Source organism: Phocoena sinus, chromosome 4 (assembly GCF_008692025.1).
Source record: "Phocoena sinus isolate mPhoSin1 chromosome 4, mPhoSin1.pri, whole genome shotgun sequence".
Lineage (NCBI taxonomy): Eukaryota > Metazoa > Chordata > Mammalia > Artiodactyla > Phocoenidae > Phocoena > Phocoena sinus.
In genome coordinates, this window is record NC_045766.1 from 58603009 (window position 1) to 58675097 (window position 72089).

Here is a 72089-nt window from a genome sequence, read left to right on the forward strand (position 1 = left end):
ATCATGTAAGAGTTAATTCCATCTCTCTCATACTAGTAAAATAATTATTTCATCAAGTGGAATTGAATCTTTGTTTCTCAGTGTGCACAAAAAAAGAAAGTTCAAAAGCAGAATCAGAAATTCAGTTGAAGTGTAAGCAATGTGTTTTTAGTAAAAGAAAAAGAAACACATGGCTGATGTTTTCAAAGCTTGGTTTTGATTTTATTTTAAAATTTATTTTCATTTATAGCTTCAACAGGGTTTTCCAGCAGGTGTCACTGTAGGCAAATATAAAATGACAAATACACAGTGCATACAGCTTGCCGCCAGTGGTTCCTTGAGAAAGGAGCAGGTTATGTTCAGACTTCTCAGTTACTATTTTGTATTTTGTTGTTGTTGTTAATATCAGCCTCCTAGTATTATTTTCTCTTCCTGTTTATGCATTTACGATTTAGAAATACTACTCAGCTGAACGGACAGAAGCAGCACAGTGTGTACTATGGAATGGTGACGTGACCAATAGCGCCCATTCTGAGGGGTGGAATGTTTACCATTTTGTGGGAGAGAATCTTGAAATCTTGAAAAGTCAAATTGAAGCATAATATTTTAATTCTGAAGCCTTTTGGGGATCTTCTCTAACAGTATGATTAGTAATTTCTGATTTTTATGGTTGCTGTATAAGCTTTGTTACTAAAACTAAATTTTCATCAGGAAGGAAGCACTTTAAAAGTATTCAGCAAAAACACTTATCACTTGTCTGGGATAAGTATGAGAAAGGGAATAATAGTAGTGATATTATTGGTTCCTTGAAATTATGCTTCAATAGTTGGGTTAGAATTGAATTCATATTATTCAGCCTGCAAAGAACATGTCATTAGGCCCCAGAAAAACCATTTCTGAGTAATTCCTCAAAAGGAAATCCAGACAATCCATTATTCCTCTCCCCTCCTTCTTTTTAGTATGCACAACACAGTGAAAGGGAAGCTGAGTTATAAGGTGCTAGCAGGAGGAGTTTTTCAGGAGTTATTTTTGCTGATTTCAAAGTTTTTCTGTTTCCTGGTGGCTGCGAGCATCTCTACATAGCTTTCGTAGCTTCTAAAGCAGAGTTTGCTCTGCATCTGTAGACTAGATTTGGCTGTTGACAATTTGACATGTGTGTATAGAGTTTAAAGAGGAATGCACAACAGAAAGTGGTTTGGTGTACCCTCCTCATCCCACACCCAATAAAAAATGTCCACATGACTGAAAAAATTATGTCTTATACAGTTCATTCTTAGGAGGACAAAGTCATATTACATGCATCCAGGCAGGTAAGTGAAAATATTACTTTGTTCATATTACAGTCAACTCACAAACTCTCAGGGAAATTGCTGGTTCCTGTGACTAGAGTTCTTGAGCCCAAAATAGGATCCATATCTCTTGACTCACTTCTTTCCTTTAGAACATGTCCCCTAAAATAGGAAGGCTTTTTTGTTTTTGCATAGGAAAACATGTTTTCTTTTTAATAATACTGCTAGGATTGATTGAGGCCTGCCTCTCTACCTGGACGTGGTAAGTACATCACACACGTTGTCTTAGTAGATTTCTCTTTATTCCTCTTTCCGAGGAGGTGGGTACCGTCATCCCCATTACACTGTCACAGGAACAGATGCAAAGCACTTAGGGTGCACAGGATCCTGCAGCCAGAAAGGATGGAGAAGGGGCCTGGATTTGGGTCTTTCCAAGTCCAAAAGCCTTTATTCTTAACCTCTACACTCCCACAGCAAAAGTAGCTGTGGGAGTTATTTAGGAGAATAATGAAACTATCATTGGGAAGTCACACAAAAAATAACAACACCCCTTTCCCTGTATTTTGTGGGCTTTTAGGCTAGAGCCAGCCTCAAGGTGTCTAAGGTGTTCGGCTACAGTCCTGTGGACTGACTGGCTGTTGTTCAGAGTGATGAACCCAGGATCCCTAATGCTGTTTCCCTGATTTTGCTTATTAAGCAGAACTATATATCTATACATTTAAGGCAAGATTCTTAACAAAACCAAAAGCTCTTCTGGAAAAAGAGAAAACTCAATAACTACGAACTCTGAGCATTATAATCTCATAGCATATCACATTTTAAGAAAGTGTAGTAAAAATAGTAAAAGAACCTCAAAGGACTAAGAACTACCTCTAAGTTCAGGTTGCAACATGTTAGAACATTTTCATTTGAGACCTTTGAGGCATTTAGACTATCTTCTATTACTGTAATGTGATTAAGAGTTTACAGTGGATTTGAAGTCAGAATCCTAGATGAAACCGTGACTCACTTTCCTAAACCTCAATTTTCTCATCTCTAAGATGGCGATAATAGCAAATAACAGCAAAAATGTATCAAGTGGTTATTATGTGCTAGGCACTGTACTAAGTGCTTTAAGGCATATCTCACTTTATCTTTCAATAACCCAATGGGATAGGTACTATTATTTTATCACCATTTTACGGAGGAAAGAACTGAGGCTTAAGTCGTTTGCCTGAGACCATGTAGCTAGTAAGTAGTAGAAATGGGACTTCAAAGAAGTTTTGATTCTTAATGGCTCTTAACTACCACAGGAAAATGCCTTATTACATGGTTATTATGAATATTAAGAGAAAAATTTAAATGAGGTGAGGTAGTGTACAAGAGGCATTTATGTAGGTGTATAGTAGAAAGGCAATTTTTTGTCTGTTTGTTTTTGAAACTAGAAAGAGGAGTCTGACAAACTTATCCCTAAGGTTATAAGGTAAACTAAGAATCTGTCTTAAGTGAATAAGAATCTATTTTAAGGAATCATTAGTTACTTGGATTTTATTTTCTCATTTTCCTAGTAATGAATTACTTCATGCTTATGATAGAAATAAAATTATGTTCAAGTATGCATGTGTACACCTACAAGAGTTTGCAGTTTAAAATAGAATATATAAGAACATACAATATATTAGAAATCATAAATATTAATTTAAAAGTTTATATAAAATATCAAATTTACTTTTTAAAAGATAATTATTTATGGTGTCAAAGGTAATATATGCTCATCATAGAAAACTTGGAAAATAGAGGGAGTATATATAGAGAGAGAAATCATGGTCCCAGCAAACAGAAATAACTGCAGTTAACATTGTATTCTTTCTTTTTAAATATATTCCTTTACTTAATCCACATGGTTTTATATACTTTTAAAATATGCTTTTTCTTTACATTAAAATTTGTCATAGATTTACATTTTTAAAAAGCATTTGAAGTCTCTTGTGATTCATGACGTTGAGACATGGCACACTTGGCAATGGAGAATTCACTGCTGAAAGTGATTTCAGTTGAACAAGGTGTTTTTTTTTCAGTGTTTGAATATAGTTATCCAGCTGTCTCTCACAGAGTGTATTAGACATGTCAGGAGGTTCTTGCAGCACCATTGAAGAGAAATGCTGAGGGATGGAGCAGACTGGAGGCTGCGTGGACTGAGGGGAGGTGGTGTGCTGGGCAAAGTGTGGTATTCCCACCATAGAGGTCTTGCAGGGTGGGGATAGGGGGCTGATGGTATAGTTACAGACTGCTGGAGGACAAAAAACATGAAGCAGCAAAGCTCTATGAGAGTAATGTCTTAGTCTGATCAGGCTGCTATAACAGAGTACCATAGACTGGGTGGCTTATAAACAATAGAAATCTATTTCTTGTAGTTCTGGAGGCTGGGAAGTACAAGATCAAGGTGCTGGCAGATTTGATGTCTGGTGAGGCCCTGCTTCCTTGTCCATAGGCAGTCATCTTGTCACTGTGTCCTCACATGCAGAAGGTGGCAGAGAGCTCTCTGGAGTCTCTTTAAAAGGCACTAATCCCATTGATGAGGGCTCCACCCTTAGGATCTCCTCACCCCCCCCAAAGGCCCTACTTCTTAATACCATCACATTGGGGGTTAGGATTTTTAACAAATGAATTTTGGAGGGACACAAACATTCAGTCTACTCAGTACTCTGTAATGGCCTACATGGGAAAATAATCTAAAAAATAGAGGATATATATATATATATATATATATAAAAAACTGTTTCACTTTGCTGTACATCTGAAACTAACGTAACATTGTAAATCAACTAGACTTCAATTAAAAGAAAAACATTCAGTCTATAGCAGGTAGTTAACGCTTTGAAACAGGAAGATACAATGACCTCAAACTCAGTAGAGGAGTAAGTTGACAAACTGATGCTTTCTCTCTGATACCTATTAAGAGAGTTTTAATGGCTATAGATGTCAAGACTCTCCAAGACCGTGAAACCCTTGGACAAAAACAACAGAAAGATGTGGACATGCCTGGGTCTGTGGTTATTTGATGCTGGAATACAAAGTGTGAGATGTTTAAGGCTTTTACCTCAAAGTAAAATGGAAAGCTGGAATTAGATTAAAATGGTTTAATAATTGTTGAAGTTTAATGGGAAAAAATACGTCATTTAAATTTCTTTCAATTTTGTCCTAAGTTACATATTATGGTCTCCTTCTGCTTTTTGTGCCCTCTAATCACCATTCCATACAGCATACAAAATGATCTTGTAAACAAGTAAATCAAATCCCATCACTTGCCTGCTTAAAACTTTTCCTAAATGTCTTCCTGAATGTGACTACTAGGACTCTTCACTCATAATTCCAATTCCAATGGCCTTTTTTTTTTTTTTTTTTAACATCTTTATTAGAGTATAATTGCTTTCCCAATGGCCTTTTGAATCTCTACTGGGACACTCTGACTCCAAGCCTGCCCCTCCTCCCCCATTTACTTGGTGGACGTCAGTTCTCCGTTTGGTGTCCCTGCATTCTGGACAAAGACAGACTTAAGTCCTAAAGAGAATAGAAGCATAGCGTTCATTGAAAAAAAGAACAGGTTGTCCCAGGTCTTCAGGTACTTGGAGTGATGTATGGCCAGAAAATTATTTATGATAATTTATGCACACACATATATAGTTGTACACACACACACACACACATATATAGTTGTACACACACACATACACGATATCATTTCCAGGAGCACAAAGACATGTGATTTTTAGGACTACTTGAAACAAAAATTAGGTGAGAGTATCTGTGAGGTTGAAGTAGTTTTTGTGATTTGGTGTGAGTGACTAACTGAGGTTAAATCAAGAGAAAATTTACATAGTTTTAAAATGAGTAGAGGAGATGCTGGTAAAGAAAAAAAAGCAGTCATAGATTTGGTGGGGGCACACTTGCTACAAGATTTTAATGTCAATCTAGGTAAGCAAGACTCCTCTGAGTAAAATGCCTGAGGTGATATCTCATTTACCTATTTATTCCCTTCTTTCAACTATGTATCTTCCTTTTTAATCTTCCATAGAAAAAATTTTATGTATCTTTCTACATTTCCCAGGAGGACTGGCTTTAAAGCATAAATTCTTTTATCTGAATAAAAAATTGGGGACTATTGAAATTGAAAAATCCTTGTTAACATTCTGAGAGGCCTGTGCGTTGAAGTAGATCCATCCATCTATATTCACCTTTTCACTCATTCATTCATCCATATACATACATACATCACTCACCCAACGTTTATTAAATACCAGCTGCCATTCCAGATGCTATGCTGAGAATTGGCATTCAAGGACAAATATCCTTCCCTGTCCCTGGGGGATGAGCTTACACTATTAAACAGTCTCAAATTTTAGGATGATCATTGAGTTGAGAATCAGAAGAACTGAGTTTGTCTTTTTCTTTTACCCTTATTCATTTTCCTGTTTTCTTTCCTGAGCCCTGGGTACTCATTTTCTCACCTTGTCTGTGGAAAAATAAAAAGTAGACCTCTGACACTTGAGAGTCATTCACTTGGCTCTAAATATAGTACCCAATATGTAGTCAGCTTTTAATAACACTTTATTAAATAAATGAATGAATAAAATTATTATACCCAGAGGCCTTCAGGAATCCGTATTTGGCAATATGATAATAGCAACCTTTCCCTATAAAATCAATCAAAATATAACCAGTTGAAACAACATCTTCAGATGGGAGCAGGTGGTAAATGTCAAGTTGTAAAGCCCTATCATGATGACCTTTCTCTCCAACTTAGACCATTTAACCCTTTCATGCTAAGAGATCATCCAGTGCCACCTCTGAGAGCTTGTGGTGGAGAAAAGTATTCATTTGTTTAAAATTATGACTAAATTCAGAATAGCTTTTTGTGATTTTGCACATTCTCAAGTAATGGATAAAATATATACAACTCCCATCCTGTGATGGTCTGAGAAATTTTTAGATTTGGAAAAAAGCTCCTAATGCTTGGAAAGGTAGAGAAATGATCCTGCAAAGTATTATCTTGGGGAAGTAGGGTATTACAGGGAGAGCTAGACCAAATTAATGATAGCCAATATTTGCTGAGTGTTCTGGTGCTTTACATGTATTAAATCATTAATTCTCACAGCAACTCCATAGTTGAGCCCTATTATTATTATTAAGATCTGTATTTTAGCTGAGGAAAGAGGCACAGAGAGACTAAGACCTAAGTTCTTTGCACTGGTAAGTTGTGGAGCCAGGATTTGAACCCAGCCAATCTGACTTTAAGGTTCACATTTTAAACCACTGCTTATTCTGCTTCCAAAATATGTTCTGTTTCCCTCTTCTGTACTACTTTTATGAGGTCACATCAAGCTAAAAGTTGAACAAAAGTGTATAAGGAAGATGGTTACACACCCAAAAAACCCATTGACATCAAACTATTAATATGCATTTTCAGGAATTTTACTTGTATTTACAAACACGACTTTAATTTTGGCATTCTTTATAGGTAATGATAAAATATACATATATATTTCTTCTCATTTTAGGACTTAACAATAATTATGTAATTTCCTTCACTTAAGGTGGAATAAACTGTTAATAAATTGAGTGGTTAGTGCTTAAAGACTGTTAAAAACCACTTCAAATAACGTGACAATCTCATCTTTACAGTAATGCCAGGTTGTTCATTAGCTGAACTACCCAAATACAGAGATTATAGTTAAAATGGTTTCGAGTGGGTGGTGGTAATGATGCGCTGCCTGTTTTGCAACATCCTCTATGCCATGCACTTCAACTCCCATTTTTTAAAATAAAAATTTCCAACACTACTTAAAAGCTACTTTTCTTAAATGTGAGATTTCTCTGAAAAATAAAGGTCTTGCTAATTAAATAGTTCTTTAAACAAAGCGTCTTGTATCAGTGGGGAAATATGTAGGAACAAAATGCTCAAGGCAGGGAATTCTTCTCTACTCTAGGTACAGAAGAGGAAAATGTCATTCCTTTTGAACCTGTTGGAGATGCTAGTTTTATAAAACTTTAAAATACCTTGACAGCAAATTAAAAAAAAATTTTATCTGAAAAAGGTTCTTTTTACTTTTCAGTAGTGGCCACCCTTGTATAATTTTAAGCACGGTAAAGATCTCTCCAGTCTGAACGTCACTGCCCATTTCCAGAGAAGGGCCCATGCTCTTTTTTGCTGGGGAGGAAGGGCCCATGTTCTTTGATTGTTGCCACATGCCCAGTGGCAGCGTCTCTCGTCAGGGCTGTATCTTGAGCACTCATATCACCCCCATTTAATTCTGTAGCCAAACAGCATTTGTTCAGTAAACAATTCTTAAGTATTTTCAATGTCCCAGGCCTTGAACAAGAATGGGGGCTACATTCACGAGTAAGAAATGGGCCCTGAATGGACCTGAAGGGAGAGTCTGTCGAAGAGTGTCAGGAAGAGCATTTCAGTCAGAACGAAAGCACTTAAAGACTAAGAGGGGAGCTGAGGAATTGGACAGACTTGAATTTGAGTTTTGTGCTGTGCAATATGAACAAGTTACTTATTCTCTCAGAATAAAATGGGGATAGTACTGCCCACCTTGCAGAATTGCTGGGAGGATTCATGATAAGGTATATGATGTCCCTGGCCTGGTGCCAAGCACAGATCTTCTCATAGAGGGTTCCTTCCCTTCATTCAGGTCAGTCAGGTCACCCCCTGACCACCCTTTCTAAAGTTACCTCTTACCCCAGCCAGGATCTTTCTTTATTTAATTACATAATGATTACCAACCCCACCTCCCCACCCAGTCCCCAACACATACACTGGAATGTAAGTTCCATGAGGGCAGGGCTTTATCTTGTTCACTGCTATATCTCCTGCACCTGAATAGTGCCTGGCACATAGTAGGTGCTTAATAAATATTACCAATATTACTAATGTAAACCAGAGCATGAAAGTACTTGGTGGTTCATAGACATTGTATGGCTGTAGATCAGGGCTCATTGATGGGGTTGAGGAGATGAAGCTAGAGGCACAGTCAAGGTTTTAACTGAAAGTTGCTAAAGGGTCTGGCTTTTATCTGGCAGGTATTTCAGCAGATATTTGGACAATAATCAAATTTCACCTTGTCAGTAGTCATCGGGAGCAGAAAGTCAGCTGATTCTTGGTGGTGTGATTTAAGAGATGCTAAAGTCTCACCTACTCTGACTTTGAGAAAATTCTCCCAATTTTTCTTCTGAAGGCACTGAAGTCCTGTGTATTTGGGAGGAGTCACACAGACTTTCTGTTCCAGCCAAACACTGTTCACCTCCATAAAGAAAGTAGAATCTTTATTATTTAGATAAGCAGATTGCTGCAAAGTTGTTTCATATTGGATCAGAGAGAATTGGAACTGAGCCCACTTTTAATTTTGTGAGGGAGGAGTGGAGTCTACACAGATGATTGTAGAGCCTCTGGTTCTCTGGTCTATGTTTCTTCTACTCTGCCCCACTGTCTTTCCTTCATGTTTTGTCTGCCTGTCTTCCCCTCCTTTGGCCTTCCGGTGAAGCTGTCATTCGCAAACTCATTGCCCTGGACACAGTGATTGGTTCAGGGATGTGCACTTGACCCAAGCAGGGCAAATTATAGTCATCCCCGGTACAGATGGATTCCTAAAGAATTACTTAGGTGTTTCAAATTAAATGTAACTTATTAAATTAATGGATTGAATAGGCCATATTTATGTTTTGTCAAGTGGGATTGCCATATAGAAGTTCACAAAATAGGAATTACCCAATTTTATGATATAATACCTTCCTAAAACCTGCGGTATTGTGGAACAGACTAAACGTGAGCTATTTAGTTATTTCTAGTAAAATATGATTATTTGACAACACCAAACGAGTAGAGCCAAAAACTGACACACTGTGTATCAAGTTTGTTTCAACTGGATTTATGCTCAATGTTCTCAGTGGCTGCCAAAAAGTTTTATGATTTCATTAAAAAGATAAAATTTTATTATAATTTTGTCTGAAATTGTGACTCAAGGTGCTTTGACAACTTGGATGTGTAACCTTTATAAATATTATGTGGACTTCACTGTGAACAGATAGCTACCCTTCCACCTTAACAACACGTACTTTACAACATGTATTTCACAAACATTTTCTGCCATGCTTTTCTTTGCCATTAGCTGCTTTAGTACACATTAGGCTCAAAGAGGTTCTTTTTCTCCCCCTGGGCTGAATGGTCCATTTTTCTGTGGTGCATTGAGAGTCACTTACACATGTATTATAGACACATAGTCCTCAGGGCCTTGCCAAGGGCTCTGTGCCAGGTGCTGTATCTAAAAAGATGATTAATACACCATGTCTGCCCTCAAGAAGGTCACAGTCCAGTGACCAGGTTTATTGTCTATCTGGAACTTTAAAGTTCAAGAGCTGAACAAAGAGAGTGGAAAGAAGCTAGAAATAAAGCTGGAATGGTAAGCACAGGATGGATTGTAAAGAATTCTGTTATCTCCCCAAATTTAACCTTTTATCCTGGAGGCTGTGTCTTGTCTTTGAAAATATGGAAACACGGAAATGACAAGTTTAGATTTGAATTTTATGCAAAAGCACTTTGGTGGGAGTAGAGAGCAGATTAAAAGGAATCTATTACGCATTGAACTGTGTCCTCTTTCAAAAAAGATAGTTGATTTTCTAACCCCTAGCCTCTCCGACTGTGACCTTGTTTGGAAATAGGGTCATTGCAGATGTAATAGTTAAGTTATGGTGAGGTCATACTGCAGTCAAGTGGTTCCCTAACCTGACTGGTGTTCTTATAAAAAGGGAAATTTGGACACAGAAACAGACATTCCCAGAGGGAAGATGACATGAAGAGACACAGGGAGAGGACGGCTACCTACAAGTCAAGGAGAGAGGCCTGGAACAGACTGTTCCCTCATAGCCCTCAGGAAGAGCCAGCTCTGCTGACACATTAATTTTTGACGTTTCCCCTCCAGAACTGAGACAATAAATTTCTGTTACTTAAGGCACCCCACTTGTGGTAGATTTTTATGGCAGCCCTATGAAACTAACAAAGAACCCAAAATTGTAGACCAACTAAGAGGACCAATGAGGGCCTAAACTAAGGTGGGGTGGGGTGAAGAGAAAGGATTTGAAAGATATTCAGGAAGTAGAATTGACAGAACTTGGTGACCAATTGGATATGTGGAGTTAACATAGTGATTAATAGTGACCTAGATTTTAGTCCTCTCTTACTTCTCAGCTGTTTGAACTTGAACAAGCCATTCATCCTCTTTATGCTTTAGTTTCTTATCTGTAGTGAGTCATGATTGTTCCTATCTTGTTGGGTTGTTGTGATGGTCAAGAGAGTGCAGGTTAAAATTTATTACAGTGGTATGGTAAATATTTAATATGGTAACATTGGTAAATATAGTAAATACTCAATAAATATTCTTTTAAAAAATATGTGGGTTGTGTGAAAGGGTTTGAGAATGACTCATATTTCTGACTTGGCCATCAGACAGAGCCATGATTATTCAGGGAGAAGAAAAATACTGGAGAAGAATGGGTTTGGGGGGCAGGACGGTAAATTCACTTTTAATTAAATTTAAAACATACAAACAAATTATTGATCTTTAAAAACACACTCCCTTACCTTTTATGTTGACTTTCATAAAGTTCAAATTTATATATATATATATTTTTTCAAATTTATATTTTTAACTTAACAAAAGTTTATGTTGTCCATTAGAGATAATCTCACAAGGAAAATGAAATGAGCACCATTGTGGGTTTTTTAATTTATTTTACTGGTTTCTTATTTATTTTTTTTAAATTAAGTTTATTGGAATATAGTTGCTTTACAATGTTGTATTAGTTTCTACTGTACAGCAAGATGAATCAACTATACATATACATATATCCCCTCTTTTTTGATTTCCTCCCCATTTAAGTCACCACAGTGCATTAAGTGCTATACAGTATGTTCTCATTAGTTATCTATTTTATACATAGTATCTATAGTGTATATATGTCAATCCCAATACAGTTTATATGATTATACCCTAAGAAATAAAATCATAAGCTGTTTTAAAAATTATTAGATTCATAGTGACATTTTAAATAAATAGGAGATGAGTTGGGATTAATCCTACGTGATTTCAATTTAGGCATTAACTTTATCCATGGGGCCCCTCTTTGCTTTCTTTCATCTCATCTATTCCTATGCCTTTTCAGTTTGACGAGAACCCATCATGGGACCGTTCTGCCTCTGTCTTGAATATTCATAATCAAAGAATGGCACATATGAGAAAACTGGAAAGTTCTGCTTGTAAATCTGGGCATGTGATTTGGTTTGCTGCAGAAATTGTAGTGGTTAGTTTGTGCTTGTTCACTTAAAATGAATCAGATCTTTTGCTACAAAGCATGCTACTTTGACTTTTTAGAATGATTTATCTTTTTACTTCCTGTGACTTACTATAACGCTTGTGAAGTAACCATGAAGAGATGAAAATTATACTTCTCGCTTTCCCCAAATATTTGCTTAAGTATTTTAAATGCTAGTTATTCTTCTGAGCCCTTTGGTGCTGGAGGAGAGAGGCTCCTTTCCCCGAAGAGTGCCGAGCTGGGACTTGCCCCTTGAAGATGAGGAAGACACTGAGGCCACTGACTGTGCAGAGACCAGCAGAGCTTCCCAGGTAGACAGAGAGGTGGGTCAGGAAAATGGAGAATGAGTTTTTGCCTATTCCTCCCACTAAGTACAATGGGAAAACTTGGACGTTATATACAAGACAAGCATAGAAGGACTCTGAACCGTGAAGAGAAGGCAGACCAGTTAGGAGCCTCAGGACTCCAGGAATGACAAACATGACAGCTTGGAAGATATACAATAAGCTGAAATCATGGTGCAATCTTCAGCGGTCCTTTTACCGGATTCCAGGCTTAAAGGCATGACTGGAATGGCTCCTGAAAGGAACTTAGCCCAAATGCATACAAAAGTGGGGCAAAAACACCTCAAGCTGTGTTCTTTCAATTACATGAGGCAAAATCAAAGAGCATCTTCATCCTGGGCACAGAAGCATCCATCCTTAAGAGCATTTCGTCTTGAAAATAAACTATTTGTCGATTAAATCCTTCCTGAATTTAACTAAATCTATGGAAAAAAAGCTATTATTAGTTATTAAAAGCGCCTGAGACAAATTTGAAACATAAATACATTGAGGAGATTCACTCCTAAGGAGAACAAAATATTATAATATCAAGTAGTTCCCAGACCACAAATTTTCTCAGAAATTTATTTATAAAATTCTAACCTATATTCAAAAAAAAGAGACAATATAGGGATTGTGCTCATCATTTTTTCATTGGCCCATGATCACAGGGCTGCTCAGACCTCTCTTGCCACCTCTGTAGGACACCTGGTTGAAATATGTTTCTTTTTCTTCAGCAAATAGGCACCTCGTTATCCCTTCATTTTTTGTTCTTTACCTCTAAGGGGCTAGGGGGAGGGATAGAGGGGTATATTCATTACAAGAACCATAAGACTCTACCCTATAAACATTTGTTACTATCTGGGTTTGGGATAAAGCAGTGCTATAAAGGAAGGTTATAGAACACCAACATACACAGGGAGCTTTGGAAGCATTTAGGAGGAGTACCTAACCAATGCCATGATTCAGAGAAGACTTCTTAGAGGAAGTGACTTCTAAGTTGAGAAAGAAAGGATGTGAGTAGTAGTTGATAGTGAAGAGAATATCCCAGGTGGAGGAAAAAGTACATGCGAAGACCCAAGAGCTGATAGAGATCTACTAATTAGTTGGAGAATTGAAATTAGTTTAACTTGCCAAGTAGAGTTCTAGGCCAGATTAAGAAAACTGTAATAAATCATAAAAAAGAGGATTTTATCCTGAGGGCTTTGCTGAAGAATCAGTGGAGGGTTGAATGTTGTGGAGGACATAATAAGATTTCTACTTTTTGAAAGATGTAGAGAATGGACTTGAGGGGGGACAACATGAAAGCTAGGAGAGGTATTACGATGCTTTTCCAGTAATCCAAGTGAGGTGATGGTGACCTGACCAGGAAATTGCCTGCAGGAATGGAGAACAGTGAATAGCTCCAAGAAATATTTAACTGGCAGAATTGACTGAACTTGAAGATTGTTGGGTCATGGAGAATGAAATGAGGGAGGTCAGAGGATGATTTCCAAATTTCTGGATTGGGAAATTAGTTGGATAAATGGTGATAGAATAAAAAGTAGAGGAACAGCTGTGTACGTGGAAGAGTTAAGGGTGAGGTTATAATGAGTTCAATTTTAAGCATATTTTAGGCACTTGTGGATACTGAATTATTCAGTCAACAAATATTTATGAATTACCAACTACATGCCAGGTAGTGTGAGTGAAGGTCTTAGGAGTAGAGCAGCGATAAAATATTTTAAAGATTACAGTCTAGTTGGGGAAATGTACAGTACATGAATTAATAAAAACAATACATGTATACAATAAATATAAGCCCTGCATATAGTGAAGGAAAACACATTTATGAATTGATTAGTTTCTACTTAAAAGTATGATCAGAGACATCAGGTAGACAGAGTACTGCCTGGTAATACCTTGTCAATCTATGGTCCACTTTCTCTTTCCTCAGATTTCCAGCAGCCCCTTTTCTCTTCTCACTTTCAACGCAATTCACAAAAGAGAAGCAACTTACCTTTCTACTACCAAAATCTACCAGCCTAATTTGTGGATTTGTATCCACATACTCTGCCTTCCCATTTATGCACAGGGACAAGATGTCCTTGTCCTACCCGATGTCAGGTCCCCTGCTTGTACACAGAAGCCAGTCCGCTCTTGTCTACTGAAGGGCTTCATATAATAATCCCATCCTACAAATAAATGCTCTTATCTGGACTTCATGTGTTCCTCTACCCACTACCTTATTTCTCTGCTCCTCTTTGTAGCAAAACTCTAAAAGAGTTGTTGATTCTTTTTTTTTACATCTTTACTGGAGTATAATTGCTTTACAATGGTGTGTTAGTTTCTGCTTTATAACAAAGTGAATCAGCTATACATATACATATATCCCCATATCTCCCTCTTGCGTCTCCCTCCCTCCCATCCTCCCTATCCCACCCCTCTAGGTGGTCACAAAGCACCGAGCTGGTCTCCCTGTGCTATGCGGCTGCTTACCACTAGCTAGCTGTTTTACATTTGGTAGTATATATTAGCCCATGCCACTCTCTCACTTTGTCACAGCTTACCCTTCCCCCTCCCTGTGTCCTCAAGTCCATTCTCTACATCTCTGTCTTTATTCCTGTCCTGCCCCTAGGTTCTTCATAACCTTTTTTTTTTTTCTTAAGATTCCATATATATGTGTTAGCATACGGTATTTGTTTTTCTCTTTCTGACTTACTTCATTCTGTATGACAGACTCTAGGTCCATCCACCTCACTACAAATAACTTAATTTCATTTCTTTTTATGGCTGAGTAATATTCCATTGTATATATGTGCCACACCTTCTTTATCCATTCATCTGTGAGCTGTTGATTCTTTAATGTCAGCTTTATTGAAGTATAATTGACATGTAAAGTTGTAAGATATTTAAAGTGTACATTGTGGTGATTTGATATGCATATACATAGTGAAAGGATTTCCTGCCATCTAATTAACATATCCATCATCTAACATATTTATCTTTTATTTGGGGGTGTGTGTGTGAAAACATTTAAGTTCTATTTTCTTAACAAATGTAAATGATATATATTTAATGCTAAATTAATTTATAACAAAATAGTCAAGATTATTCAAGAGGGAAAGGATAGTCTCTTTAGTAAATGGTGTTGAGAAGACTGGACAGCCACATGCAAAGAGTGGTCTTTTTTTTTTTTTGACTACTAGTTATATTTTATTAATCTTAATAAATACATCAAATGTTGGGTAATTTTTATAGTGGAGATTGCTGAGGAAACTGCAGGGGACATGCTTCATTTCTTGCTCGGCTTTACTGCTGACTTGGTGACCTTGCCTGCAGGATGACTTCTCATCCACAGCCTTGATGACTCCAATGGCCACTGTTTGTCTCACGTCCCGCACAGCAAAATGGCCTAGAGGTGGGTACTCACAGAACATCTCCACACACATGGCCTTGCTGGGGACCATCCTTACATCTGCACAGTGGCTGTATCGCCTGACCTCAGGGCCTTGGGGTTGTCAAAGGTGACCTCCATCCCAGGTTTCAGGAAGCTGGTCTCCACGCAGCCCACAGGCACAGAGCCAGTGCTCCCAATCATGTGCACACCTTGTAGAGGCAGCCTCAGGGGCTCGGTGACCAGTTGAGTGGGAGGGAGAATGGAGCCCAGAGCTTCCAGGACACTCATCCCTGTGGCATTTCCCTCCTTTCTCTTGACCTTCCAGCTCCTGGACCAGGCATGTGGATGCTGGGCTATGCTAGCCCAAAATGGGCACAAAGGCCATGACTGCCAAGTTGTAGCCGATCTTCTTGATGTAGGCTCTCACTCCCTTGATGGAAGCATTGGGTGCTGTGGGTGGGTTTGTCGGAGTCCATCTTGTTGACAGCCGTGATGAGTGGCTTCACACCCAGCATGTAGGCCAGTAGCGTATTCTCCACAGGTCTGCCTATTCTTGGAGATGCCTGCTTCAAACATGCCTGTGCTGCTGGCCACGATGAGCGTGGCACAGTCACCTGGGATGGGCCAGTGATAATGTTTTTGATGAAGTCCCTGTGGCATCAGTTATCGTGATGTAATATTTGGTTGTCTCAAACTTCCATAAGGAGATGTCATGGTGATGCCACATTTCCTTTCGGCCTTCATTTTGTCTAGCACCCAGGCAAACTTGATGGAGCCCTTGCTCATCTCTGATGCTTCCTTCTTGAACTTCTCATGGTTCTCTTGTCAGTACCCCCACGCTTGTAGATGAGATACCCAGTGGTGGTGGACTTGCCAGAGTCCACATGGCCAATGATGATAATATTGATATGGGTCTTCTTTTTGCTCATAATGGTAGATTCATTAGAGTCACTGCTGATCCAGATATTAGCAAGAGCTGCAGCAGCTGTGAAGCAGGTATTGTGTATTATTGATGCTTCCCTTTCCTACCTCCCATTCTTTTTTTTTTTTGCGGTACATGGGCCTGTCACTGTTGTGGCCTCTCCTGTTGCGGAGCACAGGCTCCAGACGCGCAGGCTCAGCGGCCGTGGCTCACGGGCCCAGCCGCTCCGCGGCATGTGGGATCCTCCCGGACCGGGGCACGAACCCACGTCCCCTGCATCGGCAGGCGGACTCTCAACCACTGCGCCACCAGGGAAGCCCCTCCCATTCTTTTTATAACCGATGCCAAGCAGAATTTGTCTCCACCACTCCACTGTAGCCTCCTTTCCCAAGGTCTTTGATACCTTCCATCTTGCCAAACCAGTGTTCAGTTCTGACTTTATTTTACTTTCTCTCGCAGTTATCGTTGACATCTCTCTCCTCCTTGAAATTCTATCTTTCCTTAGATAGCTGACACCACAATTTCCTAAATTTCCATCTATTATCCTCAATCTCTTCTGCCAACTCTTTCTTTTTGCTTTCTCTTATGTAATTCTAAATATGAATTGCCTCCTGGTGATTATACCTTGTTGTGTGGCTTTATATACCACATATATCCTGATGATTTCTAAATTTATAGATCCAGCTTTTTTGACTGTAGTCATATATTGAATTGCTTATTTTTTTAACAACTTTATTGGACTATAATTGTTTTACAATGGTGTGTTACTTTCTGCTTTATAACAAAGTGAATCAGTTATAAATATACATATGTTCCCGTATCTCTTCCCTCTTGCATCTCCCTCCCTCCCAGCCTCCCTATCCCACCCCTCTAGGTAGTCACAAAGCACCGAGCTGATCTCCCTGTGCTATGCAGCTGCTTCCCACTAGCTATCTATTTTAAGTTTGGTAGTGTATATATGTCCATGCCACTCTCTCACTTTGTCCCAGCTTACAATTCCCCCGCCCCATATCCTCAACTCCATTCTCTAGTAGGTCTGCATCTGTATTCCCATCTTGCCCCTAGGTTCTTCATGACCATTTCTTCTTTTTTCAGATTCCATATATACGTGTTAGCATACGGGATTTGTTTCTCTTTCTGACTTACTTCACTCTGTATGACAGACTGTAGGTCCATCCACCTCACTACAAATAACCCAGTTTTGTTCCTTTTTATGGCTGAGTAATACTCCATTGTATATATGTGCCACATCTTCTTTATCCACTCATCTATTGATGGACCCTTAGGTTGTTTCCATGTCCTGGCTATTATGAATAGGGCTGCAATGAACATTTTGGTACATGACTCTTTTTGAATTATGGTTTTCTCAGGGTATATGCCCAGTAGTGGGATTGCTTGGTCATATGGTAGTTCAACTTTTAGCTTTTTAAGGAACCTCCATATTGTTCTCCATAGTGGCTGTATCAATTTACATGCCCACCAGCAGTGCAAGAGGGTTCCCTCTTCTGCAAACCCTCTCCAGCATTTATTGTTTGTAGATTTTTTGATGATGGCCATTCTGACCACTGTGAGATGATATGTCATTGTAGTTTTGATTTGCATTTCTCTAATGATTAATGATGTTGAGCATTCTTTCATGTGTCTGCTGGCAATCTGTATATCTTCTTTGGAGAAATGTCTATTTAGGTCTTCTGCCCAGTTTTGGATTGGGTTGTTTGTTTTTTTGATATTGAGCTGCATGAGTTGCTTGTATGTTTTGGAGATTAATCCTTTGTCAGTTGCTTCATTTGCAAATATTTTCTCCCATTCTGAGTGTTTTCTTTTGCTCTTATTTATGGTTTCCTTTGCTCTGCAAAAGCTTTGAAGTTTCATTAGGTCCCATTTGTTTATTTTTATTTCCATTTCTCTAAGAGGTGGGTCAAAAAGGATCTTGCTGTGATTTATGTCATAGAGTGTTCTGCCTATGTTTTCCTCTAAGAGTATGATGGTGTCTGGCCTTACATTTAGGTATTTAATCCATTTTAGGTTTATTTTTGTGTATGGGGTGAGGGAGTGTTCTAATTTTATTCTTTTACATGTACCTGTCCAGTTTTCCCAGCACCACTTATTGAAGAGGCTGTCTTTTCTCCACTGTATATTCTTGCCCCCTTTATCAAAGATAAGGTGACCATATGTGTGTGGGTTTATCTCTGGGCTTTCTATCCTGTTCCACTGATCTGTCTTTCTGTTTTTGTGGCAGTACCATACTGTCTTGATTACTGTAGCCTTGTAGTATAGTCTGAAGTCAGGGAGCCCGATTCCTCCAGCTCTGTTTTACTTTGTCAAGATTGCTTTGGCTATTTGGGGTCTTTTGTGTTTCCATACAAATTGTGAAATTTTTTGTTCTAGTTCTGTGAAAAATGCCAGTGGTAGTTTGGTAGGGATTACATTGAATCTGTAGATTGCTTTGGGTAGTAGAGCCATTTTCACAATGTTGATCCTTCCAATACAAGAACATGATATATCTCTCCATCTGTTTGTGTCATCTTTATTTTATCAGTGTCTTATAATTTTCTGCATACAGGTCTTTTGTCTCCTTAGGTATGTTTATTCCTAGATACTTTATTCTCTTTGTTGCAGTGGTAAATGGGAGCGTTTTCTTAATTTCACTTTCAGATTTTTCATTGTTAGTGTATAGGTATGCAAGAGATTTCTGTGCATTAATTTTGTATCCTGCTACTTTACCAAATTCATTGATTAGCCCTAGTAGTTTTCTGGTAGCATCTTGAGGATTCTGTATGTATAGTATCATGTCATCTGCAAACAGTGAACAGTTTTACTTCTTCTTTTCCAATCTGGATTCCTTTTATTTTTTTTCTTCTCTGATTGCTATGGCTAAAACTTCCAAAACTATGTTGAATAATAGTGGTGAGAGTGGGCAACTTTGTCTTGTTCTTGATCTTAATGGAAATGGTTTCGGTTTTTCACCATTGAGGACGATGTTGGCTGTGGGTTTGTCTTATATGGACATTATTATGTTGAGGAAATTTCCCTCTATGCCTACTTTCTGGCAGGTTTTTATCATAAATGGGTGTTGAATTTTGTTGAAAGCTTTCTCTGCATCTATTGAGATGATCATATGGATTTTCTCCTTCAATTTGTTAATATGGTGTATCATGTTGATTGATTTGCATATACTGAAGAATCCTTGCATTCCTGGGATAAACCCCACTTGATCATAGTGTATGATCCTTCTAATGTGCTGTTGGATTCTGTTTGCTAGTATATTCTTGAGGATTTTTGCATCTGTGTTCATCAGTGATATTAGCCTGTAGTTTTCTTTCTTTGTGAACATCTTTGTCTGGTTTTGGTATCAGAGTGATGGTGGCCTCGTTAAATGAGTTTGGGAGTGTTCCTTCCTCTGCTGTATTTTGGAAGAGTTTGAGAAGGATAGGTGTTAGCTCTTCTCTAAATGTTTGATAGAATTCACCTGTGAAGCCATCTGGTCCTGGGCTTTTGTTTGTTGGAAGATTTTTAATCACAGTTTCAATTTCAGTGCTTGTGATTGGTCTGTTCATATTTTCTATTTCTTCCTAATTCAGTCTCGGCAGGTTGTGCATTTCTAAGAATTTATCCATTTCTTCCAGGTTGTCCATTTTATTGGCATATAGTTGCTTGTAGTAATCTCTCATGATCCTTTGTATTTCTGCAGTGTCATTTGTTACTTCTCCTTTTTCACTTCTAATTCTATTGATCTGAGTCCTCTCCCTTTTTTTCTTGATGAGTCTGGTTAATGGTTTATCAATTTTGTTTATCTTCCCAAAGAACCAGCTTTTAGTTTTATTGATCTTTGCTATCGTTTCCTTCATTTTTTTTTCATTTATTTCTGATGTGATCCTTATGATTTCTTTCCTTCTGCTAACTTTGGGGTTTTTTTGTTCTTCTTTCTCTAATTGCTTTAGGTGTAAGGTTAGGTTGTTTATTTGAGATGTTTCTTGTTTCTTAAGATAGGATTGTATTGCTATAAACTTCCCTCTTAGAACTGCTTTTGCTGCATCCCATAGGTTTTGGGTTGTCATGTTTTTATGGTCATTTGTTTCTAGGTATGTTTTCATTTCCTCTTTGATTTCTTCAGTGATCTCTTGGTTATTAAGTAGTATGTTGTTTAGCCTACATGTGTTTGTATTTCTTACAGATTTTTTCCTGTAATTGATATCTAGTCTCATAGCATTGTGGTCAGAAAAGATACTTGATACGATTTCAATTTTCTTTAATTTACCAAGGCTTGCTTTGTGACCCAAAATATGATCTATCCTGGAGAATGTTCCATGAGCACTTGAGAAGAAAGTGTTTTCTGTTGTTTTTGGATGGAATGTTCTATAAATATCAATTAAGTCCATCTTGTTTAATGTATCATTTAAAGCTTGTACTTCCTTATTTATTTTCATTTTGGATGATCTGTCCATTGGTGAAAGTGGGGTGTTAAAGTCCCCTGCTATGATTGTATGTTTACTGTCGATTTCTCCTTTTATGGCTGCTGGTATTTGCCTTATGTATTGAGGTGCTGCTATGTTGGATGCATAAATATTTACAATTGTTATACCTTCTTCTTGGATTGATCCCTTGATAATTATGTAGTGTCCTTCTTTGTCTCTTCCAATAGTCTTTGTTTTAAAGTCTTTTTTGTCTGATATGAGAATTGCTACTCCAGCTTTCTTTTGATTTCCATGGATAGTGACCTGTGCTCGCACACAGGCTTCTTGGTGGCGGCAGCAGCGGCCTTAGTGTCTCATGCCCGCTTCTGGGCTCCGCACTGATAGCCGCGGCTCGCGCCAGTCTCTGGAGCTCCTTTAAGCGGCGCTCTGAATCCCCTCTCCTTGTGCACCAGGAAAGAAAGAGGCAAGAAGTCTCTTGCCTCTTTGGCAGCTCTAGACCTTTTCCCGGACTCCCTTACGGCTAGCCGTAGTGCATTAACCCCTTCAGGCTGTGTTCACGCAGCCAACCCCAGTCCTCTCCCTGGGATCCTACCCGAAGCCCGAGCCTCAGCTCCCAGCCCCCGCCCGCCCCGGGGTGGGCAGACAAGCCTCTCAGGCTGGTGAGTGCCGGTTGGCTCTGATCCTCTGTGCGGGAATCTCTGTGCTTTGCCCTCTGCACCCCTGTTGCTGCGCTCTCCTCCGCGGCTATGAAGCTTCCCTCCTCCGCCACCCGCAGTCTCCGCCCACGAAGGGCCTTCCTAGTGTGTGGAATCCTTTCCTCCTTCACGGCTCTCTCCCACTGGTGCAGGTCCCGTCCCTATTCTTTTGTCTCTGTTTATTCTTTTTTCTTTTGCCCTACCCAGGTACGTGGGGAGTTTCTTGCCTTATGGGAGGTCTGAGGTCTTCTGCCAGCGTTCAGTAGGTGTTCTGTAGGAGTTGTTCCACATTTAGATGGATTTCTGATGTATTTGTGGGGAGGAAGGTGATCTCTGCATCTTACTCTTCCGCCATCTTGAAGCTCCTTCCAAAAAAAACCGAATTGCTTATTTAATAACTCAATTTAGCAACAGAGCTCTTGATTCTACATGTCCTTACCCTTGCTTCTCCATGTCCTTACCCTTGCTTCTCCACCTATACCACCAAACTTGTTCTTCTACCCTCTCTTCATTCTCATTAAATGGCCCCTCTTTTCAACCAGATGTAGGGTTAAAACACCTAGGCTGCATGCATTTCCATTTCTTTCATTTATACTTCCCACATTCAGTAGGTTCTGTTGACTCAATCTTTAGAATATATGCCAAGTGTAATTAATTTTTACTAAATTTACTACCCCATGAAAGCCACCATTGTGGATTAATTTCGTGTAGCCCACTATTTTTCCCATGTTCCCATTTCTGGAGCCTCTCATAATTATTTCGTCACGTGACAGTTAGGATAATCTAATAGTTTCTCATCATATTTGGAACAAAATTCAAACTACTTACCATGACCTACAAGGCCATTCATGACCAATCCCATCTACCTCTTCATTTTGAACCTTTCTCTCCCTTGCCTTTTATAATCCAGTGAAGAGATGTGAAATGATTTATAATATATTTTAGAAGCAGAATTAACAATATTTGTTGATGGATTAGATATAAGTGATGAGGAAAAGCAGTGGATTAAGGACAGCTCATAGGTTTTGGTCTGAGCAACAAAGTGGGTGGCAGTTTGCAAAACTCTGACCCAAATGAATGGAGTGATGCTGTGAAAGAGAAATTTCTGAAAAATAAAAGAAAAAATGGTCTTTTTATTGGTTTGAATTTTTCATGGAAGAAGGTAAAATAAACATATTCAGAACCAAAATACAGTAGCTTTGATTTCTTGTGAATGGGATCTTTAGGTAGTTGATTAATTGAAAAAGTCTGTGAAAGAACAGATTCATTAAAAATGGTACTTACATAACTGAAATCTTTTATTTTAGCTGAGAACATGTACAAGATATTCATTCACCAGTTTTTTAATGTAGGTTCATTGTAGTTTCTTTGAATATGGATCCATTGATTAAAGTTCTCTCTTGTTTCTTTTACATAAACCACATCCATAATATATTGTATAATATTTCTAGTTTTGATCTGTGTAAACTGAAGCTAAAACTTAAATTCACGTCTGAAGAAATCTCAAGGCAGAAACTTCCAGACTTTTATAACTTTCTCCAGTCTTTCGCAGTTATGTCCCCCACAACCAATTCAACAAAAATTACTTTTCAGTTACTTGCTCTTATTACAAAGCATTCATTGTATTTTTTAGACCACATCTTTTTGTTTTCTCACTCATATTTCATCAGATATACATTAATACTAATTAAAATTACAGACTCGCAATAGCAAGTACACCTGAAATGAAGGGGTTTGGAAACAAATTTAGCCAATGCTTGGTAAGCCTACAATGCAACTGAAGATGGCAGTTGCATTTGGATTTTCTAGGGAGTGGTTTACTAGCTGTGACCGTTAAGTATGTCTTAGGTATCAACTACAGTATATGGGACTGAAAAGCATTCGTTATGCTGGTAAAATGAATAAGGGAAGGTTATTTAAGAGAATTTCTACTGTGTACATACACTATATCTCACATTCATAAAAATATATTTTATGTAATGTATTGTGTAAATATCGATATAGTGTAAATATCGAAAGCCCTAGCTTTCAGGAAGAAATTCTCACAGCAGTTTCCCACCCCCTCATGGAGTAGTATAGGATAGGGATATACAAGACTGGAGATCAGGATAGCAGTTACCAATCTGAGTAGAATTTTGCTAACTGCAGAATGGTGTCTTTAAAGAGAAAATAGAAATAAAGGAACTAAAATGGCTTTTGTTGAACTTCAAAGTCAACATTTTAGTGCCCCAAAATGTGCATTTGGACATAATGACTATGTTTGGCAAGGAGGAGGATTTTCTGGGATTGAGAGCGTCAGATGGTAAAGACAGCCCTGTCAAGCTTGAGAGCAGGGCTGTGTTCCTGTTTGGGAGGCTCCTGCTATATGTATCAACAGAACATCCTTAAATGTCAGTGTTCACCAACACAAATGAAGTAGATAATGATTGTTAGTCAGTGACCGGTGTTATAAATTAAAGCCTTAACTGTTGTCTTTCAAGTTAACAAACATTTATGGATCGACTGCTATGAGCATGGCCCCGTGCTTTCTGCTACGGATGCACAAATGAAAAACATGATCTATCACAAGTTCATACTCTGGTAGCAAGTAGGTATTTCAGAACTAATTATGATATAAATCAAACTAGAGAGTGCAACGATGGCCATATAAATTTTTTATTAATTTCCCTTTTCAGTGAAATTTGGAAGAAGTCAGCTGAATCTGTGTAAAGCACAGATGTAGGGCAACTTACATAACCACTCTTGGTATAGATTTCTCACCTTTCAAATGGGCTAGCTATATCCTGGGAGGCAGTGCGCATTATTCAAAATGATATTTTCACTAGGTACCTCCATTTAAGAGATGCCAATTAATTCTATATTATTTATAGCTGAAGAATTTTTCTTTGGCATCAGACTTCTGTGTCATTCTCCCAGTGTTTGTTGTCATTGGAAATTCCAGTAGTCTGTCCTTCACGCACCTTCCACTGAAGTGGGCATAATATTGGTTAAATGGGACGCTTTAGTGTACCCTGAACATTAAAGAATAGTCTGGCTTTATTTAGTAGCCATTTATTTCTTTTTAACCAGTTAGTTCAAATTATCCCCATCTCTAAGATATCAGCACACTTCCAAACAGTCACCTTCTTCTAGTTAGGTCAAAGCCCACTGCTAGACACTGTGATAGGACTATGTGCCTCTTCTTCAGAGTTTTAATTTCAGTTATAATTTTACATTATTGGTGTGATTTTTAAGGTATTTATCTGTCACTCCATTCAGTCAACTAATCCAGTTGACTCTCAGCAGAGCAGGAACCATGTATGTTTTACTCGTCATCATTGTCTCAGCTTTTAGCCTGGTGCTTGTTACTGAATAGAGGAATGAACTCCTACCTGAAGTCTTTATTTCCTTCCTGTGTTAACTCTTGTGGGAGGGAAGTTGAGGGAGATGATACTGGTGAAATTGAGTTCCGTAAATTTGCTAACCACTTCTTCCTTTTAGTGTCCTAAACTTATTTTACTAAAGTTTCAAAGGATGTTCCACCATTCTACTGGGGAACAAGCCTGTGACCACGTTACCCAGTGGTCACTTTTAATTGTATACATTTTAATCAAGTTCCCTATTAAGCAGTTGCCTTTCCAGGATGAAGAGGCCAATGTTTCAATATGACTCAAATAGCAACACCCTAACTTGCTAGTTGCTATTTCCTCTCTTGCTTATGCCTTCTCTAGCTTCTTTGTTAACATTTTTGATTTGCAACAACCATAATCTCTCGTGGCATTCAAAAGTGTAAGCACTGAGGTTATATAGGATGCTAATTTCAGTTGGATTTCTACTCTTCTTATTCTTCCTCTTCCCCTTTCCCCTTCCTCTCTTCCCCTCCTTCTTCCCTTTTCCCCTCTCCCCTCCTCCTCTTCCCCCTTCCTTCTTCTTCCTCTTCTTCCCCTTCTTTTCCTCCCCCTCACCTCCCCCCCTATTTATTCTCCTTTTTTGCTCACAACTTATTATATAACTGGAGGTTTGCACCTTTTAATCCCCTTTACCTATTTTGCCCCCACCCCACTCCCCAACCTCTGGCATTGACCAATTGTTCTCCATATCTATGAGTCTTCTTTTGTTTGCTTGCTTTGTTTCTTAGATTCCACATGTAAGTGTCTATATTCTTCTTTATACATTTATGTTTTCTTCACTTTTCAACCCCAGTAGACGATTCAGTCTGTTTCCTTGGGGAAGTAACAGTGACTCCTAGGCATGTACTTTCTCGGCCTGAAGCTGATAGTTCAGGGCTGTTCATTTTATACCTATGTCATGTATCATAAAATATGTTACCTTATACTTACTAAGTTGAAGACTATTTATTACTTTTCTATCCACTTGTACAAATTGGTTTGATTTTCATACCTATATTTTACCCTTTTTCTTAGCTACAAATTTGGAGTTTTCACATTGAATAAATTTGGGCTTCTTGAACATCTATAAATGTGTTAAATATGATTGACATCAGTGTTGATTCCCAAGGAACTTCACTCTGGAGGAAACTACACATTTATCCCTATTCTGAGTACAAGTCTTTCCTGGTCTAAGTCTACCCATGATAAAACTGCCCTATGGCACTACACCGTCCATGGGGATTTCTGTCTTACTGTTGTTCAAAGGCAGACCAGTCTGGCTAGCATGCACCTGTGTGGCCATGCTGATTGCTTTTGCATGGTGTCCATTCTGATTGGTTGAGGATTCTCTTCCATTGCTTGAAGCCCAAGCACTGCCTGTTGTTAATATTCGGAATATTTAAGGTGACCACAAGATCATTCAGTGACATCAGGATCACATATTCTTGGTTTTATATCCAATCTCCTGGGATAAACCATAATGGATAACTGAGTCACTTGGCTGTGCAGCAGAGATTGACACAACATTGTAAATCAACTCTACTTCCATTAAAAAAGGAACAAGAAAAAAATAAATCATTGTTTAAAACTATTGAGTTTCATTTTTCTTTGCTGAGTAGAGGACTAGGATAGCCATAAAATAGGCTGAAGCAAAACCACTGATGTAAAATGGAGGATTTGGATTATCTGCAAACTATAATCATGAATTAATGGTGCTTTTTTAAGTCTGGCTTTAAGGTCATGCATCTGAATCTTCTGGGAACTGAAAGTTCTTTGAATTTTTCAGGTAATGGGAGGATATGTTTCTTGTCTCAGGGAAAAGTAGTGAATCCACTAACTTAATGCCATTCTCCTTATTTCCTTATAAAATAACAGACTTATGACATGTTTCTGTCGGCACAGTCAAAATATACCAGAGCTGTGTGAAAAATCTTATAGTTTTTTTTAAGGAGCTGGGCTATAGCTGCAGAGTCTGTGCTAGAGACTCGATGGTTCTCTCATTTTCAGTATTTAAGTGGAGTCATGTAGACACAGTGGTAAGAAGGGAATATGTCCTTAGACTATCACAGAAGCCATGGTTTGTATGAAGATCCAATTATTTTTGAATTTTGTAGACTATTAGAAGGAATCCATTTTTTATTGACTTCAGTAGGTTGAGATTTAGCAATTATTTTTCAGTAATTTTAATTATGTAAAACTTTTTAAAACTGACTGCTAAAGCTTTTCATGGTTGAGGCACTATTTCCAGAAAGAACCTGAAAATTAAGATTTCACTAGGTACACAAACGTTGTATTCTTTTTTGGAGTTAGGATTTTCTCGGTTTTTGGCCTCCTAAGAATGTTCAAGATCAGGCTTGATGATCAGCTGGTGGGGCTGTTGTAAACAAATCCTTGCTCTTCAAAGTGTGGTCCATGGATTGGCATCACCTGGAAGCTTGTTAGAAAGTCTGCCTAAGGCCCCAGACCTACTCAATAAGAACCCACAGTTTGACAAGATGTCCAGGTGATCCATATATACATTAAAAGTTTGAGAAGCTTGTTATGGAGGGTATCTAATTAGGGTAAACTTGGGGAGGGGCCCTGGTAAGTATAAATGACCTTTCAAGTTTTGCGCCATAAGGTTCTATATTACGCTAAGAAGGAACCATCTTCCAATGGATGTTATTTGGATCTTTTGACATAGGACTAGATGGAAGACGGTAGATGGTAAGTTCTCAGTGAAGGAGACTTTGGGATGGCAATTTAACTTTCCTTCACTTTTGCTGTTTTCCATTGTGTATACAGTACTCTAGTTGTTTTTTTTTTTTTTTTTTTTGCGATACGCGCGCCTCCCACTCTTGTGGCCTCCCCCGTTGTGGAGCACAGGCTCCGGACGCGCAGGCTCAGCGGCCATGGCTCACGGGCCCAGCCGCTCCGCGGCATGTGGGATCTTCCTGGACCGGGGCACGAACCCGTGTCCCCTGCATCGGCAGGCGGACTCCCAACCACTGCGCCACCAGGGAAGCCCCTCTAGTTGTTCTTGACATTACCTATTTTGATTCTGGTCTTTAAAAAGACAACTGTGGATTTGAAAGCCCTATGAGAAAAATCTTGAACTGTATTTGCTATTTTTATGATTTATCATTGGTCATTAGCATTTTATGTTCATATTTTTCTGATTTGTAATTTAAAGTTGGCAATAATGTATAATTTCAAAAAATGAATTTCGTCTCAAATTAGATTTCTTGGCTCTACTGGCATAACAATAAAACCACACTTGTCTAAAATTAGACCACAGGTCTGTCTTTCTGCAGTTAGAGCTATTCAGATATTTACTTTATTTAGCTATTAGCAGGTGTTGTTGTTTTCGGTTTCCTTTTGCCTTTGGATCTGAAAGCAGCTTGAAAATAGAGTAATATTTAAATAATTGCATTTTGTGTAGTTAAATTCTTTCATGAATTCATTTTATAGTTCCTCATAAAGCAAGCATATATGGGCTAGCACACACACAAACACAATCTTTATATAAATACTTTGAAAAGTGTTTAACATATGAATTGAAAACATACTTTCCTCTTACAACTGTTTCTGAAACACTTTTTCCTTTAATTCCTTCAAATCTGTTAAATCATCTGGGGTGATGTGACATGTGCAGGCGTTCTTGGTTGTTACAACGGGGTTGGAGGTGCGGAGGTGCCACTGGCATCTAGTGGGTAGAGGCCAGGGATCTTGCCTGAACATCCTGCAATATTCAGGACATTCCCCAAAAAAAGAGTTAGCAAGCCCAAAATGTCAATAGTGCCAAACTTGAGAAGGCCTGTATTAAACTGAATTGGTTAATATTTAAACTTGCAGTGAACTTCTGTGCATGGGGATATGCTATTTAGAGACAAAACAATTTATTGACTGCAAATGTAAAAAAAGTTCAAATACGGTATCAGTATTTTTACAAAAGCAATTAAAATGTCAAAATTCAGACTATAAGGCAACATGAATCTAGTAGAGTTTGTATAATGTTGCAAATATCAGAAATAAGTTTGGTGGCTATCTTCCCTCCCTTTTCCCATCACCTCAGCAGTTGAATAGGCTTCCTGTTAAGAGAAGCTAAGCAAAATGCTGTCATGAAAATATTGGATATTTCAATTAATAAATTCCAAATAAAAGTGGAATTAAGCTAAAAATTATAAAGAGTCCTTGAATGGCTTGTTGATTAGAAACTAATGTAACTCCTTGTCTAGGATAAAATACCAAACAGGCAGCAGCTGCTGGTAATTTGGTGCAAGTAATTGTAGAGCCAATAAGTTGAAGAAGTGCTTATTAAAAGAAACTGCTTTCCTATCTGCTTGTAAGTTCAATTGAGTAATGCACCCTACATGTGGTCTGATACTGGGTAAATTATACACCTGATTTAAAAACACTCCATCCATAAGAGCTCCTATTTTGCTCATCCATAAAATTTTTACTTTCTTCATTACTACTTGCAGCAGTGTATGGCATAATATCTATCAAATTAGGCTTTGAGGACATCTCAGGCTGGCACCCTGCTGACTTGAAACATGTGCTTAATATTACTGCAGCACTTTTAACCCCATGAGTGCCCCGGGTTAGCCCATATAGGCACACAGAATCTGTTCTTTCCTCTCTTTGCTGACACATCCTCCACCTATGGAGAATGAGAAACATCAAAGATAAAGGGGTGGGGGTGGAATTGGGGTTTAGTCACTGGGTAGGAGAAATAAGTAGTTGAAGTTTATAGAAATAAGATGGACAAAATGAAAACTGTGTGGTCTACTATTTCACAGTTTTCAAATATATGAACAAAATTTAAACATTTGAAATCAAGGCATTCTATTTATTTGACTTAATAAACTTTGAAAAGCAAGAAAAAACACACAATAGGACATTCTGGCTAACTCACATTTAAAGCCAACTTTGGAAGGTATTTTATTTATATTTATAAATGTCTGGATGACTTTAATTTTAATAAACATTTATTGCCTTCTGTCTACTAAGTGCCAGGCACTATGCTTGATGGTGAAGACAATAGTGATGAGCACATGTGGCCCATGACATCTTGCAACTCAGATCTTGCAAAGGGGTGAATATTTCAACAAATAACTCTAATGTAATGGTAAAGTAGAAATGATCTCAAGACTGTTGTTCCACATTCATTCATTCATTTATTCATTGAGGGGAGACGGTGTCTTTAACAATTACTCTACTTGCTGGGTCCCATTGGCAGCTTTTGCCCTATTGTAGAGCTAGATACACCTGTGACTATCAGCCTGATGCTGTTAAATATTTGAATCATGTAATTATTTCCCCCTATTCTTATTCCATGCTAACCTAGTGGTCTTCTGATTATAATTTAGCTTCCCACCTGGAATGTCCTTGTGGGGAAAATGCACTTACTAGAGAACTCCAGTGGTCATTCTTTTCTTGTAATACTACTTGTTCTAAATGAACAAACTGGTATATTGTTCATAATTTAGCTCCCTGTGTAATGCTCTGAATTGATGACCCTCTGACAATCTACTTTTCATTATAAATGCATAGTTCATCATTAATCTTGTGAGGTTGGTCACTGTGACTTTATCTCCAAAGAGACTGGACCCCTACTTTCTGGGTGCTGACAAGTTAGGCTCTGTGGCCAGATTCCAGAAATTAGTGTAAAGAGTAGAAGACACTGGGGGATGTGAGAATGTTTAAAAAGTAATGTGTGGGGAGAGAGAGAGAGAAAGAGAATAAGAGTCATACTAAGGCTAGATCTCGAGACATGTCAACCAGCAAAGAAGCAGAGCAATACATGCAAATGGAAAATGGAGGACTAGGATAACAGGAAACAAGAGAGAAAAGGGTCTAGAAAGGAGCTGGGAAGCAGAGATGGATGAGCCTGAGAAACAGGCCATTGAATAAGGCAGTTCAATTCTTCAAGAAAGCAGTGTCAGTAGAGAAGTGGGAGCGGGGCAGGGAACCAGATTGCGTGAAGTTATGGAATAAATTGCTGGTAGAGAAGTGGAAGTGGCAAGTGTGGGCTTCCCTTCAAGAAACTGGACAAGAAAATGACAGCTTGAAGTGTTCTCTTCTGAAAGAAAACACCTCAATGTTTGTGGACAAAATGCAAAATGCTGGTAGAGAGGAAGGGGATAAATGACAGAGTAAATCTCCAGGTAAGGCATTCATGCATGTCTTTATTTTTTACTCATTCATTCCTTCATTCATGTAGAGAGGGCATAGAGTAGTGGTTAGGCACCCAGATGCTGGAACCAAATGGCCTGGGTTTGAATACCAATTCCACTATTATAGCTTTGGACAAATTAACCGGTCTGTGCCTATCTGCACCTACCTCAGAGAGTTATTGTAAGGAGTAAATGAATTAATATTTTTAAAGCATCTAGAACTGTACCTGATACGTGGTAAGCATTTAAACATGTTTGATAAATAACGAAAGGAGTTAGTCTGGAGAAGGGATAAGATACCAGATCCTCTAATAATCAACAACAATTTTTTTTCTATATTTCCTGAACTTCTCACAAAGTGTATTTGAGATGCAAAATTACCCAGAGCCTCTAATGAATAAAATTGCTGTATACATTGGCATGAAATATTCTGACAATCTTATTCCTAGATACAACAAGGTAAAATTGCAGAACTCTGTAAAGGAGTTAAAGGGAATTTCCTGAAGAAATTGCACACTAATTCTGTCACATTTTTGTGGAATTTGGTGGATCTTACTCCAAGCTACTTTCAGAATACAACCTTTGGCTTCATATCTTTCTTTGAATATAACCTACCCTTTCTACCCTCTCTCCTTTACTCTAGATATCATTTGGAGCTCAGGGAAGTCAATCTGTAAAAGTTTTCCAAGTTTTTAAAAATTTTTATTCCTTGTGCTTTTCAGTTGACATTGGCTCAGAGCATATAGGGTTAATTTAATAAATGCATCAGGTGGCTCTTCCCTTGGGCATCTCAGTCGATGGGAATGTAATTGCTTATTAATTGGTTGAGAACATTCTGCTATTAATGAGGAAAAGTGGGTGAATAATTCACTAAACTCTCTCCCTCCTTTCCTTCTCTTCCTCTTAGACATATTCTTTTGTTTTAGAGAATCATAAGCATTGTTTATGGTGACTAGTGGCCCACTATTTTTAAAACTCAATATAGGAAAAGAAATACCTGGGTAAATTATTGAAAGCTTTCACTTTTCACAAAAGCAAGTGATGGTTTGCTCAGAACAGCGAACCTGTCTCTCTTTTCCTTTACCTGTTGCTAATCTTGGTTTACTTTGTCTCTGTTGTACAAGGAGAGAAAATGCTAGTATATATTGTTTAATTTTTAAGTTGCATATTGGAAAATAATCCTGATGGCTACCTTGAAAGAGAAATATCAGCAGATGACTGTTCTCATCTTCATGTCTATCTGGGGACTGTCTCTAAGGATGTAGTAAAGGATTCTAAGTGGGCCCTTCCCAGGGTTCACCTCAATGGCTCATCTGAAAACTTGGGTCTGGGAGTAGGTCTGGGACATTCTCTTGATTGGAAATGGAAGCTGAAGGGGCAGTCCAGTGGACAGAAGACTTACCAGTTTCAGATGGCTGCAAAAAACCGACGTGCAGATTCCAAAGTTGAAGGTACCACCCCTGTGTTCACCAGGATGTGAGTCTCAGGCCCTTTGTACCCTAGCTCTGTGATCTGGTTCAAATTGTTTAAATTGCTTTGGGCACCCTCCTTAGCCTTTATAAGCTTCAATAAACTGCAGATGTTGATGTTTCTCCTATGTTTCTACACAGAGATATAGTGTGAATTGACTGAAAGAACTTTGTGTACCACAAATAACAATACAGCTCTTAGTATTATAATTAGGATTAATCTTAATATTAAGATAAATATTAGGTTGTTAGTTACATTAGAACAATAGGTAAAGAAGTTAAACTTAAGAGCAGAATTAGCCTTAGTTACTTAACTGAGTAGACTTCAAAAATTGTTAACACCCCCTCCTTTTAAACAAACTGAATAGGGCAGAGAAATGGAATAGGAAAAAGACAGGATTTAGAGGTGCCAGAGCCCATGACAGTGCCTGATACACATAGATGCTTAAGATGTGCATTTTGAATGAATGTGCTGGAGAGATATTTAAATTATTTTATCTTTCTCCTTTATACTTTTTGGGTTTTTCCCCAAGTTTGATACAAGCAGGATATATTAATTTTAAAATCATTAACACCACTATTTAAAGAAAACACAGTAACAAAAACAAAACATGGAAAATGAGAGTACCATAGAGAATAGGAGCAGTCATTTTTAGAGGAGGAGACTTGGGGAATGAGTAAAAAAGCTCACATTTTTTACACACTTTTGTGCTAGACATGTGAGAAGTGCTCTGTATGCTTTATTATATTTAATCCTCTTAACAAACCTAAATGGTAGATGCCAGCATTATTTCATTTTGCAGATTAGGAAATGGGCACAAGAGATTTCCAACAGATTTCCCAAGTCTTATGGCTGGTTGGTGGCCAAGTCAGGATTCATACCCAGATCGTGTGGCTCTTCTTTATCCATTTATTTGTTGATAGACGCTTAGGTTGCTTTCATATCTTGGCTATTGTAAATAATGCTGCTATGAACATTGGGGTGCATATATCTTTTTGAATTAGTGTTTTCATTTTCTTTGGATATTCTTAGGAAAGGAATTGCTGGATAACATGATAGCTCTATTTTTACTGTTTTGAGGAACCTCTGTACTGTTTCTGTAGTGGCTGAACCAATTTATGTTCCCAACAACAGTGCAGGAGGGTTTCCTCTTCTCCACATCCTGGCCAACACTTATTATTTGTTGTCTTTTTTGATAATATCCATTCTGACAGATGTGAGGTGATATTTCATTGTAGCTTTGATTTGGATTTCCCTGATGATTAGTGATGTTGAGATGTGCCTTTTGGTCATCTGCATGTCTTTTCATGTGCCTGTTGGTCATCTGCATGTCTTCTTTGGGAAAATGCCTGTTCAGGTCTTCTGCCCATTTTTTAATTGAGTTGTTTGATTTTTTTAATATTGAGTGATATGTTTTTTATATATTTTGGATATTAAGCCTTTAACAGACATATCATTTGAAAATATCTTTTCCCATTCAGTAGATTGCCTTTTCATTTTGTTGATGGTTTCCTTCTCTATGCAAAAGCTTTTAAGATTAATTAGGTCCCATTTGTTTATTTTTCCTTTCGTTTCCCTTGTCTGAAGAGAGAGGTCCAAAAAAATATTGCTAAAGACCAGTGTCAAAGAGTGTACTGCCTATGTTTGCTTCTAAGAGTTTTGTGGTTTTGAGGCTTACATTTAGGTCTTTAATCAATTTTGAGTTTATTTTTTCTATATGATGTGAGGAAATGGTCTAATTTCATTCTATTACACATAGCTGCCCAGTTTTCCAACACGACTCATTGAAGAGACTTTTTCCCACTGTATATTCTTGCTTCCTTTGTCATAGATTAATTGGCCATAGGTGGGTGGGTTTATTTCTGGACTCTCCAGTCTTTTCCATTGATCTGTATGTCTGGTTTTGTGCCAGTACTATACCGTTTTGATTACTGTAGCTTTGTAGTATAGTCTGAAGTCAGAGAGTGTGATACCTTTGACTTTGTTCTTTATTTTCAAGATTTTTTTGGCTATTTGCAGTCTTTTGTGGTTCCATACAAATTTTAGGAATATTTGTTCTAGCTCTGTGAAACATGTCATAGGTATTTTGGTAGGGATTGCATTAAATCTGTAGATTGCTTTGGGTAGTCTGTACATTTTAACAGTATTAATTCTTTTAATCTACAAAAATGGGATATCTTTCTATTTATTTATATTGTCTTCAATTTCCTTACTTAGTGTCCTAAGTACAGGCCTTTTACCTCCTTAGTTAGATTTATTCCTAGATATTTTATTCTTTTTTGATGTAATTGTAAATGGATTGTTTTCTTGAATTCTCTTCCTTATAGTTCATTTTCAGTGTATAGAAAAGCAACAGGTTTCTGTATATTAATTTTGTATCTGCAACTTTACTGAATTCATTTATTAGTTCTAATAGATTTTTGGTGGTGACTTTAGGGTTTGCTGTGTATAGTATTATGTCATCTGAAAATAGTGACAGTTGTACTTCTTCCCTTCCAGTTTGGATGCCTTTATTTCTCTTTCTTGTCTGATTGCTATGGTTAGGATTTCTAATATTATGTTACATAGAAATGGGAAGAATGGACATCCTTGTCTTGTTCCTGATCTTAAAGGAAAAGCTTTCAGCTTTTCATCATTGAGAATGATGTTAGCTGTGGGTTTGTCATAAGTGACCTTTGTTATGTTGAGATATGTTCCCTCTATACCAACTTTGTTGACAGATTTTTTTAAAATCATGAATGGATGTTGAGTTTTTTCAAATGTTTTTTCAAATGTTGAGTCTTTCTGTGTCTAATGAGATGATCATATGATTTTTATCCTTTGTTTTGTTAATGTGGTGTATCACACTGATTGATTTGTGGATATTGAAACATCCTTGCATCCATGGAATGAATCCCACTTGATCATGGTGTATGATCCTTTCTATATATTATTGAATTCAGTTTACTAACATTTTGTTGAGTGTTTGTGCATCTATATTCATCAGAGATATTGGCCTGTAATTTACTTTTTCTGTAGTGTCTTTGTCAGGTTTTGGTATCAGGGTAATGGTGGCCTCATAGAATGAACTTGGGAGTTGTCCAAATTTTTGGAATAGTTTGAGGATAGGTATTAACGCTTGTTTATATGTTTGGTAGAATTCCTCTGTGAAGCCATCCAGTCCTAGACTTTTATTTGTTGGGAGTTTTTTTTATTACTAATTCAATTTAACTACCAGTGATTAGTATGTTCAGATTGTCTATTTTTTTTCTGATTCAATCTTGGAAGATTGTATGTTTCTAGGAGTTTATCTACTTCTTCTTGGTTGTCCAGTTTGTTGGCATATAACTGTTTTTAGTATTCTCTTATGATTATTTATATCTCTGTGATTATTTGTAACTTCTCTTTCATTTCTAATTTTGTTTATTTGGGCCTCTCTTTTTTTCTTAATGAGCTTGATTAAAGTCTCATCAATTTTGTTTGTATTTTCAAAAAAGCAGCCATTGGCTTCTACTACTTTTTTAATTTTTTTTTTTTGGTCTCCATTTTATTTATTTTTGCTCTGATCTTTATTATTTCCCTCCTCCTGCTGAGTTTGGACTTTATTTGTTATTCTTTTTCTAATTCCTTTAGATGGTAGATTAGGTTGTTTATTTGAGGCTTTTCTTGTTTCTTGATGTAGGCCTGTATTGCTATAAACTTCCCTCTTAGAACAACTTTTGCTGAGTCCCATAGATTTTGGAAAATTGTTTTTATTTTCACTTGTCAAAAGGTATTTTCTGATCTCCTCTTTGATTTCTTCATTGATCCATTGGTTTTTTGGTAGCATGTTATTTAGGCTCCACGTGTCTGTGTTTTTTCCATTTTTCTTCCTGTAATTGACTTCTGGCTTGGAAATGGTTGGAAATGATGCTTGATATAATTTCTTTCTCCTTAAATTTTCTGAGACTTGTTTCATGAACTAACATGTGACCTCTCCTAGAGACTGTTCCATGTGTACTTGAAAAGAATGTATATTCTGCTGTTTTTGGATGGAATGTTCTGTAGGTAACTATTAAATCCAACTTATCTAATGTGCCATTTAAGGCCACTGTTTCCCTTATTGATTTTTTGTCTGTACGATCTATTCAATGACATAAGTGTGGTGTTAAAATCCCTGACTGTTATTGTATTACTGTCAATTTCTCATTTTATTTCTATTAATATTTTCTTTATATATTTAGGTGCTCCAATATAAGGTACATATATATTTATGAAGGTTATATCCTCTTCTTGGATTGGTCACTTTATCATTATATAATGCTCTTCTTTGTCATTTATTGTAGACTTTGTTTTAAAGTCTACTTTGTCTTATATGAGTATTGCTACACCAGCTTTCTTTACATTTTCATTTGCATAGAATATCTTTTTCCATCCTCTCACTTTCAGGTTCTGTGTATCTTTAGTTCTGAAGTGAGTCCCTTGTAGGCAGCATATAGATGGGTCTTGTTTTTTTTTGATCCATCCAGCCATCCTGTATCTTTTGATTGTAGCATTTAGCCCATTGACATTTAAAGTAATTATTGATAGGTATGTACGTAGTGCCATTTTGTTTCTTGTTTCTGGTTTTTTTGTAGTTCATCTGTGTTCTTCTTTTAGTCACTTCCCTTGTGGTTTGATGGTTTTGTTTAGTGTTATGTTTGTGTTTATTTCTCACCAGTTTTTGTGTTGCTACTGTATGTTTTCATTTGTGGTTTACCATGGATTTTACATATGCTGACCTATAACTGTATCTACTTGTTTTAAACTGATAGTCATTTAAGTTTAAACACATTTTAAAAGATCTATATATTTTTTTACTCCCCCCTTGCAAGTTTTTGATGGCATATTTAACAACTTCAAGCCCCTTAACTGCTTATTGCATTTATAGTTGATTTTACAATTTTTGTTCTTTTAGCCTCATACTAGCTTATTTAAGTGGTTGATCCACTGCCTTTACTATATATTTGCCTTTAGCAGTGGAATTTTTCCTCCCTATATTTTCTTATTTCTTGTTGCAGCCTTTTCTTTTTCACTTAAAGAAGACTCTAACATTTCTTGTAAGGTCAGTTTAGTATTGTTTTTTTTCTTTTCTTTTCTTTTTTTTTTCTTTTTGCTTATCTGTGAAGCTCTTTATTTCTACTTCAGTTCTGAATGATAATCTTATTGGGTAGAGTATCCTAGGTTGTAGGTTTTTTTCCTTTCAGTACTTTAAAATATATCATGCCACTCCCTTCTGTCCTGCAAAGTTTTTGCTGAAAAATCACTTCATAGCCTTCTGGGGAGTCCCTTGTATGTAACTCTTTGTTTTTCTCAGTTGCCTTTGAAATTCTCTTTAGCTTTTGTCATTTTTATTATATGTCTTGGTGTGAGTCTGTCTGGGTTCATCTTGTTTGGGCCTCTCTGTACTTCCTGAACCTGGGTATCTGTTTCCTTCTTCAGGTTAGAGAAATTTTCAGCCATAATTTCATCAAATACATTTTTTTACCCCCTTTATATTTCTCTCCTTGTTCTGGGATCCCTATAACATGAATGTTAGTATGCTTGATGTTGTACCAGAGGTCCCTTAAACCAAGGATCCACAACCCCTGGGCCACGAACGGGTACCAGTCCATGGCCTGTTAACAACCAGGCCTCACAGCAGGAGGTGAGCAGCAGGTGAGTGAGTGAAGCTTCATCTGTATTTATAGCTGCTCCCCATCACTTGCATTACTGCCTGAGCTCTGCCTCCTGTCAGTATTATGGTGAGTTGTATAATTAGTTCATTACATATTACAATGTAATAATAATAGGAATAAAGTGCACAATAAATGTAATGTACTTGAATCATCCCCAAACCATCCCCCCTCCCACCCCCCACCCCCCACCCCCCACCCCAGCCCCCGATCTGTGGAAAAATTGTCTTCCAGGAAACCAGTCCCTGGTGCCAAAAAGGTTGGGGACCGCTGCCTTAAACTATCCTCATTTTTAAAAATTTGTTTTTCTTTTGCTGTTTGGGTGATTTCCACTTTTCTAACTTCCAGATTATTTATGCATTCTGTGTATCTCCTAATCTGCTGTTAATTCCTTCTAGTGTATTTTTCATTTGAGTTATTGTGTTCTACAGCTCTGACTGGTTCTTTTTTATATTTTCTACTTCTTCTTTGAAGTTCTCACTGTGTTCGTCTAATCTTTTCCCAAGTTCAATTAACATTATTATGACTACGGCTTTAAACTCTTAATCAGGTAAATTATTTATCTCTGTTTCTCTAGGGTTTTTCCAGGGGTTTTATCTTGTTCTTCTGTTTGAAACATATTCCTCTGTGTTCTCATTTTGTTTAACTGTCTCGTTTGTCTCCATTAAATTAGGTGAAACAGTTACCTATCTGGGTCAGGAAGGCATATCCTTGAATTGGAGCATCCATATGCAGTCTCCATGTGCCCAGTGGTTAGGTGAGAGAGCTAGATCTGAAGTGAGCACAGGCCACATCTTCCCCCAGGGTGCACCGGCAGCTTCTGACTTGATGGGAAGCAGGGCTGGATTTGGAGCAACTAGAGTCATAGCCATTGTAAGCCAGGGTTTCTCCTAGGCTCAGTGGCAGTCACTGCCCTATCAGTGGCAATGCTGGGGCCCGATGGGCTGGAGCAGGAGCCCTGAGGGAGCTGTGCCTGGTGTGATAGCAGGTGTGACAACAGTGTGTGCCTTGGTTGGGGGTGTGACTGGGGCCCAAGGGGTTGGAGCTCCACTTCTGAGCTGGTTCCACTTTTTCCCTGGTGTGTGCCCCTTAGAGGCTGGGTCAAGGCTGGAGGGGCTGGAGCTGCACTACTGAACTGGTTTCATTCCTTCCCAAGTGCTCACATTCATGCCCAGCTAAGGTGGTTTATCTTCCCAGTGTTGGACTCAAGGGCTGGGGTGCCTAATATGTGGCTCAAACTCCTCCCTCCCCAAGGAGGATTTCCAAGCCTGTGATGTCCCCCTCCTCTTCTGGGTCACCTGCTAAGGGTACAGGTCCTGACTCGATCGCGTTTCCTCCCTTCCTGCCAGACTCCGTGTGGTTCTTTCTTATAGCATTGGCTGTAGAAGAGTGGTTCTGCTAGTCTTCAGGGCATTCTTAGTGAGAGTTGCTCTATATGTAATTGTAGTTTTGATGTGTTCATGAGGGGAAGTGAGCTCAAGGTCCTCCTACTCTGCTACCTTGATACTGACTCTCAGTACAATGATTCTTAAACTTTGCATAGTAGTTTAACACAAAGACCTTTAATGTACTGTCTTACTAATACAACAGATAGCCAAGAGAGAGAGAGAGATGTTTTAGTCCAATTTTATTAATAACTGATATTTTTGAGCCCTTACTGTACACCAGCATTGTGTGAAGACCTTTGGAAGGAGTGTCTCATTTATGTTATAACACCCACATGAAGTTGGAATTTCCTCTATCATAAGAACACTAGGAAGCAGAGGCTCAGAAAGCAAAATAACCATCTACAATCACATATCTATGGGTGGGGGATGGAATTTGCATCAAGGCAGTCCGGCTCCGTGGTTGGCACTCTAACCATTAATCTATACTGTCAGCGACTTGCCTAGGTTACACTGCTAGTAATAAAGAATGGGGCTATTTTCAAAACTCAGGGGTTTTTGTACCAAGTCTGCTTAGTGTGACCAAAACCAAAAAATTATGTTTAGTGAGAATAGTGGGAAAAAGCTGGAGGGAATATCCTGAATTCTAGCCTATCACAGCTGTGTGACCCTGGGACCTTTTAAAGTCACATGTTTTCTCTTTGGAATAGATATAATAATTCCTTCTCCATCTACCCCACCACAAACTCACCTGTAGTGAAATTGTTCTGTAGAATGAACTTCTCATAACAAGTTAAAATGTTTGTTCTTAAATGAATTCTTATGCTGACTTAGCATCTTAGAAGCCTTGAAGGTATGGGGAATATTGAAGCTTTACCAAGTTTACACCAGCAGTCATACTGTATGCTGTCTTACATACATACCCAAGATCAATGAATAAGCTGCAGATATGAAACAAGTAAAAATAAGTTATTTTATTTGTTCCCTTTTTTAAACAAGAATTATTTTCCATAGACTGGCTTTATTCAGAGTTGTGAAAGTATCACTGGATGTGGGAAATTAATCCTTGGAAGTAGGCACTAAAATGATACAACATCTAAGACTATCAGATAAAGAGCAGAGATAAGATTTAAAATGCTTTTCATAAAGATCCTACTTTATATTTAGCTAAGTAATATATGGAAAAATTGGCACCTTTCAGCACTAGAGCGATTACCACCACTGTTACTGCGAAGGCTGATGCTTGGCCAACACCTGCAGTGGAATTAAATTAATGGAATTGATTTGTCGGCTCATTTTTAAAAAATATAAAGTTGCTTTTTGAGAAAATTACAGATTTGCACTTAATTTAAAATTCTCTCCATAAATGTTACCTATTTCTAATTATAATATACTTTCTGCTACTGAAGACATATTTCTAGAATAGATCAAGACATGATTATTAGACATTTCATACTTGCTCAGAACAACACAATGATGAAAGCAAAGCTGGTAGCACTTTATAGATAAGACAAAACATTTAATGGATGCATATTACATGCCAGCTCTGTGCTAATCACTTTACATATGTTGGCTCATTTAATTACTCAAAAGAACAATATAAAGCCTGTGGAAGATTTGCTGTGTAAATTGTGAAGTGCTACAAAAATGTCAGGCCTTCTTATGATGCAGGGCATTAGGTGAACACCATGGACTTGAGAACTCCTTTACCGTATATAACAAGAAGCTTCCAGGAGGATAGAGGGTCTAGCTTGGGCATTACAAATAAAATCAATAGAATGATTTTATTTAATGATTTGTAATATTTGTAATTTAATGATTTGTAATAAAATCACACTAATGTATATAAAAAAGAACCATATAGGTATTACTACTATCATATTTTTGCATATAGGCTCCAAGAGGTTAAGTAATTTCTTCAAAGTCACACAGCTGATAAGTGTGGACCTGAACTAGAACCCAGAGTGTCCAAAGCCTTTTCTCTCTAGATTCTTCATGTTTTCATGAAGTAGTGCTCTGAGTGGCACTCTTGGCTACCTGCCCTTTCATCACTGCCATTTGACTTAATTTTGCTGTGCAGCAACTTGTATGCTAAGGAGATCTTTAATTCTTGAGGGGAGCCATTGGTCCTCTTCTCCTTACTTCAACCTTAATTTTATGGATAGATTGTTGTGAAAAACTGGAAAAAATGAAGATAATGACAAGTTCAAAGTTATATACTCTGTGTTAGAATAGAGAATTTTGTCATATTAACAGCCCCATTGTGATTCTCAGGAATATTATTACTGAATAGAAAAGTGAAATCATGTACTTTGTAATATTTTCATGTTTTCTCTATGTTCTACAAATCTAGTTTCTTCACGATGGAACCAAACCAAAGTCAATGAAGTGCAACAATAATAACTATATCTCTGTGTGTGCATACATATATACACAGTTGACCCTTGAACAACACAGGTTTGAGCTGCACGGGTCCACTTATATTTGGATTTTTTTTTATAGTAAATACTACAGTACTACATGATTCACAGTTGATTGAATCTGTGGATGCAGAACTGCAGAGACGAAAGACTGACTATAAGTTATATGTGGATAATCAACTGCAGGGAGGGTTGGCGCCTCCAACCCCCTACATTGTTCAAGGGTCAACTGTATATATGTATCTATACATACACACATATTATTTAGGTACATTGATTGATAGATGAGGTATGTAGACTTCTACTAGGATTAATGGCACAGTTCTGTACAGCTAAGTTCAGAGTGGGGGATTATTTATTGAACCTGATTCTAAAGTCCAAATTTATACTTGCAAAAGAGTTCAGTCTGGAATCTCATGTACAAATGGCAACGATAACGGTAACAGCAGCTAATATTTAAGCAGAAATGCTTTGTGCCCCACACAGTGCTCACTGCTTTACATGTGCTCTCTCATTCTCATCTGCATGGTGTAGATGAGGGGCTTTCATAGGTGAAGGGCTCTGGCAGAGTCTCACCAAGCCTGAGACCTTGTCAAGCTCAGGTCTGGCTGACTTGGGATCCTCACCCTTAGCTCCTGCACCATCAGCCACCAAATATTGGTACACTGACAATGCATTGTTTTCTTTGGGTGCTCTTCGTCCCCCTCCCCTGCCACAAATAGCCTCTGGTAAGGGTCTTAAAGAAAAATGTCCTCCTGCCACATTTTTTTGGGTGCTAAGTAGCAGTCAAATCTGTTGGGGCACATTGTGGCCATTAGCTATGCAGCTGGGATTGGTGTCCAGGTGTGTTACTGAAATGCTACCTGTGTGTGTTTATGTGAATAATGTCAACCCAGATCCGGCCTCTCAGGAGCACCTGCTAACAGCCTGCAGTGCCGCTGGCTCTGTCATTGGCTTCCAAAGTCAGTGACTTGCTGTAGGCTGCGTAATTTTTCTTCTAACCCAGCAGAAAAGGGCAGGACATAGATAGAAAATGTACCAATTTCTTTAATGCATCCAAAGTACTTTCCCAATACTTTAGTACTTTACTAAAATGGAGTGAGAGACTTATCTGTGCATTAATTAATATAATTAATTAATATATTTCTATACATCACCAACAAAGAAAGGTTGGTGATAGATTCTAAAAATTCTTTGAATTATTTGATGCTGCCAAATTGGTGAAATAAAATAGTTTTTGTCTGATTTTGCAATCAATTGTGCAAAATAGTTAAAAACAACCCTAACAAACAACAATTAAGATCTATACAAGGTACCAAATTACTATATTAGAAAATTTTTAAAGTTTAAAAGCCAACAACTTGAGTTCACTCTGCTACCCAATGATGAAATTATTTGAATGACTGATTAGTTCTTTTCTGGCTCCAGATCCAGAAGTAGGGAAGTAAATATATAGCAGATTTATGGAAACTTTTGTTTCCTTGAGTCAAGGGGCGTAGCACCCTTTCGGAGGACTGGACACAGAACACCCAAATTGGGGCTTGGCTTAGCAGAGCCAAAGGACTGGTTTCTCTCAGGGACACAGAGAAAGGAGCTGGGACTTCACAGAAATGACCTCGCTAGCCAAGCCATACTTCGGGTTTTAATCACTGTTGTGTCAACAATTAGCTCTGTGTTCTGGTGAAAATCATTTAACTCTGTTACTCTTACCCTCACCATCTCTCAAATGAGCAAGTCTCATGAAATGATACCTAAGGCCTTTCTTACTTGAAAAGCCTAAGCCTCACTCTGACCATTTGCCTGCTGAAGTCTCATGTGGAGCTCTGAAGACTAGTTTGTGAAGGTTTGTGAAGCCTTTGTAAAAGTTTCAACTTAGAAAACAACCAATTTTACATTGACTATATAAAGCCCCTTATGCATATTTCTGGAAGGGAAATCTGGGGGCACTTAATTTTTTTTTAATTAAAAGAATGCATTTGTTTGATCTCCAGTGTCTTATTTCACTTAAGAGAAGCAGGTAATATTGTGAATGGAACATAGACCTAACATTACAAGGGCATCTTCATCAATATTTTCATCTGTATTACCTATATAAAATGGAAGTCACTGGATGAAACGCTTTTTGACATGAATGAGAAACTTAGCTTGTTTGGTTATGGAAAAAGTAACAAAAGAAAGGAATCAGAAAGGTCTGGCTTTTTTCCCCCTCTAAACAATTTGACTAGAATTTCACACTTGTACATCTGTAGATGCTTTCGTAAGTTTTTTTTTATGTGACTGTAAATTAACATCTTTACACCATTTCCCACATTAAACTGAAGTGTTATCTTCCAGATAGCCTCTGAATTGTTGCCTGCCACCCATGTTTTTACACAGATGTCTGATGTTTCTTGTGGATGGACTTTAAATGGTACATATACCTCTGGATGTTTGTATATTTAGAAAGGTAGAATTCCTTAATATATAAGTGACTTTTAAACACATCCATGTGACCTGTTTTATGTGTAGGATTTTTGACTGATGAAAAGCTTAATTCTGTTGTGTCCATAATAGTGAATGAAACCTCTGAATGAAACCTCACAGAGTTTGGGGAAAAATCTTGCTCCTTGACAGATATTTTCAAGGGTCAATAACTGCTTTTCTGGTTGTAAAAGGCAAGCTGAAACCATACTCTAAGAGGAAACAGTGTACCTAGTAAATCAACATTTTATGCTTGGAAAAGACATGCAAATTTAAACAGAGGACTTTTTAAAAAAAAACAAAGGCAAGAAGGTTTTTTGTTTTTATTTATTGTTTTTCTTTAAATATATAAAGTCCTTCTCCACAGTTAAAGGTTTTTTTCTTGTACAAGATGTTTAGAACTATATAGAGATAGTTACATATACAGGCATCTCAAATGAGAGGGCACCAAACGTACATGTAATTGGTTGCTTTTTTCTTTCCCTCGGCAGTCTGTAAAAAATGTGAAAATGCTCCTGCTTCTGCCTAGCCATTAAAAGGCAGTGCCTGCACCATACTGTGATTTGGGAGCTGAAGAAAATGGCCAGAACTGACTGATATCTGATAAACTGTAACAGGAGTCAGTTTATTGCACCAATCGTTAAATAATGGTGCTGATTATAAGGCTGCTAACTGCAGATGCTGTAATTGTCTGTCATAAATCTTAGTCATTTGTGACAGGAGCACAATGAAAGAGAGCATCTGCTTGAGGGCAAATGACTTCTGATAAATATCAGCTCTAGGAAAATGTACTTGGATGTGTCTCAATATTTTGGAGAGCCATTCATGTTGCTTCCACAAATGTGGAGTTATTATTGGTTTGTATTGATTTTGCCACCCTTTTTTTTTTTTTAAAGAGACAGAGTGACTCAAAGTTGAATAGCATCTCAGCTCTTTATCTGATCTACTCATTTCTCTCAAATGCATGTTTGAGTGAAAAAAAATAATTGCACTTTTTTCAGTAGATTGCTGTTCAGAAACACAGCCTGGGAAATTCAATATGCAGCTTATAAAAAAAAATAACAAAAGCCAACATTTGTTGAAGGAGGAGGGAAGGCTTTTGGATTTTTACAAAGGTTATTTCTTTGAAAAGATTTGTCTTAAAAGACTTAAGACTTAGAAAAGATTTTGTCTTAAAATGCCAGAAAAGATTTTGTCTTAAATTGACAATCTCTAATGAATTTTAACTGCATGAAAATGAATTACATGTTCTATTATGCCTATAGAAAAATAGTGAATATTATCATATTCATTATAAAATTTACCCAAATAATAAAAACCATGTAACAAGTACTTTTAAGTTAAAAAAACAACTTGGGAAGAGTTAGTATCACATAAAACTAATACCCACATCTTTAAAATAGCTGCCTTTTCCTGAAATTTATTTCATAGTAAACATTTTGTTGCCACATCAAGGACATCTTAGAAGAAGTACAAAGCAAACAGTGAGGAAATTGACATTTCCTGATGTGGAAATTCAACCTTGTATTGAGCTCAAACTTACAAATGTTGTTTGAAGATGGTGAGAGTTATGAATAAGTGCAGGTTATATCTGTTTATGGCTGTTGATGATTATCAGAAATATGAGTCTCTTAACAGATCTTTCCTTATTGTTTTTTCCCTTGAGCTTTTTTAAAAATTTATTTTGTAGGTACATCAATAACAAACATCCAGTATCCTGAGTGTGCCTGAAGAAAATCACCCCATTGCACAGATTGGTGCCCCATCAAAACATCTGTCTATAACCCTTGCTGGGCCCTCAATACTACATGACCAGCCTTCTTATAGCCTCTTCCCTCTCTCTCTGCTACTCTCCTTGAAACCTATCTTCAACCTCATTGCTCTTCTAACACCCTCACGTTACCCGCAGCAGATGAACTCAGCTTCCACTGTATACCATCCAATGGGGTGCATCCCAGATTCCTGAGCCCCACCAATCAAGTTTACACAATTGTATCTGGTTTCTCCCCCGCATCAGCATGGAGGAAGCATTTGCCTTTTACAAGCCTGGCTTTTTCACCTCTGCTCTGATTTCCATTCCCTCCCGTCTCCTCAGGAGCCTTCCTTTAGACATCAGCACCTTGCTTTTGTGTCTTTAACGTGTCATTTCTGCTGGTGTTTCTGTCAGCATTAAATATGTGCTTTGACCTTCTCATATTTAAAAAAAAAACACAAATTTGACCTACATTCCACTCTACTTAGCATCATCTCTTTCCCTTCATATCAAGCCTCCTGAAAGCTTTATTTATGCCTGTTTTCACTTCCTCAAGTCTCATTTACTCTTCAATACTCTGTGATCTGGACCCAGATTTTTCCTTATTAAGAAAGTAAAAGTTTTGCAGTCTGTTCCATGCAATTGCTCAGTTTCGGAGAATCCAGCTGAGGTGGTGCAGGGGTGGGCAGGCTGAGGGTTGTGAGGACACACCATGGAAGGGGTATGCACTCAGAGCGAATCAAAGAACAGCTGTCTTGTGGGCTGCCTGGACTCTTTCCTCTGAACCCCTCTGCTTCTATTTATAGCTCAATGCCTTAGGCTGAAATACTCGGATAAAGGCGTCCATACATCCACAGAACAAAGACTCTAGGGACCATCTCAGCGACAGTATGGTTTCACCATCTTATTCACAGGGAGATATACTTTTTCTAAAAAGTCGACTCAGACTTTTCATCCTGTTCTTGACCATAAAACAACTTGTGCTCTCTGGAATCCCTAATGGCTGTAATAATTGTAGATACCCAGAGCTTCCTGGTAACAGCCAGCATGTGGGACCGTCTTTAATGAATGATTCCCTTAAAAGAAAGAGTCTCTGTTATTATTGTAATTAAATTTCCTAGGAGAATATAGTGCTCTATAGTGCCCCTAATTTTTAGAAAGGCAAATTTGGACAGGGGAGGTAGTCTTGACTGGTATTTTTAAGAACTAGAAAAACAAGTCCTAAATCTCAACCTTGTATAAGGACCTGGGAGGAAGGGAGATATACAGAAAAACAGTGTATTTTGGCATCAGATCAAACTGGATTTGATTCTTAGCCCTACCAGATAAGTTCTTAACCTTTCTCACCTGTCATTTTTACAAGAAAGACTATTTTTATTAATACTAGAGTTGTAAGATCTAGTATCTATAAATCATTTGGTACAGTGCTTGACACAAAGACATGCAATAAATATTTATAGGTATTATTAATTACAGTATTACTAATAATGTATATTTACTAATTAATATTATATGTTAGTAACAATTATAAGTTGTGCATGCTTATCTGGATTTGTATTTGCATGTCAGGCTTCTCCTGCTTTTAATATTGTGATTTATCTCTTTCTTCTGGAAGGAAACGTAAACTGTGGATTTCTATTTGTATGGGTATATTTCCATGAGTAAGTGAAAAAGTGAAGCAACTATGTGTTAAATACCTAAGTCTTGTCCTACTGGGGTTGGAGATGACAAAAGGCATTCAGGGGGAAAAAGTGCTCCAACATTCATCCCTGCTTTCACAGAGCTTGCTGTATTGTTGGGTGGAAAGAACTAGCAGTTAATTATCTATCAATTGCCTCATTTGTATTAAACAGTGTAGTGTAATAGAAGATCAGAAGGGGCTAGAGTAATTGGAGAAGGGACCTGAGCTAGGCTTTTAAGACCCAATATGATTTGGATAGCTCTAGTCACCTGATTTCAGTGAGGCCAATAGCATGAGCTGAGACATGAGTATGACATATGATATGGAATAACTACGGTGTATTTGGGGGACTAGTTGAAATAAAGCAAAGAGTATGTCTTGGAGCAGCATGGGAAATAAATGAACTTGAATTGGTGGTGTTAGTTGAGGTCTTAGTAGTACTGTTATCATTTTTATCATTAATACGTAGTACTTATTAACTCTAATTATGCTGCCAAGCATTAAACTAAGTTCTTCCATGCATGATTTCAGTTAAACCCCACAGCAAGCCCATGTGATAGGTAATATTATTAGTCCTACTCCTCAGGTAAGGAAATGAAAGTCAGTTCAGATGACAGTCAGTATGGTATGATGGTAAAGAGTGTCCACAGTGTAGCCAGACTGCCTGAGTTTGAATATCAGCTTTATTAATTACCAGCTGTGTGAACTTGGGCAATTATTCATCCACTGTGTTTCTGTTTCCTCATCAGTAAAACAGGGATAATAACAGTACCCAGCTCATAGGGTTATTGTAAGGATCCAATGAGTTAAATTTACATTTAGATATCCTTTAGAATACCTAAAGAATACCTAGTATATAGTCACATGTTATATAAGTGTTTGCTCTTACTGAGTAAATAACACATGGATATCAACTTTGTGAAAGAAACAGAGAGTCTTTGTATGACTACTACCTATGTTGACCATCACTTTAAGCTCAGAGGATAATGTACATAAGTAATTTATATTCATTATAAAAACAATAGAGCACACAAATAAGAAAATCAAGAATCTTTAATTACCTTATTTCTCATACATAATCGTTACTTTTTGAATGTTCTTTCAAAATGTGTATATGAATATATATTATATGACCTGATTTTCACTTAATAATATTTAGAGTTTAGAAACATTTTCTATATCAACAAATATAGCTACACTGTGGTTTTTAATCCTTGTGTAGTAATCCAATATAAGGATGTGTCATAAAAAGTCGAACCAATCACCTACCTTTACAGGCTATTTCCAATTTCTTTTTGCTATTACAAACAATGCTGCAGGGAATAAGTTTATGAATTTATAGAACTGTTTCCTTAGGATAATTCCTAGAAATGTAAATCCTGAGATAAATTATGCCTATTTGTCAGATGCATTATATTTATATATGTAAGTTTATATATATATATATATATATTGCCAAATAGCCCTACAGAAACTTTCAATAATTTCTAGTTCCATTAACAGTGTATGAGAATTGTCATCTCCCAATACTTTTGCTAACACTGGTTATTGCCCTCCTTTTAAATGGTTTCCAGTCTGACATATGAAATGCCATACCATCACTTGAAATTGCTATATTATTACTGGTGACCATAAAACTTTTAATATGCTTATTCAACATTTACATTTCTATAAATTTTCTGTTAATGTTATTTCCCCCCAAGTCTCAAAAAAAGTTGAAGTTTTATATTGAAAAGAAAATTTCATGGTTACGGTAATAACCTTTTATTTGACATATTTTGAAAACGTGTCTGTGAATATGCTTTGGTTAGAGTTTGAAAAGGGGAAGAATAAATGAGTTTGGATCCACTGGAGGTTAACAAAGAGACTTTTCCTGAATTTCAAATCTGAGCATGTTCTACCCTTGCTTTAAAACCTTTGATAGCTTCCTTTTAGCATGGAATAAAGTCTGCATTTTAACACTTAGCATGCTAGACCCACCGTAATTTAGTTCAGTTGACCTTTCTCACCTCTCTCCCAGCCACATTTTCACGTACCGATGGTGTGCTAGGATACAACAGCTCATGAGAGTGGACTGCGCATGTCTCTTCTCAGCTTCACATTCAGTGATGTAGTGATGTCTTGTTGGTAGTTTGAAATCAGCCGTGGAGGAGTATTTACACCATAGAAACTGGCAAAAACTAGAAATTAGTTGGGTTTTTTTTTTTCCCCTTCTGGAGACTCAATTGTTGAATATTTATCAGCATTCCACTTCATATACCCTCAACTCTGGGCATCCTAAACTTCTTGACATTTCTGATCCAGGCCACAAGTGAGACATGTAGGCACCTCAGGTAGGGTAGTAACCAGTTGCCCCTTCAAACCAATATTTGGTCAACACATATCAGCAATGTGTGGGAGAGGCAGGGAAGCAGGCTCTTTAGCAGCAGCTCTCAGCCTCTGTGCCTCTGTTCTGAGCAACTTGTTCTGGTCCAACATTGCCCACCCTTTGCAGTCACACAGAACCTGCAGCTAATTGACTTATCCTTCTTATGAAGCCTTTGGCATAACCACTGAGAGTCTTACCACTCCCTCATCTCCACCTCAGGTGGCTTTTCAAAGCAATTCCTCCAACCACATATGGTCCTTTCCTTGAGGGAAATTCTGCTAAATACAGTTCTTTTCTCTCTTGTTTTAGTGCCCCTTAAAGAATAGGATCTAAGGCAATAGACTGGCTAGCCCAACACTTAACCTGAATCTACCCTCAAGATGGCTTTCTTCCCTACCCTGTACCTAGGTACATGTGCTCTTGCTTCCTCTCAGCTTCCCCTGCCCACCTGGTTGATATGCTACTTCCTCAGTGGACCCTCCTGACGGTAAGCTCTTCCTTGTCTGCACCCTATAGGTCTTGATAGTAATAGCACTTATCACCATAAGCCACTTCAAGCAGTAACATTGTATCCTCATCAAAGAACCTTACATAGTGAGGCTCAGATCATGCTTGGCTGGATGGATATTCTTGAGGAGACAGTGCCACTAAGGAAACCTTATATTAAGGTGAATATTTGGCAGAAGTGAGCAAGATGACTGAAAGGAAAGAAAGAAAATGGCCATTGTTAGGAAGGTTGGATAGGGTATTGAAATTTTGTAGGGAGCATCATCTAGTCGTGAGGGGGTAGTGAGCTCCTGGAGGTGGGTTGTAGTAATGAGAATGGAAAGAAAGAGCAGACATGCGACATTTTAGGCAAGGCACTTTGGAACTTAATGAAAGATGGCCTAGGAGAAGAAAGAGTAGGCAAAATTTAAAATGTCTTGAAGCTTCTAATTTAGAAACAGATGTGGAGTCATCTGTGTAAAACCATGGACTCACAAGGAAGAGACCTAAAACATTTTAAAAAAAGCGGGGGGGAATGTTGAGTGAAAAGTCTCTACATCTGAAAAAGGGATACAGAAAAGGAGAAAGAGGAAACATTATTAAAGAACTAGAAAAAAAATCTGAAAATTGAAGTATCCTGAAAGCTAGGGGAAGAGATTTTAAAAGAACAAAGATTGTTTCAAGGATTTTGAATATTAGTCAATACACTCAAAAGGCAAAAGAAGGGCTTCCCTGGTGGCGCAATGGTTGAGGGTCCGCCTGCCGATGCAGGGGACACGGGTTCGTGCCCTGGTCCGGGAGGATCCCACGTGCCGCGGAGAGGCTGGGCCCGTGAGCCATGGCCGCTGGGCCTGCGCGTCTGGAGCCTGTGCTCCGCAACAGGAAAGGCCACAGCAGTGAGAGGCCCACATACCGCAAAAAAACCCAAACCACCACTACCACAACAACCAAAAAACCTATGGGGTAAAAGGATTGAAAAACTTACCATTGGTTTTGGCAAGAAGGAGGTCACTAGTAGCTTTGGAATTGACAGCCTCAGAAGTAGTGGAACAGTGGAAAGTCATGGGACCACAACTCAGTGGATCCAGTTCAAATTCCTGTGCCACCTACTGGCTGTATTACCTTGGGTATGTGTCTTAATATCCCAGAAGTTCAGTTTCTTCTTTTGTAAAGTGAAGATAATTCTTGTCCTGCTTACTTCACAGGGTTATTGTGAGGTTCAAAAGGATGATGTTTATGAAAATATTTTGAAAACTAAGTTTAATATGAATGGGATACATTTCCATTATTATAGTCATAATTGGAGCCAAATGAAAGGCAAGAACCTAAGAGGGTTAATGTAAAGAAAGGTAAAGGATGAGAAGGGGAAACAAAGTGATTAGGGAGCACTAGAAGAAGGAACAGGGTGAAATGAAGCATTTATTTACTTTTGCTTGAAGGTAGGGGGATCCTGGACATGGCTGAAGACACAAGGGGGCACTTTCAATGTGGAGGAAGGGTGACTGTGGGAGTAGGGCCCAGCGGAAATAATGACTGTGATCTTTAGACATAAGGACAGAAACCTCTTCCTCTGAGACCGGTAGGAAGGGTGAGAGCCAAATATAAAGATATGTCAGGATGAAGACAGCATAAATGAAGTTGCTCCTGTGGAGCACTCTAACCGTGTGCTCATAGGATAAGGGAAGGCTCTCCAAGGACGGCCAAGGAGAGAGTGACGGGATCTGGGAGGAGGGCTGGAAGGCATCTGAGAGGAGAGCTGGAAGGCAGAAATATTGTTTGAATTTCTTCTATGATAATATCTTCTTATGTTATGAACTATTCTGTCCCTTGAAAGGAATTGCAAAGTCTAACATCTATGATCTCTACCCTATGTAATCACTGGACATTAGCTTAGTCCAAGTAGAACAAACATGGCCTAATAAGAAAAGGAGTTATACTTCTCTCCAGTTGAATTAGATAACATATGTGGTCATCTCATTTTCTGAACTGAAGACTTGAGTACATCGTTGGATACAGGATTTGTCTATATTTTCCAGTTTTGAAAAGCCATCTTGGAGGTGAACTTTGTACACTGAAATGTTGCATTCTCCAGGACATTTTCATGGTTTATAAGTTGAAAGGGAGAGTCAGTTTGCAAATCTGGACTGTCTTAGAAATATGGATCATATGCACATCTGTGGTGACTTACATCTTGTGTAACAAGAGACTCACATTAGGATGTGGAAGTGTAAGATAGAGTTGAGATGAGATGAGAACGTACCTCTGTTCCAGCATGGTAATTGATTGGAGCTGAGTAGTGGCTGCCTGTAGAAGTGACTTGTCCTCTACAGTTTGCCACAGATGTTGCTAATCTCATTGACCCATCAGATACTAGGGCAAAGGATCAATTATCTTTCAATATCACACAGATTCTGTTACTTCTCTTACAATAGAAAAGAAGTTCTCTGGTCCCATGACTCTATCAAATGTGGAAAGGTGAAAGAATGAGAGGTTTACATGCTTTAGTTCTTTTCTTACATGACTCTGCTAGACACCTGAGTTTGAGAAGCCTGCTGTAACCCAGTGGTTCTCATAATGTCAGCATTATGACACACGATTGTATCGAGATCAGTCCTGTCGTATGTCCACTACTTACTAAAAATAGCTAAAGTCGGGGTAATTGTAAATGTTGAATATTGACACATTAAACACTTCAAAGTTATCCTGTAATACTATTTCTTCATCATTTATATTCTGATATAATTTCTTAAACAGAAGAGAAACGTCATGTTAAAGTTAGCACAATGGGAACATCCATGGAATTATGCCACATGAAGATACCACTTGTCATGTGTGTCCAGAGGGAAAAAAAGTTGAGAAATGATGCTCTGGCAGTTGGTGGAGCAATGACTATATAGTTATTTTAGACATCACTAAAAAATCGTACATGGTGAATACTTTCTGCAAAGCCATATTTTTTAAATTTAATTTTTGTCAAGGTAAACGCATACCTAGTTGAAAAAGTCAAACAGTATTATAAGATTCATCTTGAAAAACCACAGGTCTCCTGAGACTCCTTCCCCACCCTGTTCCTGCTCCCCTGAGGCAACATTTGGGGATGTTGCCAAATACCATAAATGAATAATTGGTATTTACATTATAGTGATGTAAATGTTCTTCGTAACTGAGCCATGTGGTAAACTATTACCACATTTGTTAATCTGGACGTAATCATTGCGTCATATTTTGTTAGGCTTTCTTCCTAAATTGTCTGTTAGAACTACATTCCTGTCAATATGGTCAATATGTTAGATAATCTATCAGTTTCATTTTGATTTGGGACATTGCTCCTGAACCCCTCCTTATTTTTGCTCCAACCCAGGCTAGTTGCTTTCTAGGCTGATACATAAGCATCATCTGGGATTTCCCACTGCCTTAGTTCTAGGAATTCACTTCTCTCTTAGTTTGCATCCCATGGCTAGTTGTTCTCCTTTATTTTCTTATTGTGGTAGGTATTATATCCTAGTAGTTTCCTGAGAAAGTGAGTAAAAGGGGTAAATACGTTTTAGTCCTTCAGGTCTGAAAATGTCTATAATCTACCTTGACACTTGGCTAGGTGTAGAACTCTGGTGTGGAAGAAATGTATTCTCAGTATTCTGATGACATTGCTTCACTGTATGCTAGCTTTTCAAGTTCCTGTTGAAAACTTTAAGCTCTGATTGCTGATCCTTCAGATATGACCCCTCTAGAAGATTTTAGGATCTTATTTTTATCCCTAAAATTCTAAAATATCACAGTGGTGGGTTCTGACATATCACTTCTGTTGTCTATTTTGGAATCTGTAAATTCAAGTCTTTTAACGATTGGAAAAATATTGTGGTTCTTTTTTTTTTTTAATAAGAAATGATGAGAGATTACATCTATTTATTTATTTATTTATGGCTGCATTGGGTATTCGTTGCTGCACGTGGGCTTTCTTTATTTGCGGCAGGCGGGGGCTATTCTTCGTTGTGGTATGTGGACTTCTCATTGTGGTGGCTTTTCTTGTTGTGGAGCACGGGTTCTAGGCATGCGGGCTTTAGTAGTTGTGGCATGCGAGCTGTAGAGCACAGGTTCAGTAGTTGTGGCACACAGGCTTAGTTGCTCCGCAGCATGTGATATCTTCCTGGGCCAGGGCTCGAACCTGTGTCCCCTGCATTGGCAGGCAGATTCTTAACCACTGCACCACCAGGGAAGCCCTGTGGTTAATTCTTGTTAGTTTCTTTTCCGTATGTTTTCTCTTCCTGGAATTCCTGTTTGTCAGATTTTAAGATTCCTGGATTGATTCTCTGCTTTTCTTATGTTTTCTCTCCTATTTTTCCATTACTTTGTCTTTTTATTCTACATTCTGGAAGATTTCCTCAACTCTCTTCTAAATATCCTGTTGAAGTTTTGCTATCATGCTTTTCAGGGTTTCAAGAGCTCTTTATTGGTCTGTTCTTGTTTCATGGATGCAATAGTTTTTTTTAACATCTTATTGGAGTATAATTGCTTTACAATGGTGTTAGTTTCTGCTTTATAACAAAGTGAATCAGTTATACATATACATATACATATGTTCCCATATTTCTTCCCTCTTGCATTTCCCTCCCACCCTCCCTATCCCACCCCTCTAGGTGGTCACAAACCACCGAGCTGATCTCCCTGTGCTATGCAGCTGCTTCCCACTAGCTATCTATTTTACGTTTGGTAGTGTATATATATCCATGCCACTCTCTCACTTTGTTACAGCTTACCCTTCCCCCTCCATATCCTCAAGTTCATTCTCTAGTAGGTCTGTGTCTTTATTCCCATCTTAACCCTAGGTTCTTCATGAGCTTTTTTTTTTCCTTAGATTCCATATATATGTGTTAGCATACGGTATTTGTTTTTCTCTTTCTGACTTACTTAACTCTGTATGACAGACTCTAGGTCCATCCACCTCACTACAAATAACTCAATTTCGTTTCTTTTTATGGCTGAGTAATATTCAATTGTATATATGTGCCACATCTTCTTTATCCATTCATCTGTTGATGGACACTTAGGTTGCTTCCACGTCCTGGCCGTTGTAAATAGAGCTGCAATGAACATATTGGTACATGACTCTTTGTGAATTATGGTTTTCTCAGGGTATATGCCCAGTAGTGGGATTGCTGGGTTGTATGGTAGTTGTATTTTTAGTTTTTTAAGGAACCTCCATACTGTTCTCCATAGTGGCTATATCAACTTACATTCCCACCGACAGTGCAAGAGTATTCCCTTTTCTCCACACCCTCTCCAGCATTTATTATTTCTAGATATTTTGATGATGGCCATTCTGACCGGTGTGAGATGATATCTCATTGTAGTTTTGATTTGCATTTCTCTAATGATTAATGATGTTGAGCATTCTTTCATGTGTTTGTTGGCAATCTGTATATCTTCTTTGGAGAAATGTCTGTTTAGGTCTTCTGCCCAGTTTTGGATTGGGTTGTTTGGTTTTTTGTTATTGAGCTGCATGAGCTGCTTGTAAATTTCACAACTTGTATGGAAACACAAAAGACCCCAAATAGCCAAAGCAATCTTAAGAACAAAAATGGAGCTGGAGGAATCAGGCTCCCTGACTTCAGACTATACTACAAAGCTACAGTAATCAAGACAGTATGGTACTGGCACAGAAACAGAAAGATAGATCAATGGAACAGGATAGAAAGCCCAGAGATAAACCCATGCACATATGGTCACCTTATCTTTGATAAAGGAGGCAAGAATATACAGTGGAGAAAAGACAGCCTCTTCAATAAGTGGTGCTGGGAAAAGTGGACAGGTACATTTAAAAGTATGAGATTAGAACATTCCCTAACACCATACACAAAAATAAGCTCAAAATGGATTAAAGACCTAAATGTAAGGCCGGAAACTATCAAATTCTTAGAGGAAAACATAGGCAGAACACTCTTTGACATAAATCACAGCAAGATCCTTTTTGACCCACCTCCTAGAGAAATGGAAATAAAAACAAAAATAAACAAATGGGACCTATTGAACTTAAAACCTTCTGCACAGCAAAGGAAACCATAAACAAGACCAAAAGACAACCCTCAGAACGGGAGAAAATATTTGCAAATGAAGCAACTGACAAAGGAATAGTTTTCTTACCTCTCTTTTAGGATACTAATCATATATTTAATTGTTGCTCTCTGACTTGTCTTTGTTTTTCTAAAATATTTGATGATCTTTGGCTTCATTTCATATTTAAAATACAAATCACCAAGAAAATATTAGGAGCCCTGTGTGTGTGTCTGTGTCAATGTGTGTATGTATACACATGCACGTGTGTGTGGCAGGGGCAGAAGAGGGTTTTCCGTTAATAGGACTCACTGGCTCTTTCATTGGTAAACCCCTAAATGTCATTACCCATAGGTCTTTGATCTTAAGCTGGCCAGTTCCTCCAGAGAGAAATCATCTAGTATTCTGCCTGGAGGTGAAAACCTGACTGCCATGTTTTAAAGAACTCATCATAAAGTATTTAGGCCAGTGATTCTCTAGATGTGGTCTGTGGACCCCAGGGGCTTCCCAAGATTCCTTCAGGGATTTTAGAGCCAAAATTATTTTCTTAATAATAGTAAGATGGTGTTTGCCTTTTTCACTGTGATATTTGTACTGAGGATGCAAAAGCAACCATGGGTCAAATTGCTGGTGCCTTAGCACTAATCAGTGCAGCGGCACCAAACTCTACCAGCAGTCACTGTATTCTTCACTACCATAGATGTACAGTTAAAGAAAAAATAAAGCTAGTTTCACTTAATAAAGTCTTCAGCGAACAGTAAAAGTTATTTTTCTTTTAATGCACATCTTTCTATTGTCTGTGACAAAATGAGAAGTATTCATAAAACACTTCTGCAGCATAACAAGTACAATGGTGTCTCGAGGAAAAGCACTTGTACAGTTTGAGTTACAAACTGAACTTTCTGTTTTTTTCCACAGAATACCATTTTTTTTTTTTTTTGTGGTAGGCGGGCTTCTCACTGTTGTGGCCTCTCCCGTTGCGGAGCACAGACTCCGGACGCGCAGGCTCAGCGGCCATGGCTCATGGGCCCAGCTGCTCCGCGGCAGGTGGGATCTTCCTGGACCGGGGCACGAACCCGTGTCCCCTGCATCGGCAGGCGGACTCTCAACCTCTGCGCCACCAGGGAAGCCCCGGAATACCATTTTTACTTGAAAGAATGACTTGCAAAGGATGGTCATTCTGATGTGGCTGTTTGGCAGCCATTCTCTCAAAAATGAACAAAGTAATGTTTTTGCTTCAAGAAAAATAACTGACGGTATTTGCTGCCAATAATAGAATTTGAGTTTTCAAAAGAAAGTTAGAAATTTGGAAAATTTGTATCTTCCACCGCCATGAGCTTGAAATCTTCCCTAAAAGGGCTTTGCAGTGATAGTCACCAACGTGACTGTTTGATATTGTGAAGTAAAATGTGCCAGTATTTGGAAGATCTGTGTAAATCAGTACTGGAAAGTACCAGTACTTTCCAAATCATCAATGCATATAAAATAATTTATGAGTAGAAGTGTAAATGGATCAGTGGATTTTAATGTAACAGAGTCAAAAAGTTTATTAATATGGTTTCGAATTCCATATTGCAACTCTCCTTTCAGAAACTACTACTGGTTAAGTTTTGATAGCATCAAAAGATATTCATATTTATCTAAAAGGGTTATTAAAATACTCTAACCTGGGCTTCCCTGGTGGCACAGTGGTTGAGAGTCTGCCTGCCGATGCAGGGGACACGGGTTTGTGCATATAACCAACATAAATAAAAACTCTTTGAGGTCCTTAAAATCCTTAAGAGTGTGAAGTGGTCCTGAGATCAAAATACTTGAGTACTTGATGTAGATAATTGCTGAACCCCCCAAGTTTTCTGTGTAGTTGTATACCCACCTTCTCTGTTATGCTTAATATGCCCTAATCTAGAGTTCTGATCAAGTCCCTTAGTTTGTATGGGGAGGGAGGGATCTGGGAGTCTAATTTTTTTATACATAATTCCAACCACCTTTTCCTCTTTGATGCATGAATTAGCAGGATTCTTATAGCTTTTCCCCAGGCAGATACCTGGGTTTCAGCTTTCTCCATTCTGTCAGTTACCACTCAGCATTCCATTTTAAAATGTTGATCAGCTTCCAGGCTGTTTTCACCTTTCCCCACTTTCTCACCCTGTGATCTACATTTCTTCTGTACTCCTGTCACCACTGTCCCCCCCGCATACAGCACCTCAAATTTGTGGCTCTGTATGACTATTTCTAAATGTAGATGTTCTGTCTCCCCACGTAGGGAATATTACATTTTTTTGAAATTTAATTTTCATTTTTTTATACAGCAAGTTCTTATTAGTTATCTATTTCATACATATTAGTGTATATAAGTCAATCCCAATCTCCCAATTCATCCCACCACCACCACCCTCCCTGCCACTTTCCTCCCTTGGTGTCCATATGTTGTTCTCTACATCTGTGTCTGTATTTCTGCCCTGCAAACTGCTTCATCTCTACCATATTTCTAGGTTCCACATATATGCATTAATATACGATATTTGTTTTTCTCTTTCTGACTTAACGTCACTCTGTATGACAGTCTCTAGTTCCATCCACGTCTCTACAAATGACTCAGTTCTGTTCCTTTTTATGGCTGAGTAATATTCCATTGTATATATGTACCACTTCTTTATCAATTTGTCTGTTGATGAGGATTTAGGCTGCTTCCATGACCTGGCTATTGTAAACAGTGCTGCAATGAACATTAGGGTGCATGTGTCTTTTTGAATTATAGTTTTCTCTGGGTATATGCCCAGTAGGGGGATTGCTGGGTCATATGCTAATTCTATTTTTAGTTTTTTAAGGAACCTCCATACTGTTCACGATAGTGGCTGTGTCAGTCCACATTCCCATGAACAGTGCAAGAGGGTTCCCTTTTCTCCACACCCTCTCCAGCATTTGTTGTTTGTAGATTTTCTGATGATACCCATTCTAACTGGTGTGAGGTGATACCTCATTGTAGTTTTGATTTGCATTTCTCTAATAATTAGTGACGGTGAGCAGCATTTCATGTGCTTCTTGGCCATCTGTGTGTCTTCTTTGGAGAAATGTCTATTTAGGTCTTCTGCCCAATTTTTGATTGGGTTGTTTGTTTTTTTTAGTCATTTTCACAATATTGATTCTCCCAATCCAGGAACATGGTATATATCTCCATCTGTTTGTGTCACCTTTGATTTCTTTCATCAGTGTCTTAGAGTTTTCTGAGTACAGGTCTTTTACCTCCTTAGGTAAGTTTATTCCTAGCTATTTTATTCTTTTTGTTGCAGTGGTAAATGGGATTGTTTCCTTAATTTCTCTTTCTGATCTTTCATTGTTAGTGTATGGGAATACAGGAAATTTCTGTGCATTAATTTTGTATCTTGCAACTTTACCAAATTCATTGATTAGCTCTAGTAGTTTTCTGGTGGCATCTTTAGGGTTCTCTATGTATAGTATCATGTCATGTGCAAACAGTGACAGTTTTACTTCTTTTCCAATTTGTATTTTATTTCTTTTTCTTCTCTGATTGCTATGGCTAAAACTTCCAAAAGTATGCTGAATAATAGCTGTAAGAGTGGACACCCTTCCCTTGTTCCTGAATTAGAGGAACTGCTTTCAGTTTTTCACCATTGAGTAGGATGTTTCCAGTGGGAGTGTCATATATGGCCTTTATTATGTTGAGGTAGGTTCCCTCTATGCCCACTTTCTGGAGAGTTTTTATCATAAATAGGTGTTGAATTGTGTCAAAAGCTTTTTCTGCATCTATTGAGATAATCATATGGTTTTTATTCTTCAATTTGTTAATATGGTGTATCACATTGATTTTGTGTGTATTGAAGAATCCTTGCATCCCTGGGATAAATCCCACTTGATCGTGGTGTATGATCCTTTTAATGTGTTGTTGGCTTCTGTTTGCTAGTATTCTTTTGAGGATTTTTGCATCTATGTTCATCAGTGATATTGCTCTGTAATTTCCTTTTTTAGTAGTATCTTTGACTGGTTTTGGTATCAGGGTGATGATGGCCTCATAGAATGAGTTTAGGAGTGTTCGTTCCTCTGCAACTTTTTGGAAGAGTTTGAGAAGGATGGGTGTTAGCTCTTCTCTAAATGTTTGATAGAATTCAACTGTGAAGCCATCTGGTCCTGGACTTTTGTTTGTTGGAAGATTTTTAATCACAGTTTCAATTTCATTACTTGTGATTTGTCTGTTCATATTTTCTATTTCTTCCTGGTTCAGTCTTGGAAGGTTATGCCTTTCTATGAATTGTCTGTTTCTTCCAGGCTGTGCATTTTATTGGCATAGGGTTGCTTGTTGTAGTCTCTTAGGATGCTTTGTATTTCTGTGGTGTCCATTGTAACTTCTCCTTTTTCATCTCTCATCTTATTTATTTATTTGAGTCCTCTCCCTCTTTTTCTTGATGAGTCTGGCTAAAGGTTTATCAATTTTGTTTATCTTTTCAAAGAACCAGCTTTTAGTTTTATTGGTCTTTATTATTGTTTTCTTTGTTTCTCTTTTATTTATTTCTGCTCTGATCTTTATTATTTCTTTTCTTCTGATAACTTTGGGTTTTGTTTGTTCTTCTTTCTCCAGTTCCTTTAGGTGTAAGGTTAGATGGCTTATTTGAGATTTCTCTTGTTTCTTGAGGTAGGCTTGTATTGCTATAAACTTCCCTCTTAGTACTGCTTTTGCTGCATCCTATAGGTTTTGGATCATTGTGTTTTCATTGTCATTTGTCTCTAGGTATTTTTTGATTTTCTCTTTGATTTCTACAGTGATCTCTTGGATATTAACTAACGTATTGTTTAGCTGTCATGTGTTTGTGTTTTTTTTCCCTGTAATTAGTTTCTAATCTTATAGTGTTGTGGTCAGAAAAGATGGTTGATATGATTTCAGTTTTCTTAAATTTATCGAGGCTTGATTTGTGACCCAAGATGTGATCTATCCTGGAGAATGTTCCATGTGCACTTGAGAAGAAAATGTAATCTGCTGTTTTTGTATGGAATGTCCTATAAATATCAATTAAATTTATCTGGTCTATTGTGTCATTTAAACCTTGTGATTCCTTATTAATTTTCTGTCTGGATGATCTGTCCATTGGTGTAAGTGAGGTGTTACCACTTTTATTGTGTTACTGTCGATTTCCTCTTTTATAGCTCTTAGCAGTTGCCTTATGTATTGAGGTGCTCCTATGTTGGGTGCATATATATTTATAATTTTTATATCTTCTTCTTAGATTGATCCCTTGAGCATCATGTAGTGTCCTTTCTTGTCTCCTGTAACATTCTTTATTTTAAAGTTTATCTTATCTGATATGAGTATTGCTACTCCAGCTTTCTTTTGATTTCCACTTGCATGGAATATCTTTTCCCATCCCCTCACTTTCAGTCTGTGTGTGTCCCTAGGTCTGAAGTGGGTCTCTTATAGACAGCATATATATGGGTCTTGTTTTTGATCCATTCAGCGAGCCTGTGTCTTTTGGTTGGAGCATTTAATCTGCTCATGTTTAAGGTAATTATCGATATGTTGTTCCTATTATTATTTTCTTAATTGTTATGGGTTTGTTTTTGTAGGACCTTTTCTTCTCTTGTGTTTCCCACTTAGAGAAATTCCTTTAGCATTTGTTGTAGAGCTGGTTTGGTGGTGCTGAATTCTCTTAGCTTTTGCTTGTCTGTAAAGCTTTTGATTTCTCCATTGAATCTGAATGAGATTCTTGCTGGGTAGAGTAATCTTGGTTGTAGCTTCCTCCCTTTCATCACTTTAAATATATTGTGCCACTCCCTTCTAGTTTGTAGAGTTTCTGCTGAGAATTCAGTTGTTAAACCTTATGGGAGTTCACTTGTATGTTATGTGTCATGTTTCCATTGTTACTTTCAGTAATTTTTCTTTGTCTTTAATTTTTGTCAATCTGATTACTATCTGTCTCTGCATGTTTCTCCTGGGTTTATCCTGCCTGGGGCTCTCTGTGATTCCTGAACTTGGGTGGCTATTTCCTTTCCCATTTTAGGGAGGTTTTCGACTATAATCTCTTCAAATATTTTCTCAGGTCTCTTCTTCTCTCTCCTTTCGGACCCCTATAATGCGAATGTTGTTGCATTTAATGTTGTCCCAGAAGTCTCTTAGGCTGTCTGTATTTCTTTTTTTATTATTATTTTTTTAACCTGTGCATGTTTATTTATTTTTCTTATTAATCATCCATTTTATACACATCAGTGTATACATGTTAATCCCAGTCTCACAATTCATCACACCACCACCACCACACCTTGCCACTTTCTCTCCTTGGCTATCTTCATTTCTTTTCATCCTGTTTTCTTTATTCTGTTCTGTGGCAGTGAATTCCACCGTTCTGTCTTCCAGGTCACTTATCCATTCTTCTGCCCCAGTTGTTCTGCTATTAATTCCTTCTAGTGTATTTTTCATTTCAGTTATTGTATTGTTCATCTCTGTTTGCTTGTTCTTTAATTCTTCTAGGTCTTTGTTAAACATTTCTTGCATCTTCTCGATCTTTGCCTCCATTATTTTTCCAGGATGAGGTCCTGGATCATCTTCACTATCATTATTCTGAATTCTTTTTCTGGAAGTTTGCCTATATCCACTTCATTTAGTTGTTTTTCTGTGGTTTTATCCTGTTCCTTCTCTAGTACCTAGCCCTCTGACTTTTCATCTTGTCTGTCTTTCTGTGAATGTGATTTTCCTTCCACAGGCTGCAGGATTGTAGTTCTTGCTTCTCTTGTCTGCCCTCTGGTGGATGAGGCTATCTATGAGGCTTGTGCAAGCTTCCTGATGGGAGGGAGTGGTGATAGGTAGAGCTGGGTGTTGCTGTGGTGGGCAGAGCTCAGTTAAACTTTAATCCACTTGTCTGCTGATGGGTGGGGCTAGGTTCCTTCCGTGTTGGTTGTTTGCCCTCAGGCGACCCAGCACTGAAGCCTACTCTGCTCTTTGGTGGGGCTAATGGCAGACTCTGGGAGGGCTCACGCCAAGGAGTACTTCCCAGAACTTCTGTTACCTGTGTCCTTGTCCCCACAGTGAGCCACAGCTACCACCCGCCTCTGCAGGAGACCCTCCAACACTAGCCAGTAGGTCTGGTTTTGTCTCCGATGGGGTCACTACTCCTTCCCCTGTGTCCCGATGCACACACTACTTGGTGTGTGCCCTCCAAGAGTAGAGTCTCTGTTTTCCCCAGTCCTGTCGAAGTCCTGCAATCAAATCCTGCTAGCCATCAAGGTCTGATTCTCTAGGTGTTCCTCCTCCCATTGCCAGACCCACAGGTTGGGAAGCCTGATGTGGGGCTCAGAACCTTCACTCCAGTGGGTGGACTTCTGTGGTATAAGTGTTCTCCAGTTTGTGAATCACCCACCCAGCAGTTATGGGATTTGATTTTATTGTGATTGCGTCCCTCCTACCATCTCACTGCAGCTTCTCCTTTGTCTTTGGATGTGAGGTATCTTTTTTGGTGAGTTCCAGTGTCTTCCTGCCGATGATTGTTCAGCAGTTAGTTGTGATTCCAGTGCTCTCGCAAGAGGGAGTAAGCGCACATCCTTCCACTCCACCATCTTGAACCAATCTCTTGGTAATTATACTTTTGAAGGCAGGACCCTGACTCCATGTTTCCCCCCAAGTGATTCTGACTCTGTAATCAGATGCTCAGCTCACGTTGCTGTCAGATCATTGGAAGGTTTGGCTGGTTATGTATGCACTACATAAGAAAAGCTCTTCAACGTTACAGGGAAGTTAACATTATTGATGCTGTAGCTTAGAAAACAAGCACAATGTAGCAATAGGAAAATGGCATGTAAGAACGAGAAAAGTTATGATTTACTTTTTAGACCTTATCAGGCTATTTTCAGATTTCTGCTAAGCGTTGGGTAACAGTTTTTTTTTTTTTTATTTTATTTATTTTTGGCTGTGTTGGGCCTTCACTGCTGTGCACAAGCTTTCTCTAGTTGCAGTGAGCAGGGCCTACTCTTTGTTATGGTGTGCGGGCTTCTCATTGCAGTGGCTTCTCTTGTTGCAGAGCACAGGCTCTAGGCACACAGGCTTCAGTAGTTGCAGCATGTGGGCTCTAGGGCATGAGGGCTTTAGTAGTTGTCGTCTGCAGGCTCAGTAGTTGTGGCTTGTGGGCTCTAGAGCTCAGGCTCAATAGTTGTAGTGCATGGGCTTAGTAGCTCCGCAGCATATGGGATCTTCCCAGACCAGGGATCGAACCCATGTTCCCTGCATTGACAGGTGGATTCTTAACCACTGCACGACCAGATCAGTCCCAACACTTTTTTTTAAACAAGAGATGGACTTTATTTTTTCTTCCAGTTTAATTGAGATATAATTGACATACAACACTGTATAAGTTTAATGTGTACAGCACATTGATTTGACTTACATACATCATGAAATGATTATCATAAGTCCAGTGAACATCCATCATCTCATATAGGCATAGAATTAAAGAAATAGAAAAAAATTTTATTTGTGGTGAGAACTCTTGTGTTTTACTCTCAACAACTTTCATATATAGCATACAGCAGTGTTGTTGTTTACTTATCATGTTGAACATTACATCCATCATACCTATTTATCTTACAACTGAAAGTTTGTACATTTTGACTGCCTTCATCTAGTTCCTCCTCCCCCCTATTTCCTGTCTCTAGTAACCATAAATCTGATCTCTTTTTCTGAGTCAGTTTGTTAGTTTTTGAAGTATAATTGACCTACAACTCTGCTAGTTCCTGATACAGAACATAGTGATTCAGTATTTCTATACATTTCAAAATGATCACCCCAATGTCTAGTTACCAAATGTCACCATACAAAGATATTACATATTACATTATTGCCCACACTGTACCTTTCATATTGTAACTCATTTGTTTTGCAACTGGAAATTTGTACCTCTTAATCTTCCTCATGTATTTCTTTCCTCCCTCCTCCCCTCTGGCAACCACCTGTTTGTTCTCTATAACTCTGTTTCTGGTCTGTTATGTTTGTTCATTTGTTTTGCTTTTTGGATTCCACAAGTAAGTGAAATCAGACAATATTTGTCTTTCTGTGACATATTTCACTTAAAGTTATCCATCTTGTCACAAATGGCAAGATTTCATTATTTTAATGGCTGAGTAATATTTCATTGTATACATATACCACATCTTCTTTATCCGTTTATCTGTTGATGGGCACTTCAGTTGTTTCCATATCTTGGCTATAGTAAATAATGCTGCAATGAACATAGGGTACATATATCTATTCAAATTAGTGTTTTCATTTTGTTTTTTGGATAAATATCCAGTATTAAAATTTCTGGATTGTATGGTAGTTGTATTTTTAATTTTTGAGGGATCTCCATACTGTTTTCTATAGTGGTTTACCAATTTACATTTCCATCATACATGAGGGATCCCTTTTCTCCACATCCTTGCTAACACTTGTTATTTGTTTTATTGATAATAGCCCTTCTTACAGGTGTGAGATGATATCTCATTGTAGTTTTGATTTGCATTTCCCTCATGATTATTGATGTTGAGCATCTTTTCATGTGCCTATTGGCCATCTGTATTTCTTCTTTGGAAAAATGTTGACTCAGATCCTCTGCCTGTTTTTTGATTAGGTTGTTTATTTTTTGATGTTCAGTTGTATGAGTTCTTGGTATATTTTGACTAGTAACTCCTTACCACATATACTGTTTGCAAATATCTTCTCCCATCCAGTAGGTGGCCTTTTCATTTTTTTGATAATTTCCTTCACTCTTCAAACGTAGTCCCATGTGGGTTTTTCTTGCTTTTGTTTCCCTTACCTGAGAAGACTGTTACTAAGACCAATGTCAAAGAGCTTACTGCCTATGTTTTCTTCTATACGTTTTATGGTTTCATTTACATTTAAGTCTTTGATACATTTTGGATTTACTTGTGTGTATGGTGTGAGAGAGTAATTCAGTTTGATTCTTTTGCATGTGGCCATCCAGATTTCCTAACACTATTTATTGAGGTGACTGCCTTTTCCCCATTATATATTCATGTCTCCTTTGTCATAGATTAATTGTCCATATAAGTGTGGGCTCATTTCTGGGCTCTCTATTCTGTTCCATTTATCTGTATTGATCTGTATTGTCTGGTTTTGTGCCACTACCATGCTGTTTTGATAGCTAGCTTTGTAGTATAGTTTGAAATCAGGAAACATGATACCTTTAGTTTTGTTCTTCTTTCTCAAGATTGCTTTAGCTATTCAGGGTCTTTTGTGTTTCCTTACAAATTTTGGAACTATTTGTTCTACTTCTGTGAAAATGTTATGGATATTTTTATAGTGATTGCATTGAATCTGAAGATTGCCTTGGGTAGTGTGGTCATTTTAACAATATTAATTTTTCAATCCATGAACACAGTATATCTTTCTATCTCTTTGTGTCATCTTCAATTTCTTTTATCAGTGTCTTATAGTTTTCCAAGTACAGGTCTTTTACCTCTGTAGTTAGATTTATTCCTAAGTGTTTTATTCTTTTTGATTCAATTGTAAATGGGATTGTTTTCTTAATTTCTCTTTCTGATACTTTGTTGTTAGTGTATAGAAATGCAACAGATTTCTGTATTTCAATCTCATATCTTGTAACTTTACAAAATTCATTGATAGGTTGTAGTAGTTTTTTGGTGGTGTCTTTGGGATTTTCTGTGTATGGTACCACGTCTTCTACAAATAGTGACAGTTTTACTTCTTGCTTTCCAATTTGAATTCCTTTTATTTCTTGTCTGATTGCTGTAGCTAGCCCTTCCGGTACTATGGTTTAAAAAGTGGCAAGAGTGGATACTTATTCTTAGAGGAAATGCTTTCAGCTTTTCACCATTGAGAATGATGTTAGCTGCAAGCTTATCACATATGACCATTGTTATGTTGAAGTATGTTCCCTCTATACTCACTTTGTTAAGAGTTTTATCACAAATGGATGTTGAATTTTGTCAAAAGTTTTTTCTGCATCCATTGAGATTATCATATGATTATTATTCTTCAATTTGTTACTGTGATGTAGCACATTGATTTGTGGGTATTAAGACATCCTTGCAACCCTGGGATAAATCCCATTGATCATGGTGTATGATCCTTTTTCTGTGTATTGTTGAATTCAGTTTGCCAATATTTTGTTGAGGATTTTTGCATCTATATTTATTAGTGATATTGGCCTGTAATTTTCCTTTTTGTGTGTGATATCTTTGTTTGGTTTTGGGGGCATGGTAATGCTGGCCATGTACAATGAGTTTGGATGCATTTCTTCCTCTGCAATTTTTTGGAGTAGTTTGAGGATAGGTGTTAACTGTTCTCCAAATGTTTGGTAGAATTCATCTGTGAAGTTATCTGGTCCTGGACTTTGTTGGGAGTTTTTTAAATTACTAATTCAACTTCATTACTGGTAATTGGTCTGTTCATATTTTCTATTTCTTCCTGGTTCAATCTTGGGAGATTGTACATTTCTAGGAATTCGTCCATTTCACCTAAGCTGTCCATTTTATTGGCATATAACTGTTCATAGTAATCTCATGAGCCTTTGTATTTCTGTGGTTTTGGCTGTAACTTCTCCTTTTTCATTTCTCATTTTATTGATTTGGGCCCTCTTTCATTTTTCTAGATGAGCTTAGATAGAAGTTTATCAATTTTGTTTATCTTTTCTTTTTTTTTTTTGTGGTATGCGGGCCTCTCACTGTTGTGGCCTCTCCTGTTGTGGAGCACAGGCTCCGGACGTGCAGGCTCAGCGGCCATGGCTCACGGGCCCAGCCGCTCCGCAGCATGTGAGATCTTCCCAGACTGGGGCACGAACCCATGTCCCCTACATCGGCAGGCGGACTCTCAACCACTGTGCCACCAGGGAAGCCCTATCTTTTCAATGAAACATCTCTTAATTTCATTCATTTTTTTCTCTTGTTTTATTAATCTCAATTTATTTCTGCTCTGATCTTTAGGATTTCTTTCCTTCTGCTAATTTGGGGTTTTGTTTGTTCTTTTTCTAGTTCCTTTAAAAAACGTTAGGGTTTTTTTCTTTGAGATTTTTTTCTTGTTTCCTGAGGTAGGCTTTTATGGTTACCTCTTAGAACTGCTTTGTTGCATTCCTTAGATTTTGGATCATTGTGTTTTTATTTTTATTTGTCTCCAGGTATTTTTTTATTTCTTCAGTGTTCCATTGGTTGTTCAGTGGCGTATTGTTTAGCCTTCACATGTAGTATTTTTTACAGCTTTTTTCTTGTAGTTGATTTCTAGTCCCATAGCATTATGGTCAGAAAAGATGCTTAGTATGATTTCAATTTTCTTAAATTTACTAAGACTTGTTTTGTGGCCTAGCATGTGATCTATCCTGGACAGTGATCCATGTGCACGCGAAAAGAATGTGTATTCTGCTGATTTTCGAGTGAATGTTCTATATATATCTATTAAGTCCATTTGATCTAATGTGTCATTTAAGGCCAGTGTTTCCTTATGGATTTTCTGTCTGGATGATCTGTCCATTGATGTAAGTGGGGCATTAAAGTCCCCTACTATTACTGTATTACTGTCAATTTCTCCCTTTATGTCTGTTAATAATTGCTTTATGTACTTAGGTGCTCCTATGTTGGGTGCATATACATTTACAATTGTTATATCTTCTTAGATTGATCCCTTGATCATTATGTAATGTCCTTCTTTGTCCCTTGTTACAATCTTTGTTTTGAAGTCTATTTTGTATAAGGTAAGTGCTATCCAGCTTTCTTTTTATTTCCATTTGCATGGAAAACCTTTTTCAATCCCCTCATTTTCAGTCTGTGTGTGTCTCTAGATCCAAAGTGAGTGTCTTTTAGGCAGCATATACATGGGTCTTGTTTTTGTATCCATTCAACCATTCTGTGTCTTTTGATTGGACCATTTAGTCCATTTACACTTAAAGCAATTATTGATAGGTATGGACTTACTGCCATTTTTAAAAATTGTTTTTGAGTTGTTTTTCTAGTTCTCTTTTGTTCCTTTCTTCTTCTTTTGCTCCGTTTCCTTATGATTTGATGACTATCTTTGGTGTTATGTTTGGATTCCTTTCTCTTTCTTGTGTGTGTATCTATCCTGGATTTTGGTTTGTGGTTACCATGATACATTTTTTTTTTAACGTGATTATTTTATGTTGCTGATTTCTTAAGTTCAAACACATTTTAACAACCCTGCATTTTTACACCCCGCCACATTTACTGTTTTGACATCATATTTTATGTATTTTTATTTTGTGTATCCCTTAAATACTCATCAGGGATATTTTAATCTTCCTACTAGCTTTATAATTGGTTGATCTACTACCTTTACAGTATTACTGCCTTTACCAATGAAATTTTTTCTTTTGTAATTTTCACATTTACAGCTGTGGGCTTTTCTTCTTTGCTTAGAGAATTCCCTTTAACATTTCTTGTAAAGCTCAATTGGTGGTGCTGAACTCTCTTAGCTTTTACTTATCTGTAAAATTTTTGATCTCTCCATCAAATCTGAATGAAAGTCTTGCTAGGTAGAGTATTCTTGGTTGTATATTTTTCCCTTTCATTACTTTTAGTATATCATGCTACTCCCTTCTGGCCTGGAGAGTTTCTGCTGAAAAGTCAGCTGATAACCTTATGAGACTTCCCTTGTAAGTAACTTGTTGCTTTTCCCTTACTGATTTTAATGTTCTCTCTTTATCTTCAATTTTTGCCATTTTAGTTACAGTAAATCCCCTGAATGAGTTATATTCCAAGAGCTCATTCATAAGTCCAGTTTATTTGTAAGTCCAACAAAGTTAGCTTAGGTACCAACTAACACAGTCGGCTATATACTGCTGCTTTTATGCTTGCTTCCGGACATCCTGGGCTTGAAATAAAGATACTGTACTCTCTACAGTACTGTACAGTAAAGTATACAAAACACAACCACTTGTAGAGGATGCATGCATGTGACAATGTACGCCATACATATGAACTAACTTACATGATTGGACATGCAAACGCACGTTTGTATCTTTGAAAGTTTGCAACTTGAAGGTTCATATGTAGGGGACTTACTGTACAATGTGTCTTGGTGTGTTCTCCTTTGGGTTGATCCTATTTGGGACTCTCTGTGATTTGTGGACCTGGATGTCTGTTTCCTTTCTCAGATTAGGGAATTTTTCAGCTACTATGTCTTTAATTATATTCTCTGCCCCTTTCTCTCTCTTCTCCTTCTGGGACCACTACAATGCAAATATTAGTGCACTTGATGTTGTCCCAGAAGTCTCTTAATTGTCCTCATTTCTTTTTATTCTTTTTTCTGTTCAGCTTCAGTGACCCACTACTCTGTCTTCCAGCTCACGCATCCCTTCCTCTATATCATCTAATCTGTTGTTGATTCCTTCTGGTGTATTTTTCACTTCACCTGTTATATTCTTTATCAGTTTGGTTCTTTATATTTTCAAACTCTTTGTTAAAACTTCTAACTTCTCACTCTCTTCATCCATTTTTGTCCTGAATTCTTTGAACATCATTACGATAATTACCTTGAACTCTTTATTGGGTAGCTTGCTTATCTCCACTTCACTTAGGTCTTCTGGTGTTTTATCTTGTTCCTGCATTTGGTACGTAACCCTCTGTCACCTTATTTTGCCTAATTTGCTATATTTTAAATTAATTTTATTTATTTATCTATTTCTCTATTTATTTATTTTGGCTATGTTGGGTCTTTGTTGTTGCCTGTGGGCTTTCTCTAGTTGCAGCGAGCAGGAGCTACCCTTCATTGTGGTGCGTGGGCTTCTCATTGTGGTGGCTTCAGGGGCTCAGTAGTTGTGGCTGGTGGACTCTAGAGCGCAGGCTTAGTAGTTGTGGTGCATGGGTTTAGTTGCTCTGTAGCATGTGGGATCTTCCCAGACCAGGGCTCAAACCCATGTACCCTGCTTTGGCAGGTGGATTCTTAACCACTGCACCACCAGGGAAGTCTGCTATTTTTATTTTGATGTATTTGGTTGGTTGGTTATATTTCCTGACCTTGGAGAAGTGGCCTTTTGTAGGAGACATTCTATATGTTCCAGCAGCACACTTTTCTCTGGTCACCAGACCTGTGTGCTCTGGGGGTGTCCCTTCTGTGGGCTTTGTGGGTACTTCTGTTATGGAGGGCTGACTACTGTGGCTGGTCTCTGGCCCAGTTGGTTGCCAAGCCCTGCCTGATGTGGAGGAGGCCAGCCTCTTGTGTTCTGGTCTAAGTCATGAGGCAGCTGGCTACAGAGCCCTTGGGGGTCCTGGGGCTAGTGCTGGTGGGCAGAGCCGTGTTCCAGGGTGGATGGTTTTGGGGCCAGGGGTCCCAGATCTAGTGTCAGCCACTGGTGGGTGAATCTGGTTCCTAGCATGGCTGGCTGCAGCGTCTTTGGTGTCCTAAAGCTGGTGTCACCCTACTGGTATGTGGGGCTGGATCCCTGGGTGACTGGCTGAGTGGTCCAGGACATCTAGGAGCTGGTGGCAGCCTGTTGGTGGCTGAGCTGT

The 72089-nt window shown here is 38.0% G+C and overlaps 1 pseudogene; it reads right to left on the reverse strand.

Annotated features, from left to right (window-relative positions):
• Positions 1-15392: 15392 nt before the first annotated feature.
• LOC116752617 lies at positions 15393-16249 on the reverse strand (annotated as a pseudogene).
• Positions 16250-72089: the final 55840 nt, after the last annotated feature.